Raw genomic sequence first — 72089 nt, 5'->3', positions numbered from 1 at the left:
AGTTAAGTTCTGATGAGGTCATTAGGATGGATCGTAACCAATTATGTCTGGTGCACTCATAAAAAGGGGAAGTTTGGACACACAGACATACACAGGAAGAACAGCATGTGAAGATGGCGAAAGAGATAAGTGTGATGCTTCTGAAGCCTAGGGATGCCAGAGGGCCAGCAAACCACCAGGAACTAGGAACGAGGGACTGATTCTTTCCTACATCCCTCACAATAATTCAGCTGAAGATTTGACCTTGGACTTTAGTTTCCAGAACTGTGAAACAATAAATTTCTCTCTTAAGCAAAATAAACAAATAAATAAATAAATAGTTTAAAAATAATAAAAGAAATAAAAAGAAAACATAAAAGAAAAGGAAAGAAACGAGACATTAGGCTAGTGTTGGATGTTCAGACAGCAAAGACCCATTAGCTTACATGTCAATGTTGAATCATGGTATTACTGAACTTAAAGGCATGGCAGAAATTCCAGGAACGAATGACCAAATGAGCCCCTGTCATATTCCACTCTTTATGCTCCTTGCCTTTCTACTCTGGTCTTCATCGTCTCTAGTTCTCTGCTACTCTCTCTTGAATGAATTGATTTTGCCAACTACAAGGATTCTCCTTAGTAATCTGTTCAATATGTGCATTCCTTTTGGAAGAAATACAGTAGTCTTGTGTGCATTTGCTATCTGCTCCTAATTTCCTAATCTTGAATTATGTCACTTAGTTTTTGTGCTGTTGCCAGTGGGAAAGGTTGTCTAGATCAATTTGGTCAGACTGCCTCATACCCTGAGAAATACCTAGGTCACCACAAAGCTGACTCACACCACAAAGCTGACTCACACCTAGAAATACCTAGGTCACCACAAAGCTGATTCACGCCCAGGAAGACCAGCCCCAATTTCCTGTACTATTTCTTGTTGCTTAATCATTTACCCTTAGAAAGGCTCTTGGATAAGTCAATTGACCCACAATGCTTCTTCCACGATAAAATACCATGATGAGTCAGATTTGTACACATCTTGCTTGCAAACTCAGCAGAAATGTGCTGAGATACTAAACCTAAGAAGAAATCTATTCTGGTCATGGAGGGTGGGTTTTGATGTAGGAGGTAAATTTTTGGTTCTCACCTTCTGAATTTTTTTTTTTTTTTTTTTTTTTTCATTTTTCTGAAGCTGGAAACAGGGAGAGACAGTCAGACAGACTCCCGCATGCGCCCGACCGGGATCCACCCGGCAGGCCCATCCTGGGCGTCGCCATGTTGCGACCAGAGCCACTCTAGCGCCTGAGGCAGAGGCCACAGAGCCATCCCCAGCGCGCGCGCGGGCCCTCTTTGCTCCAATGGAGCCTTGGCTGCGGGAGGGGAAGAGAGAGACAGAGAGGAAAGCGCGGCGGAGGGCTGGAGAAGCAAATGGGCGCTTCTCCTGTGTGCCCTGGCCGGGAATCGAACCCGGGTCCTCCGCACGCTAGGCCGACGCTCTACCGCTGAGCCAACTGGCCAGGGCTCACCTTCTGAATTTGATCAGAGCAGCTTCAGATTAAGTGGAAACCTCTTGTGATTTATGGACTTACTAGGTTAGAAAGTAAGAGATAATATAATGCCGACATCTTCATAAGCAGTGGAGGGTAAAAAGACCTTCATGTCAAATTACCTGGATAATTGTTTCTATTATTCAGTTTTATATTCATAATTTGAAGAATTTGAGAAATACTTTAATTCAATTTTGTCCTCTTGGAAAAAACCCAGTTGAGAGGACAGAAGATTAATCTCCCAGTTTCCAAATGAATCTAAGATCTTAGGAAGTCATATCTGTAAACTGGTCACACCTTCCAGAAGAAACACTGAATGCAAATATTAATAATATGTTCAAACACACTCTGTAGATGAAGGCATTCTACCTTACTCTGTGTTAGTCATTTGATTAATGAATACAGGTCCAATAAAAATTGGCCTTGTATTTAGAGGTTGTTGAAGAGGAAGGAGGAAAAATTTCTTTGGCTGTCCAGCAGGACTTCATGGAACCTTATACCTATCACCCCAACTTGGGAAGGGAAGGCAGTAATATGGTCTCTTTGTGTGGAACACGAATTTCCAGCTTTCCTTATACCTCTGGCTCCCAGGACCCCAGGTATTAAAAGCCGACAATTTCTGTGCCTGTTCACTGATTACAGAAGCTTCTTGTCAGTGTTCTGGCCTCTGAAACCAAATCTAACTTGTGATGAGCAAGCATAGCCCCATTATTTCAAGATAGTCTGTTTTCACCTGCTCCCATCAGAGAAAATTTAGCTGCACCTGTGAGAAGAGAGGAATTTGTTCCTAGACTAAGTTCCTGAACGATGAGAAATGAGGCTAAAGGGTTGTGTTTTGGGGTTTTTTTTGTTGCCTTATTGTCCCAAATATCTAACTGTATACACCCCTGCACTGATTTTCATAGACTCTTTGCTAACATCAGGACTAAAGATACTCATTGGTTAAAATAAAGTTAATTTTAAGCCAGTCAGGGACAAGTATCTGCATAGTCCAGATGGCCCAGTGCACCTGTGATAGGAGGTGTCCTCATTCAAAAATGTCATTGGCATGGTCTTGTTTGTGCAATTTTCATACATAAGCAGCTGATTTCAGTTCCCTCTACCAAGATCAGGACCCACGTAGAAACATTTTTACAGATCACAGAAGTAATAATTGCCTAGAAGCTGCCAGGTTGATATAACATTCTTTTTAGAGTAGGATATGATATTGTATTATTTTATTATAATGACATTACATGAATATATTATTATTTTAAATGATGTAGACATATAAAAATACAATAGAAACTTTACTTTTTCTCATATACAAATATGAATTTCTCTCCCATCTCATGAAGTGATAGCTAATAACAATTTTGGATATATCCTTCCAGAATGTTTTCAGTTATAGTAAATATTTATGATTTTATTTTTCCATTTTGTGTAGTTTTAGCTTACCTGTCTGTCTCATGTTAGCTTTTTAAAAATTAATAAGTCTTGGAACACTTCAGCACATATATATTTTATATCCTTCGTTTTAATAAAAAATCTACTCCTTCTTTCACAATATCAGGGAAAATACTTTTAATTTTTCACTATTTACTATGATGCTTACCATAAGTTTTTGTGGGTACTTTTTACCCAATGAAGGAAGTCTCTTCTATTGTTAGTTTGCAAAATGTTTTTTTGTCATGATAGGTGCTAAATTTTATCAAATGTTTTTTTCAGGCTTCTACTGAGATGATTAAATTAGTGTTTTGTTCTCTGTTTATGTGCTGAATTACATTTACTTGTTTTTCAAATGTAAAAACTGATACATGCACCTGGCCTGTGGTGGTGCAGTAGATAAAGCGTTGACCTGGAATGCTGAGGTCACCGGTTTGAAATGCTGGCTTTCCTGGTCAAAGCACATATGGGAGTTGATGCTTCCTGCTCCTCCCCTTTCTCTCTGTCTCTATCTCTCTCTTCTCTCTCAAATATGAATAAATAAAACCTTAAAAAAAACTGATACATGTGGAAAAATTCTTCTTGGAAATGCTAGACTATCCTTTATCCTTTTAACACACTATTGGATTTTATTTGCTAACCTTTTGTACCATTTTTACATTTGTGTTCATAACAGAGTTTGTTCTGTAATTACTTCTTGTAAATCTTCAGGTTTTGAAACCAGTTTATACTAGCCTAATAAACAGAATTAGAGAGGGTTTTTTTTTTTTTTTCTATTTTCTAGAAGCATCTGTACAAGATTGGATTACCTACTGCTGAACTTTTTGGAAAAATTCATCAATGAAGTCATTTGTGCCTGATATTTTGTTGGTGAAAAAGTTCAAGTAACAGATTCCATTTCTTTCATAACTTTTGAGCCATTTAGATTTCTGTTCCTTCTTTTATCAGCTTGCATAATTTGTCTATTTCATGGCATTTGGACATTTCATTCAGCTCTCCAGATCTAGTACCTAACACTTTGTTCTACCATACTCTGGTTTTGAATGCCTGCAGCATTTACTGTGAGACCTATTATCTCCTGTTAGTTTCTCTTTCTTTTCTTTTTTAAAAAGTTATTCTGAGTATGGGTTTATCAACTTTAAATCATTCATAAGAATTATTGTAGTATTTATTTCTTCTATTAAACTTATGTTTTTTAATTTCATGGATTTATTATATAGTTTTTAAGGCAGATTTTTTTTACCAGTATTTTTAAATACACAGAAGTAAAAATTAAATAATTTAATAAAGGAATTTATACAATCTCTATACTGAGATAGACCTTGTCAAAATTTTAAAATAAAGTGATAAATGAATCTCTTTTCTAAGCAGTGCAGAAAGACAGCACTGAAAAGTGGAAGCCTCTTTCCCACTCATACCCCAGTGCTTCTCCCCAAATATAACCACATTTCTTTCAACTTCTGCGATTACATTTAGAAATATAACGATATTCTATATATATCTGTTTAACTGCATATGGATCTTTTTTATATATTTTTAACTAACAGTATTATACTGAATGCAACATTTTTACTTTTTTATTCACTTAATAATATATATTAGAGATCTTTTTAAAAGAGTATGCACACACATTCATTGTTCTTTTTGGAAGTTATATGCCATTCCTTACATGACTCTACTAATTTTCATTAGATATTTATTATTTGTTTGAATCATCTTCAAAGTATTGCATGCATGTGACTAAAGTGTGCAAAATTACCAAAGAGCTCATAGGGAACATGAATATGTTTTCCTACTCCCATACCTCCCTATTTCAATCTTCAGATCAAATTTTTTTTTCTTTTTTTTTTGTATTTTTCTGAAGTTGGAAACAGGGAGGCAGTCAGACAGACTCCTGCATGTGCCCGACCGGGATCCACCCGGCATGCCCACCAGGGGGCAATGCTCTGCCCATCTGGGGCATTGCTCTGTTGCAACCAGAGCCATTCTAGCTCCATGGACCAAGAAAGAATATTTCTTCCCAAAATATAACCATAAAAATCTCCAGGTTACCCCCATATATTATAGTATTCACAGATAGATTACATTAATAACTACCCAGGCCCTGGCCAGTTGGCTCAGTGGTGGAGCGTTGGCCTGGCGTGCAGAAGTCCCGGGTTCGATTCCCAGCCAGGGCACACAGGAGAAGTGCCCATCTACTTCTCCACCCCTCCCCCTCTCCTTCCTCTCTGTCTCTCTCTTCCCCTCCCACAGCCAAGGCTCCATTGGAGCAAAGATGGCCCGGGCGCTGGGGATGGCTCCTCGGCCTCTGCCCCAGGCGCTAGAGTGGCTCTGGTCGCAACAGAGCGACCCCCCGGAGGGGCAGAGCATCGCCCCCTGATGGGCAGAGTGTCGCCCCCTGGTGGGCGTGCCGGGTGGATCCTGGTCGGGTGCATGCAGGAGTCTGTCTGACTGTCTCTCCCCATTTCCAGCTTCAGAAAAATACAAAAAAAACAAACAAAAAAAACAAAAAAAAACCCTACCTGGATTCTCTCTCCGATCCAGTCTCTAAACTAGGACCACATCGTGGCACTGCCTGATACCATGAGGCTTTACTTTGTATTTTAATAATTTTCACTGAATTTCATGGAATAACCGTTATCATTCAGTTATTTATTCCAATAATATTTACTGAGTGCTACCAAATACTGGACTGAGGAAAATATAATGAGCAAATAAGATCCCTGTCATCATGGATAGCATATCAAACTGTGCTCAAGAAAATAAAATCAGTAAAAGAAGTTATAGGATAACCTAGTAAGGTACAAAATGCAATAAGTATATAACATTTTATTGTAATTATCTCATGCAAGATATTCAAACAACCCTGAAAACTATTTAGGAAAAGTGGAATCAGTCACATTTTACAGATAAAGACATTGAGGGTAAGAGAGAGAAAGTGACTTCCCAAAGTTACAGTTAATACAGAATAAAGAGTCCTGGTCTCTTGCAAAGGGCTTCATTTTCTTTTAATTTTTTTTTCCTTTTTGTATTTTTCTGAAGCTGGAAACGGGGAGGCAGTCAGACAGACTCCTGCATGTGCCTGACAGGGATCCACCCGGCATGCCCACCAGGGGGCAATGCTCCGCCCATCTGGGGCATCACTCTGCTGCAACCAGAGCCATTCTAGCACCTGAGGCAGAGGCCACAGAGCCATCCTCAGCACCCGGGCCAACCTTGCTCCAATGGATCCTTGGCTGCGGGAGAGGAAGAGAGAGACAGAGGAAGGAGAGGGGGAGGGGTGGAGAAGCAGATGGGCGCCTCTCTTGTGTGCCCTGGCTGGGAATTGAACCCGGGACTTCTGTAGGCCAGGCCGATGCTCTACCACTGAGCCATCTGGCCAGGGCCCAGATCAAATTCTTTTAATCCTTTCAGCAATTTCTTCTCTCCAAGTCTAAATTATATAATAACACAACTATTACTTGATGTTTGAACTTAAAATATTTTCTCTTAAATTTCTGAGAACTCAGCCCTGGCTGGTTTGCTCAGTGGTAAAGTGTCGGCCTGGCATGCAGGAGTCCCGGGTTCAATTCCCGGCCAAGGCACACAGGAGAAACGCCCATCTGCTTCTCCACCCCTCACCCTCTCCTTTCTCTCTGTCTCTCTCTTCCCCTCCCGCAGCCGGGGCTCCACTGGAGCAAAGTTTGCCCGAGTGCTGAGGATGGCCCTGTGGCCTCTGCCTCAGGCGCTAGAATGGCTCTGATTGTGGCAGAGCAATGCCCCAAGATGGGCAGGGCATTGCCCCCTGGTGGGCATGCCGGGTGGATCCTGGTCGGGCGCATGCAGGAGTCTGTCTGACTGCCTCCCCGTTTCCAGCTTTGGAAAAATACAAAAAAAAAATTTTTTTCTGAGAACTCAACAACTTGTCTTTTGAATTCCAACCTTACACAATACATGTGTTTATCCCTTTCTTTAATGAGCTCCAATGACCCTCTCCTGCCATCACCTGGATTTCCATCTTCCCTCATCATGTGAGAGAGAATGAGATCTGACAATATTAGTATGAGGTCTTCCAAAAGGTAGAACAAAAGCAAACAAACAAAACCACCTGAGCTTAATTTGCAATTTTCTGGATCACAATAACAACAATTCCTCCCCACAGGGAAGTGTCTGGGGAAGAAACATGGGAAGGGAGGCAGGGTTGGGCAGAGCTGGGTGCAGGTGCAATGCTGTGTTCCACAAGGAAGAATAGTAACCAGAGCATTTAATGCCATGAACAAGAAAACTGTGGTTCCTGCCTGTGGTAAACAGAATGATGGCCACCCAAAGACATTTGCATTTTAATCCCTGAAACCTATGAATATGTCACCTTACATGGCAACAGTATTACATGTGGTTATGGTTATGAACTTTGAGATGAGGAAATTATCCTGAATTCCTCAGGTGGGCTTAATCTAGTCACATGGGTTCTTGCACGTGAGGAACCTTTTCCAGCTTCAGATCAACCTGCTGTCGCTGGCATTGAAATGGAGGAAGAAAGCCACTAGCCAAGGAACTGGAAAGTATCTAGAAGCTGAGAATGGCCCTCAATTTAGAACTACCAACTAGTCATACAATCTCAAGGAACTGAATTCTGCCAACAACCTAAATGAGAAAGGGGACTCTTCCCTAGAACCTCCAGAGAGTAAGGCAGCACTGCCTGTACCTTGATGTTAGCCTGCTGAGACCCATACCACACTTCAGACCCACAGCCCTGTAAGATAATAAGATTTCTGTTGTTTAAGTTACTATGTCCGTGGTAACTTGTTACACTAGCAATAGAAAACTAACATACCATCATCCTGAGGCTTATGGTGCAAAAGAGAAACAAAAAGGTAAATTGGCAGTGACAATACAGTAGGGTGTATCTTATGAGGTGTGGATGAAGTGGCCCTGGCTTCACTCTCAAAAAGAGCCTCTAATCTAAATTTTACTTTGTTGTCAAATGGTGCTGCATAAACATATGATAGTGAGCCTTCACTTAATGTTGTGAATAGCTTCTCCAACTGTAAGTGAAACAATGTATAAAATGAAACCAATTTTATTGCAGGCTAATTTATTTATTTATTTTTTATTTTATTGATTTGAGAGAGAGATAGACATCAATTTAAGTGAGACATCAATTGTTTCACTTAAATGTATATTCATTGGTTGCTTGGTGCATGTGCCCTTACAGACTATAGGCTAATTTATATAAACAAAAAGGTAAGATCCTACAGCATCTTATCAACAAAATAACAAAATTACTTTGAACAAAATAGCATTATTTGAGGACCTGCTGTAGTATGAGAACATCTGTGTGTATTAAATAAACCAGTTTGTAAAAGAATATAATTTTGTTACTGTTTTGAAGCATTTCTTCATGTTCTAATATATTGCAGATCTAATAAAAAAAATAGTGGTCTGTGTCTCTCTGCTGATCTCTTGGTGTCTGGGGGAGGTGTGCCTCCTCCCCATGTGGAAGTGAATGGGGATGAGACACGGGAAGGGAGGCAGGGTTGGGCAGAGCTGGGTGCAGGTGCAATGCTGTGTTCCACAAGGAAGAAATGCAAAAGCCAGTGGTAAAACAGAAATCCTGAGCACAGAGGACCTGAAAGGAGACCACAGTGTCTGGGCCATGATGCCAGGAAACAGGTAAGGCCTATTGGCATACATCCCTGAAAGCTGTACTAGGTGCTTGGATTTCACCCAAAGGGCAATGGAAAGCCATGAAAGGTTTAAGCCATGGGGGGAGGGTCGCATCATGGGAAGCACAAACTTAATTGTTTCCTCTCATGCATTGCTCCATGGTTGTAATATGGATGTTCCTATTAGCTGCCCTCTCTACATCTTGACCCTCTTTTGGGAAATGCTCTTATATTTTTTTATTCCTACTTTTAAAATTTTTGATTATAAAATTTTTCAAATAAACAGAAAAGTGAAGTATGACATAATTAACATCTACAAAGCCATATCCTATATTTAGCAAAGTTAATATTTTGCTATTTTGAGGCATCTATTTTTTTCTGATGTTGAAGTATATTATAGCATCAAGACATTTATTTTACACTAAAACAGTGTAGTATGAGTCCTGAAGAAAGACATTATTCTATATAACTGCATATCAGCACCATTCCTATAGGATTAACCATTGCCTAGTATCATCTAAGCCTAGTCTATGTCCCCATTTCCCTCATTGTCCCCAGATGTCTTCCACACCATTTCATTTCATCTAAGAGTCAATCAAGGCCATGTATTTTATTTGATGATTAATTATCTTGAGTTTTTCTTAATCAGCATAGACCCTCACTACCACCCTTTATTTTCCTAAGACATTTAAACTTGTTAAAGAGATCAACTCCCTTGTCCTGTAGAATGTCCCCCCTTCTGGACTTGTTTAATTGATCTTCAGAGTGTTGATAAACTTGTTCCTCTACCCTCTCTTCCCTGTTTCCTACATCCTGGTTTTAGAAACTTTTAGCACTTTGGGCATGAATACTTTGTGAGGAATGTATAGGGAAAATAGCTGTGGTTAGGCTTGCTCGCTAGTTTTCTGGCTGCAAGCACTTTGCATGATTAGTGCATGAGCACGTGGCAGAAAGCCACGTGTGTGTGTGTGTGTGTGTGTATAGCTTATATAAGATTACAGGTTCTTTTCCTCAGGGACCCGGTTTTTCTGATCTCTGGCCTGCCACCACAAGGGGTGCTTTTCCTGTTTGCTTGCCCACATCCACAAGAAATGGTTTTCCCCTGCCCACCTGCCCACCTCTGCTAGAATCAGGCAGAAATGGCCTAATACCTTTCAGCTCCATGGTTCTGTGGTCTGCCCGAACCCAAAGTGAACCTGCCTGGCCTCGACCGCTGGCATTACAGGATGCAACATGCTTCCCATTGCCCTCTATTAGGGGCATCTCCTGTCTGGTGCTCTCACCACAACATGAGTCAAAATCAATCTCTACTTAACCCTTTGAGAAGTGAGTTTTTTTTTATGCTTGCTGACCCCTGGGAGTGAGGTTTTCTGTTTTTTGGTTTATTTTTTTCAAAAAATGAAATTAGTTCCACTTACAGTTTTATTAACTTAAAACCCTGTTTGTTTGATAACCAATTTATGCAATCAAGAAGAACATACATTTGCCTTTTCTTAATGTTGCCTTACACATTTTTAAAATGTGTACACTCTGGACTGTCAGAGGCATGAGAACATATATGAACGTTCATACTACTCAAAGGGTTAAAGCAATGACCGTGACAGGTTTTACACATATGAGCTGCAAGAATCTGTAGGACAATACATTGATACCATGTGTATTCTAGTTCTCCACCAATGGTTTGCCTAAAGATTTTTGTATATATTTCTAATTTTTATTTGAATAGGGTTATGTCATAAGGGTTACAAAATGGTCACATGTTTTCTTGATCCAACAATAGGCTACACCATGAAATTGATCAAATATTTTATTTTGGAGGACCAGCTATTTTTGGAAATGTCTAGTGTCCATTTTTTTCCTTAGAATTCTGACTCTCTGGGCATTGTCTGAAAGGGCATGCTGAAGGTTGTCAGGCCTGATGTCCCACCCTGCAGCCCTACACACACATACCTAACCAGCAGCTGACGTTGTCTTTCAATTATTGACAGAATTGCAGCCAGATAGTCAACTTCCAAGAGCTGAAGGTGTCCGAGGCAGCAGGAAGCATGGGGCCCTCACGGGGCCTCCTCTTGCATGCATGGCCCTATCACGAGGGCAGTCAATTGCCCATCTCCTGTTTGTTTTATGGGATCACCCGGCTGAGGAGGAATGGTGGGTGGGAGATTCATTCAGCCCTAATGTTACAGCAAGGAAGGAGATCCTAATTTGTGATTGTAAAAATTTCTCATAACAACTATAAGTATTTCCAGTGAAAGACAAAGCAAGCTAAACCGATGGTTTTTCTTCTCACTGGACTCCTCATCCAATCAATGTCCCTGCCTTCTCCTCTGTGACACAGGCGCTTGGCAGAGCCGTCCTGTACTTTTCCTGTGAATAAACACTCTGTTAATTAAATACCACTGGGCTTCCGGGAGACATTTTCTAGGCAATTATTGATATCAATTCAACCCAGTAGGAACGTTTCCCACATTCTTGGGAGACCTCCCTGAGATGGCAAACTTTTCCCCCAATCCTTTTTTTTCCTTTTATTATTTTTTTTAACCTTCCTTGTACATTTAGAAATTATACAATCCTCTAATAAAACTGAAATGAAAATAATTGGGTTCCTCAACAGATTCAACTATTTGTTCATTTCCAAAGTGGAACCATTTTATCTTTGGGTCGCTTTTATCCCCGTTGTAAATTTAGATTATATACCTATTGGCTGTTATTTTCTCCAGTCTTCCAACCACTAAACAGTTACAAATACAGGGATGAAACTCGGACGGCTTTCATGTGGCTCCTTTCTCTGGAAAACCACCGGCTTGGCATCCATTGGCTCAGCATGTTGGTCTACTAGTCTGTCTGCTAAGGTAACATTGTGGTTTAGCAAAGGGAAGGGGAAAAATACAGGGGAAGTGGAATGCCACACTATAGTGTAAAAGCCTTGTTTTGAAAATCATTAAAGATCAGTTCAGGAGGTCTTTGCTTTCAGAACCATGAATGGGGGTCAGCTGGCTCGAACCTGATCAGCACCACTCTGTGGGGCTTCTCATTGTACGTTTTCCTGGGAAAAGGGTCATGACTTTCACCACATCCTTAGAGTGGTTCATGACCTAACAAACCAGTGTGATTTTTAGTGCTTAAGAAGACAGAGCAAAACATACTACATGGAAAGAAACCAAAGAACAAAATACACCCAACCAGATGGCCTCCTCAGACAGCGGCCCTGGTTCCCCTGGCTGTCCGAGTGTAATCAATAATACCTCGCTGCACTTGCAAAAGAGTCCTGCCTTGGATGCTCTCCCTGTTTATAACCCTGGTCCTCACTCTGTTGGCCTAAGGTTCCCACTCCTCTCTGCAAACCACTGACATCATTCATTTCCCAGTACATTTCTTTAATGGAACTTTATTTTTTTTATAAATTTTTATTAATTTTAATGGGGTGACATCAATAAATCAGGGTTCAAAGAAAACATGTCCAGGTTATATTGTCATTCAATTATGTTTTATACCCATCACTCAAAGTCAGATTGTCCTCCGTCACCTTCTATCTGGTTTTCTTTGTGCCCCTTCCCCTCACCCTTTCCCTCTCCGTCCCTCTCCTCCCCCCCCCATAACCACCACACTCTTGTCCATGTATTTTAGTCTCGTTTTTATGTCCCACCTATGTATGGAATCATATAGTTCTTGTTTTTTTCTGATTTATTTATTTCACTCCGTATAATGTTATCAAGATCCAACCATTTTGTTGAAAATGATCCGATGTCATTGTTTCTTATGGCTGAGTAGTATTTCATAGTGTATATGTGCCACATCTTCTTTATCCAGTCATCTATTGAAGGGTTTTTTTGGTTGTTTCCATGTCTTGGCCACTGTGAACAATGCTGCAATGAACATGGGGTTGCATGTGTCTTTATGTATCAATGTTTCTGAGTTTTGGGGGTATATACCCAGTAGAGGGATTGTTGGATCATAAGGTAGTTCTATTTTCAGTTTTTTGAGGAACCACCATACTTTCTTCCATAATGGTTGTACTACTTTACATTCCCACCAACAGTGAATGAGGGTTCCTTTTTCTCCACAGCCTCTCCAACATTTGCTATTACCTGTATTGTTAATAATAGCTAATCTAACAGGTGTGAGGTGGTATCTCATTGCAGTTTTGATTTGCATTTCTCTAATAACTAATGAAGATGAGCATTTTTTCATAGATCTGTTGGCCATTTGTATTTCTTCCTGGGAGAAGTATCTGTTCATATCCTCTTCCCATTTTTTATTGGATTGTTTGTTTGTTTATTGTTGAGTTTATGAGTTCTTTGTATATTTTGGATATTAGGCCCTTATCTGAACTGTTGTTTGAAAACATCATTTCCCATTTAGTTGGCTGTCTGTTTATTTTGTTGTCAGTTTCTCTTGCTGAGCAAAAACTTCTTAGTCTGATGTAGTCCCATTCATTTATCTTTGCCTTCACTTCTCTTGCCTTTGGAGTCAAATTTATAAAATGCTCTTTAAAACCAATGTTCATGAGTTTAGTACCTATGTCTTCTTCTATGTACTTTATTGTTTCAGGTCTTACATTTAGGTCTTTGATCCATTTTGAATTAATTTTAGTACAAGGGGACAAACTGTAATCGAGTTTCATTCTTTTGCATGTGGCTTTCCAGTTTTTCCAGCACCATTTGTTGAAGAGGCTTTCTTTTCTCCATTGTGTGTTGTTAGCCCCTTTATAAAAAATTATTTGACCATATATATGTGGTTTTATTTCTGGACTTTTTATTCTGTTCCATTATTCTGAGTGTCTATTTTTCTGCCAATACCATGCTGTTTTGATTGTCGTGGCTCTATAATATAGTTTGAAGTCAGGTATTGTAATTGCCCAGCTTCATTCTTTTTCCTTAGGATTGCTTTTGTTAATCGGGGTTTTTTATAGTTCCATATAAATCTGATTATTTTTTGTTCCATTTTTTTAAAAAATGTAATTGGAATTTTGAAGGGAATAGCATTAAATTTGTATATTGCTTTGGGTAATATGGCCATTTTGATTATATTTATTCTTCCTATCCAAGAACAAGGAATATTTTTCCATCTCATTGTATCTTTTTCGATTTCCCTTAACAGTACTTTGTAGTTCTCATTATATAGGTCCTTTACATTCTTTGTTATGTTTATTCCTAGGTATTTTACTTTTTTGTTGCAATTATGAAGGGAATTATTTTTTTGAGTTTGGTTTCTAATGTTTCATTGTTGGCATATAGAAAGGCTATGGACTTTTGCATATTAATTTTGTATCCTGCAACCTTATTATATTGGTTTATTGTTTCTAGTAATCTTTTTGTGGAGTCTTGGGGGTTTTCAATGTATAGGATCATATAATCTGCAAAAAGTGATAACTTTACTTCTTCTTTTCTGATATGGATGCCTTTTATTTCTTTATCTTGTCTGATTGCTCTGGCTAGAACTTCTAGCACCATGTTAAATAAGAGTGGAAAGAGTGGACAACACTGTCTTGTTCCTGATTTAAGGGGGAAAGTCCTCAGTTTTATGACATTTAATATGATGTTAGCTGATGGTTTATCATATATGGCCTTTATCATGTTGAGATATTTTCCTTGTATCCCCATTTTGTTGAGTGTCTTAAACATAAAGTTGTGTTGTATTTTAGCAAATGCCTTTTCTGCAACTATTGATAAGATCATGTGGTTTTTGTTCTTTGTTTTGTTGATATGGTGTATTACATTAACTGATTTATGTATGTTGAACCATCCTTGAGATTCTGGGACGAATCCCACTTGATTATGATGTATTATTTTTTTAATATGTTGTCATATTCGATTTGCTAGTATTTTGTTTAGTATTTTAACATCTGTATTCATTAGAGATATTGGTCTGTAGTTTTCTTTTTTTGTGCCGTCCCTGCCAGGTTTCGGTATGAGGGTTATGTTGGCCTCATAAAATGTGTTTGGAACTATTGCTTCTTCTTCAAATTTTTGGAAGACTTTGAGTAGAATAGGAACCAAGTCTTTGAATGTTTGATAGAATTCACTAGTATAACTGTCTGGACCTGAACTTTTATTTTTGGGGAAATTTTTAATAGTTTTTTCTATTTCCTCCCTGCTAATTGGTCTGTTTAGGCTTTCTGCTTCTTCACAACTCAGTCTAGGAAGATTGTATTGTTCTAGGAATTTATCCATTTCTTCTAGATTGTTGAATTTGATGGCATATAGTTTTTCATAGTATTCTACAGTAATTCTTTGTATATCTATGATGTCCGTGGTGATTTCTCCTCTTTCATTTTGGATTTTGTTTATATTAGTTCTTTCTCTTTTTTCCTTGGTGAGTTTTGCCAAGGGTTTGTCAATTTTATTGATCTTTTCAAAGAACCAGCTCCTTGTTTTATTAATCTTTTCTATAGTTTTTCTTTCTCTATTTCATTTATTTCTGCTCTGATTTTTATTATTTCCTTTCTTCGACTGGTTTTAGGTTGTCTTTGTTCTTCTTTTTCTAGTTCCTTAAGATATGAAGTTAAGTGGTTTACTTTGGCTCTCTCTTCTTTGTTCATATAGGCCTGAAGTTATATGAACTTCCCTCTTATTACTGCTTTTAATGCATCCCAGAGATTCTGATATGTCATATTGTCATTTTTCATTTGTCTGTATATATCTTTTGATCTCTGTGCTTATTTCTTCTTTGACCCACTCATTTTTTTAAAGTATGTTGTTTAGTTTCCACATTTTTGTGAGGGTTTTTTCCTCTTTTTTCCAGTTGAATTCTAGTTTCAAGGCTTTATGATCAGAAAATATGCTTGGTACAACTTCGATTTTTCTGAATTTGCTGTTGTTGTTTTTGTGGCCCAACATATGGTCAATTCTTGAGAATGTTTCATGTACACTAGAGAAAAATATATACTTTGTCGCTTTGGGATAAAATGTCCTGTAGATGTCTATCATATCCAGGTGCTCTATTGTTTCGTTTAAGGCCAATATATCTTTATTGATTTTCTGTTTGGATGAATGATCTAGAGCCATTAGCGGTGAATTGAGGTTTCTAAGAATGATTGTATTTTTGTCGGTTTTTATTTTTAGGTCAATAAGTAGCTGTCATATATTTTGGTGCTCCTTGGTTTGGTGCATATATATTAAGAATTATTATGTCTTCTTGATTCAGTGTCCCTTTAATCATTATGAAATGACCATTTTTGTCTCTGAGTACATTTGCTGTCTTGTAGTCAGCATTATTAGATATGAATATTGCTACACCTGCTTTTTTTGGGATGTTATTTGCTTGGAGTTTTGTTTCCCAACCTTTCACTTTGAATTTGTTTTTATCCTTGTTGCTTAGATGTGTTTCTTGTAAGCAGCATACAGTTGGATTTTCTATTTTAATCCATTCTTAAACTCACCATTTTTATTGGTGAGTTTAATCCATTTACATTTAGTGTAATTATTGACACTTGTGGGCTCCCTATTGCCATTTTATAAATTGCTTTCTCTTAGTTTGTATCTTGTTTGATTCTTCTCTTTTGTTTTTCTATCATTTATTTTTGTTTGGTTGTATTCCATACTTCTTTCTTCTGTTGCTACCTTTTTTAAGTCATGTGCTTCTGTGGTGGTTTTTTCAAGGGTGGTTACCCTGACCTGTGGTGGCGCAGTGGATAAGGCATTGGTCTGGAAAGCATTTGACTTATAATGCTGAGGTCGCAAGTTCGAAACCACAAGCTTGTCCAGTCAAGGCACATACAAGAAGCTGATGCTTCCCACATTTCACACCCCTTTCTCTCTCTCAAATCAAGGGTGCTTACCATTAAGTAATGAAAAGGGTACCTGCCATGTTCATTGTAATACATTATCTTATCAGTGCTTCTGCACTCAATCGTCCTTTGCTATACTATTAATCTCTGTCTTCCCCCCCCTTTTTTTGTTGTCACAGTTTAAATTTGTTTTTATTGTGTTCTTGGTGGAACTTTTACTTGTGGTTTTGTTTTGTTTTGTTCTTTGTATCTGGCTCGTAAACCCCCTTTAGTATTTCCTGGAGTGGGGGCTTTCTGATGATAAATTCCCTCATCTTTTCTGTGTTTGTGAATGTTTTTATTTCTCCTTCGTATTTGAAGGATAGCTTTGATGGGTATAGTATTCTTGGCTGAAAGTTCCTCTCTTTCAAGACTTTAAATATTGGAGTCCATTCTCTTCTAGCTTGTAGAGTTTCTGCTGAGAAATCTGATGATAATCTAATAGGCCTTCCTTTATATGTTGTATTCTTCTTTTCCCTGGCTGCCTTGAGAATTTTTTCTTTGTCATTGGTTTGTGCCAATTTTACTATGATGTGCCTTGGAGTAGGTGTGTAGTGGTTAAGAAAACTTGGTGTTCTGTTTGCTTCCTGAATTTGAGGCTTTAGTTCTTTCCACAGGCTTGGAAAGTTCTAGTTTATAATTTTTTGAATATGTTCTTCATCCATTTTCTCTCTCTTCTCTCTCTGTTATACCTATTATTCTTATGTTAGTCTTTTTGATGGAGTCAGACAATTCCTCTAGGGCTTTCTCATTTTTTTAAATTTTTGAGTCTCTCTCTTCTTCTCTCTGTTGTGCCTCAAGTCACTTGTCTTCTATGTCACTAATCCTACCTTCTATCTGGCCTGTTCTATTAGCTAAACTTGTTACCTCGTTTTTCAGTTCATGAATTGAGCTTTTCATCTCTGTTTGATTTGTTTTTATAGTTTCAATTTCCTTGGTAATATATTCTTTGTGTTCGTTGAGTTGTTTTCTGAGCTTCCTAAATTGCCTTTTTGTGTTTTCTTGTATATCTCTGAGTATTTTTCGAAATTCTATTTTAAATTCTCTGTTATTTATCTCAAAAGTTTCAAATATATTAAATTTTTTCTCCATAGATTTTTTTTCCTCATCTATCTGTGCTACATCTCTGTCTTTTGTATCCATGATATTTGATTCCCTTTTCTGTAATGGCATCTGAGAGTGGTTTTGTTGATAGCACTTTGTTTTCAGTGTATGGGACTTCCAGATGCTCCAAGGATAGATTTTTCTATCTCTGGTTGAAGAACTTGTTGAAATTTTGGGGAGATTTCTTGGTGGCACTCCTCACAGTGCCATTTCTCTGACATCACTCCCCTGGAACTTTCGACTAAATCCAGATCATATCTTTTTGGCTAAATGTATCCTAGAAATGGTGATAGTGCTCCAGACTATCAGATCATAAAACCCTGCTGGGTAAGTTGGGCTCAGGTCCTGGGGCCCAGACAATGCTGTAGGAAAATAGCTCAGTAAATGTTGTCCTGCCCTGAATCCGCCTTGGTTGGGTACAAGTCAGTCCTGCTGGGAAGAGGGGGAGATAAGTTGCAGGCAGAGAACAGAGGAAAATGAGGGCTCAGTTCAGACCTTCTATTCACAAATATTAGCACATTTAGATCTTTGCTCCTAGACTCAAATACAGCCTTGGGGGGCAAGGAGGGGATGCAGGACAGTATATAGAAATTTCTTGGGTACCATGACACATTGCTTCAACATTTTCAATATATAAGGAACCTAAAAAACATTAAAATACCCCTGCTCATGCCCAAACTCTGAAAAGACCTAGACCTATCTATTCACTCAATCATTCAACAAATATTATTGCACATCTATGATGTGCCAGCCACTGGGATCTCTCTAGCAGATCTGTCCTCCTAGAATCCCAGCTTGTGGGATTGCAAAGAGGTGTTTGAGGGGTGTGGCCTGATGCCAAGCTCCCAGCACACTGCAGGCCCAAGATACACTGGCATTATTAATATGATTTGTTTCTGAATTTTTCACAGACTGGCTCTTTACTTTGAATAAACAGAGTAATATGGTTTCTTTTTTTATGACCAGTAAATAATTAATATTTAATTGCTGATTTCCTACTTATAAAATGAGAATCATGATACATTTAACAGATTAATTTCAAATACTATGCATATTTAGACACATGAATTAAGAATTAGAAAATATTTTAGTTGAACTATATATATGTGCATTTATATATACATACATACACACATACATACATACATATATTTTTTTCAAGAATGTCAACTGCAAACATGCACACACATGCACACACACAATAGAAAACAAGGAAAGACAGACACCTGCACGTCTTTTTCATATTGACACGTCTTTTTCATATTGACAACAGAGGTTGGTTTCTGTTAGAGAACACTATTATTTAAAGAACTTGACAATTACTATCACCAAATAAAATTATTTTAAGAATTTTCATGCCTAATTAACCCTTATCTTTAAAACCAGAAGTGTCATTCTGAAAAACAGATGGGAAACATTTTTCGAGAGGGTTTTTCTCTGCAGTTTATCTTTCTCTTTGGAAATAGTCATTTCGATAATAAAGCCGACCTGAAATGCGTTGTTCGCACTTCGTGAAAGCATTTTGGGAGGTCACAGATTTCACAACTCTCTAATCTCTGCAAACTACAAGATCTTTCCCAGCCCAGTGTGATAAATCAAATTAATATCTTCAATTATAGCATAGGAAAATGAGAGACAATTGGTTCAGAATGAGCTGGCCTCTTTGCAAATTACGACCTTTCTATTTATTGTATTTTCATGCTTGCCTTTCAGGCATTTTTATTTGAGGTGTCTGTAATTAATGATATGGTTCATTAGCTGGAGAATAGCTCATGCAGCTCGGTAACACAGTAGTTCACAGCACTGTAGGACTTAAGTGGTTCCATATGGCCCCAAATATTTCCTAATAGAACCTTAGTGGGAATATTTTGATGTGTACATAGCAAATGACATATTTCCAACCAAGAGTACACAGTAGAGGTGTGGTATGCTGGACTGTGTTATTTTTGGCTGATATATAATTATTATCACAAGCTGCTTCTATTACTTCGGCTTTTCCCCTTTTGATGTCCATCAGACTCAAGTGATAGCATTTGAGGCTATTGATCGGAATGTCTTTGTGCTTGACTTATTGAGAGAAAACTGAACACCTGCTTCAGTGTGAGAGGTCTAAGCTCACTGATTCCTCTGCATTAAATGCAGCCTGATCAGGAGGGAGAAAAGTCTAATCAGGCCCCATGCTGTGAGTGGTCCATTTCCTCAATGGAGCCGAGCTCTGGCTGCACATGCTAGTCACCTGCAGTGCACTCAGAAAACACTGACCCCATCACGGAGATTGATTTAGTGGAGGGTCCAGGCATCAGTTGTTGTTGTTTTTTAAATCTTCCCAGGGGTAAGAGCTTCTGATATATTTTGACCCCTAAGCCATCCTTTTTAAACCATTAGTTGGATTAAACCTTGGTGGCTTCCCACTGTATATAAGCGTCATGTAACCCTCTTGTGCCCTTGAGACCTGAGTGGCCTGGCCCTTGACTTAATCTTCTACCACACCCTCCTCCACTCTCCTGGCTGTTCCATTAATGTTGTTCCTTCAGCTCAGGCCTCTGCTCACACTGTTCCCTCCGCCCCCGGGCTCTTCCAACCTCCTTTGGCCAGACTCAGCCTTGCCCATTGTTCAGGTTCCAGCCTACTTATCACCTGGCAAGGACAACTTCTCCTCCCCATTTAAAGTGTTTCCCTGTAATTCTGGCCGCTTGGGACTTTCCTCCCTGGCCTTCAGCATCACTTGTGCTTTGGCATCTGTTTGTGTAACTCCCTCTATGACATCCTCCCTCTTTCAAGAATGTGGTCTCTAGGGCAGAGACTGGCCTCTATGGCTCACTGCTGGACACACACTAATCAGTACTTCCTGTGACAAAGAGGGGATACTAAGTATCGACACACTGACAGAATGCCTGAAAATGAATGGCTACGAAACATCATAAAAGGACCCAGGATTCGGAGAAATTGAACCCACATGGAAAAAACCTACAAACTTACCATGAATAATGATCATATGGATTAAGTGGTGACTCATTTATAAGCAATCTGCTTTCTGGTTTTCTAGAATAAAAGCCTCAGAAAGCTGAATTGAAGGAAAATGCTAGCAGTTTAGAAACTTTGTTCAATTTCTAACATGTTTGAGTTTTTAAAAATTTCAATATAGTTAATAATGCCTCAGCATTTCAAATATAAGAAATAGGAAAACAAAGGTTTTGTGAAAATTTTTTGTCACTGTATAATCTCTCAAAAACCTTGCAGGTCATAAAATATGTAATATTAAGTTTGAACATCTATTTGAGTAGTAATTTGTCCCTCTCGGTGATATTTCTGAGCATTTAATTTCACCTCAAAAGTTCTCCATCCTCTAGTGAGAATATAACAAGAAAGCACCAAGAAGAACGAAAGATTAATTTAATACAAAAATAAAATCTCTTACTTTGAGGCTTTGGCACTTTCCTGGGATATGTTTCCTTAATGGATGCTTGTATTTGTCACAGCGAGATGTGATAGCTGAACCCTTCATCTGAAGTATAGAGACTGCCTAATTTTGCAGAAGTGCCATGGATCAGGAGGGGAAACCTCTATTTTAATCTTGGATCCGCCCAAATGGCGATGTGACCTTAGACCTGTGCTGTTTGTCCCACAGCACAGAGTATAAGGAGGTGGACATAGTGACTGTCACATCCATACCTGCATCATATCTTTTGTGTTACTTTTTGAGATAATTGGTCTATCAGGAGGAAAGACGAAATCTCAGCAATTTTGTTTCTAGTAAATATTAAGAATGGGTTTAGAATAAGGTGAAGAGAGAGAAGCAATTGCTGTAGAATATGAAACCCTCTAAGTATTATTTAACCCTAGGTCGGGGTGAACTGAATCTTCTATCTGCTGAGACCAACTGGGGACAAGCCTTCAAGAAAAAGTCCTTTGTTACCTGGTAGCAAAATGACTTCAAGAACCAGTCCTACTGTTTTTCTCTGTCCCAAAGAGTCCAAAGGAAACTCTGGAATTATTTTGTTGAAGTCCAAACTGAATGTTTTTCACATCAAGGTTAGTCCTTGCTTGTTAAGCTTTACTTACATATTTTGGCTGGACCCAATGTGATACACCTTCTAAAATTCTGAAAAAAATAAAGTGATTGATGTTAGCTATTCCAGTGATTTCAAACTTGATCCCTTATTATCACAGCTATTTAGATAATTGTCTTGCTTTCCACACAGAAGTGTTAAAAAGCAATAGATATAATTTCTCTGCTAGTCTATGTTCAGGGAAACTGATGTCTCATCTGTTACCACTTTAGGAAGGCCAGCTTCTTCTGAGTACTTCTCTTCATGATCAACAATGATTCTCCTTTTTAGATTTTGGGAGTTGTTTGTTTGTTTTTTTGTTTTCGTGGCATAAATCCCTATGTGTAATAATTGAATGTATTAGTTTCCTTATTTTTTTGTCTATATTTCATCTAGATTTATGTTGTCCAATATGGTAGCAATCAGACACATGTGGTTATAGAGCACTTGACATGTGACTGGTCCAAATTGGGATATGCTATTAATGTGAAGTGCACACTGGATTTCAGAGTTGGTAGCAAAATAAATCTAATTAAAATTTTCTTCTATTGAAATAATACTTTAGGTATTTCTGATAAATGAAAGATACTATTACAATTAATTTCACCTATTTAAAATATTTTTTTAAAGATTTTATTTATTGATTTTATATATAGAGAGAAAGAGGTGTGTGAGGAGTATCAACTCATAGTTGTTCACATTAGTTCTTCATTGCTTGCTTGTTGCATGTGATTTGACTGGGCAAGCTCAGGGTTTGAACCAGTGACCTCAGCGTACTAGGTCGACACTCTATCCACTGCAATACCACAGACCAGGCTGTTTCTTTTTAATTTTTTAATATAGCTATTAGAAAATTTTAAGTTTCATATGTGGCCCACTCTCTGGGCTCAGGGACCAGTTCTGTCTTGTGTACACCAGTTCTTGGACATCAGTTCTTGCACAATTACTGTACACCAGTCCTAAACACAGGGCCGGTACATGTTAGATGCCCCTACAGACCCAAAACTAACACACTGTTGATTAACTGAATGAAGCAGCAACCATGTCAAGAGCTTTGTAGAAATCCCCATATAAATCCAAATCTAAAAGATGCAGGCTGTGAATAAAAACAGTTAATTTTAAACTCTTTATTTTTAGAGTTTGTTTGGGGCCATATCTATCAACTCACCACTTATTTGAGGCCTCTTCCATGGCATCTCAGAAAATCCACGGTGATGCTCAATGAACGCAGGTAGAAAAACTAGCGGTTTTGAAGCTCCCCGTGTTTGTCTCTGTGTTTCTGAGTAACTGAAGCAGACTGAGAAAGATAAAGTTCTTACTGTGTAGACTGACCACAGGGGTCCTCAGGTCATGGCACAGTTCCATTCCTATGACAGTGATGTAACCCGAATTTTGGAGTAGGTTGAAACACCCAAGTCACTTACCTGTCCTAACACAGTTGTAAAACCATAATCTAGAATGTAAAAATACAACTAACCCACAGAAAAAGGAAAAGGGTGTAAATATACTGTACTGTAGTAACAGAAAAAATGACAAAAAAAAAAACAGTGTAAAAAAAAATTCCTTACCTTTATTCCTGTAGCTGGCTTGCACACTGGGAGGGGCATTGCAAGGTGGGAGAGAGTGACCTATTGGGAGGAGGAAGCTGGAGAGGCAGGAGAACATGCAGAAAGTGCTGGAGATGCTGGGTCAGGTGAATCAGGATTGCCTAAGGAATGTGCAGGAGACGGTGGGGATGATTCTACCTATACTACACGTGATTTATCTGGAGAAGCAGCTGATGTAGACAGTACAGAATCTGTTGCAGGCCTTTGTACCTTCTTAAAGAATTGTTCCAGGCTAGTCTGGAAGGTTGGTGACTTCTTCTTTACCAAAATCTGCCTATAGCATTGCAAGGCATCCATAAGAGCTCTGTAGACCTTACTGAACCTGTCATTGCTGGGGTCCTCAGCCTGAAATCTTGCTAACCCCTCCTCACCATAGAAAAACGTTCTGCTAAACCCTTGGTAGTAAATCTCTTGGGCTTGGGGGTTTCTATTTTTTCCTCTTCAGTCAGCTGCTTCTCCAGCTGAATGAGGTCCTCAGCAGACAGTTCCTCTCCATGTGATGCCAGTAGCTCTGTGACATCTATTGTGATGGCTTTCCTCTTCTTTGAAGCACTACCATCTGAAGACTCTCACTTTCATTTAGGAGCCATGAGAAGGGCTAAAATATCGCTAAACAAAGCAACACAAACGGAACACTTGAGCTTTTAAGAGTCCAAAATGCTGTGGGTAAGCGTACTGGGGGACGCCAGCTCCCTCACATGCTGTGTTACTGCATATTCTTCTGCTGCACGCAACCAAACTAGTTTGCCCACATGACCCCTAAGTGCTCCGCTAATAGTGTAAGTCAAAACATTCATGTCTCAATTTTTTAAAGTTCTTATGGGAGTGAGCATCATAAACTTGAAGCACCATATGTCCAGACTGTTGTAACCCAACAACCTCTGTATAATCTTTGAGTCTTGAATCACTAGGCCAGTATCTTAAGCTATTATCTAAGAGACCTAATTTTTTTTCTCATTATTGATCTCTATGGCTTGAGACTTTGGCAAGCCACTGACCCTTGACATGCCCCCACTTCCTACTCCCTAAAGGTCACATAAAAGTATTCAAGATGGATCCTCTTTACAGGGTTGTCATAAAGATCTAGTGAAATAATAACTAGCACAAGGGTGCTTGGAATAAACAACATTTTGTCATATTAAAAAAATCAAAGAAAAGGCCCTGGCTGATTGGCTCAGTGGTAGAGCGTCGGCCTGGCGTGCAGAAGTCCTGGGTTCGATTCCCGGCCAGGGCACACAGGAGAAGCGCCCATCTGCTTCTCCACCCCTCCCCCTCTCCTTCCTCTCTGTCTCTCTCTTCCCCTCCCGCAGCCGAGGCTCCATTGGAGCAAAGATGGCCTGGGCACTGGGGATGGCTCCTTGGCCTCTGCCCCAGGCGCTAGAGTGGCTCTGGTCGCAACAGAGCGATGCCCCGGAGGGGCAGAGCATTGCCCCCTGGTGGGCAGAGCGTCGCCCCCTGGTGGGCGTGCCGGGTGGATCCTGGTTGGGTGCATGCAGAAGTCTGTCTGACTGTCTCTCCCCGTTTCCAGCTTCAGAAAAATACACACACACACACACACACACACACACACACACAAAAAAAAAATCAAAGAAAATAAAAGTACTTCATTTTGCCAATAGTAACTTGAAACCTTTTTGCATACACAGAGGATATTCAGAAACTCTGTTTCAGGAATAAAAAAAAACTTGTTTATTTAAAACTTGCTGCAATTTTTTCTCCCTGTATTTCCAAGAAAATATCTTTGAATAATAAAGAAAATCTCAAGAGCAGTGGTGGGATTCAAATAATTTAACAACTGGTTCTGTGCCCCAATGACAATTTTAAGTATAAAAAAATGATATACGGAAAGGTAGTTCATTATTTCATGTATTTAGTACTTAAATAATAACAATAAAAGAGGTTCACAAAACTAGATTATAAGAAAGAGGTTTAAAATATTAATGAAAAATTATTAGATAATACCTGACAAAAAACAATAAAATTGTTATTTAAGATATTTCCATATTGCTTCTTGATTGGTGTCCTCACTTGTAATTTTCTTCACTTTTATCCAAGCATCATCAGCTGTGTGATTTATCCTTAACCATCTTTTCACTATAGGAGTAGGATCCCAGTCCTTTAGAGGTAGACCGATTAGACTAATAGTCTTTGTGTTTGATATATTAGAAACAGGTGACTTCTCTTCTCTTATTATGCTTATCTTTGAAAAATACCTTGCTGCTTCTGTTGAACTTACAGCCATTGTTCTGAAAATATTTTTTAGCTCTTTGAACACTTTCAGGAATTGCATAGTTCTGGCAATTTTTTAAAACATTTTCCACAAAATCTCAATAATCAATATCAATTTGGTAATTAAAAATGTGCTTCTGCTATTGATAACTATCAGTCAGAACATGTTTTCATTTTATCAATACTAAATGAAAATTTCTAGGCTGAATTAATAAATGACATAGGCTGTGCAGATTAAATATGATTGAATAATGTGTATGACAAACCTGTTTGTCACAAGAAAGTTGTGAGCATTCTTCGACAGCTTCTGAAATGGGCTATAAGATAGCCCTTGAAATCTATATTTCTATTGGTTCATTGTGTCCTAGCTTCCTATTGGCACTGTTTGGGGAACACCAGGGCACTCATAATACCTTAGGGGAATTCTGGGAGTGACACAAAGCTGAAACAAATGACAGCTTGTCACCCCCTGGTTGTTTGGCACTTTTTCTCTTTACATTATATGTCTGTTTACTGAAGTAACAAATGCAAAGGAATAACACTCAGTCATAAAAAGGAAGGAAAGCTTACCCCTTGTGACAGCATGGATGAACTTGGGGAGCGTTATGCTAAGAGAAATAAGCCAGTCAGAGAGTCAAGTACCATATGATTTCCATCATATGTGAAATCTACTGAATAAAATGAACTAACAGAATAGAAACAGACTCACAGATACAAAGGACAGACTGACAGCTGTCAGAGGAAATGAGGGTTGGGGGACTGGGTAAAAAAGGTGAAGAGATTAAGCAAACAAACAAATAAACAAACCTTATAGACAGACAACAGTGTGGGAACTGCAGGAGAGAAAGGGGTGGGGGAAGGTGGAGGAGGATAAAGGAGGATAGAGGAGAGATAGAAGCTGAACTGTTTAATTTTATTAATCAATGTCACCCCAATAAATTCAATAAAATAAATAAATAAAATAATTTAGATGATGCAAAGTCTCCCTTTCAAATCAGATGAGCAAACATCTGGATTAGACTTGGGATTCTATGAGTCTCAGTGGCAAAGAGATGGTGAATGAATATTTTATAATCGAAACATTATTGCTTACCAAGTGGTACATCAGTAATGTGCACTAGGCAAATACAATCAGAGTGAATGGGGGTGATATAAAGCTCAAATAAAACTGATTTCAGATTTTTGGTTCTTTATTTCTACAATTGTTTTGTTTCTTTATATAAATGCAAGATATGGCTTAGTAAATATTCATTCCATGGATGAATATAAATGCATTATTCTTCCTCAAAGCTGGGAGCCAGACCCAGTGCAACATTGACCTTACCCTGGACAGTCACTGTATTCTAGTCACATCTTGAGCAAGTGGTAAGTAAACTTTGGTCTTCTCCAGCTGGGAGGAAATTACTGTTTCTAAATCCAGTTTTTTCTCATAGGCAGCTGGTTCAACCATCAGCTGTCATGTAATATTTACTTTCCAGATTGGAAATCTGGTTGCCTCTGACTCTTGTCCTCAGCACAGTAAATAAGGTTATTTTCTCACGTCCCCCTGATGTCTGTGATGTCCCCAGACTGTGACCCCAGTGGTATTATCTATTTCAGGTTTCCTCTCGGCTGGTTTCCTGCCAATCCTAGGGCTGCTTCTTCAGGCATTGTTAATGGAAATTAACTACTGCAGTCTCCTGTGTCATTTTTGACCCATCAGCCCAGGCTAAGTGTCTCATTAATTCTCGGCGTTCTATTTTCAGAGGACAGTTGTTCCCCCATTGTTCTTTCGGGCATGGCTTTTACAAACTTGTGAGAAAGCTAGTTTTCTCCCAACCTTTATTTTGGAGGCTTTTTCTTTGGGTGATGGTAATTCTATGATGAATATCTCCCTTTTGCTGAAGGGTGCTGGCTTCTGGGCACCTAACATTTGTCTCTGTTTCAAGGTTTCACATCCCCTTTGCAGTGGTCTTTTCCAACTGAATTGGCAATGTTCTTATCGTCGGTGAAAACAATAAAGATTAATCATTGGTCCCTTCATGGTCTTTTGTAGATCATTAATCAACTGAGCTACTGCATTGTGAGCATTATTGGACCCAACTTGCCTACTTTCATGGCACAGATCAATCATTACTGCTTGGTGTTTGGTGAGAGCATACTCGCTCTTCCCCAACAACGTGACTCACATGCAGCATCTGTTCTGGGCCTGCCTCTAATCTGAACGATTTCTTTTATATAAACTTATATTTGCTCCCTGATACTGAGAGTGTGCTCTTGGAATGAGTGAATGAGACTCCACAGTGTCTGGCCCATGCTGCTTTAATCTGGAGCTGATTAGGGTGTGTGTCATTTATGCTTTAAGCCTTCTTCACTTTCAGACCATTTTTATCATTTCCAATAAAGAGCTCCTCTTAAGTGAGCTCCCTATGACTTGCCCTTCCTCCATGCGGTGTGTCTCCTTCACCTTTCTGCTGTGCATCACAACAGTCCTGGGAGGGGTGTGTACTGCTCCCATGCCCATTTTGCAGATTAGGAGATGAAAATAATAAAGAAGTAAAGTTATTTGATCAAGGTTACAGAATCAATAGCATGTTCTGGTGGTATTGAAAGAATAATTCACAAGGCATCACAACTCAACCCCGTCCGTCTCTGGATCAGCTTATATGAAAAAGGCAGGTATGTTCTCATACATTCCTGACCTTCCCACCCTCCTCCTTTCCTAAAACCCATGAACGGGCTCCTCAGTTTCCCATTATTCTTGCTGGCTATCACCCTCCTCAGCTAAAGATGCTAAGCCAGCTGACTCCGAGCCATCAGTTCACAATATTCTGCCTGTTGCATTGGGCATAGAATTTTCACACAACTGTTTCTCGGAAGTCTGAATTTCACATGCTGGAAAGAGCTTTGAGGGCCCTCTAGAGCAGCTCTGACCCAATCATTCACATACAATTAACATTTGAAACGGGCACCAGCCTGTGGGTACCAAAAAGTAACAAAGATGCCTGTGCAGGTTTCTTTAACCCTTTTCCTGTAATAAAAGTTTTCAGCTGTAATCAGTTTAATATTGTATTTTTTCTCTTTTATTTTTTTTTTCCGAAGTAAAACTGGTAACAAAAAGCTGAAATGTCATCTGGACAATAAACTCTTTGGCCAGTCTTCACAATCACCCAATAAGTTAAGGAAACAGTTAATGTATTAAACAGAGTGTAGGAAGCAGACATAAATTAACTAAGCTTCTGTATATTGTTTTAACTTTAAACAATATTAGAAAGGCTGTAAGCGCCCAGGAAAGAAAACAGGCCGGTAAGGTCCATTCCCCTCAGCCAGCTCTCCGACTCCCCGCATCCCGGGAGAACTTAATTAGAGGCCCTGGCATTACTCTCACCTTTGCTGCCTCCACCCCGGCTCCATTGAAAGGAGTTCTGCCCAATGATGGGTCAAGGTATGAGCAGGCATACATTAACCGGGAGCCAGCAGCTCTGGGGCAGAATGCGAGCCCTCAGCCCAGGCATGCCTTTCACCCTTAAGAATCCCAGGGGCACCCTGAACTGAGCCTCTCCTCCGTCCAGAAACGGACACCCTGCTGAGAAGGAGAGAAGAGCGGGACAAGTGTGTACAAAGTTGGGAGCCCATGGCTCAGGCGGTCACTTCTGGTAGGACACTTAGAGCACACATGTGGGAAAAGAGAGACATCCTTTCCGATGAAATCCTCTGGAGGATGAAGATGATACTCTGGAGGAAAGACAAAGTTATCCTCCCTTATGTGAGGGTCTCAGATATGCTGAAGCTCCCTTAAAAAGCTGTCTGGAAGCTTGTACTGTGGCTGCTTTCTTCATTTACTGTTTACTTCATTTCACAAACAATACATGTTCCTTGTCGAAAATTCAGGTGAGCAAGAATTAAGTACATAAACATTACCTGAAGTTCTGCCCACCCTCCCATTGCACAGAGATAGTGCCTATCACCGCCGTGCTAATGCCTGTCATGCCTTCTTGCTTTTAAATGGGGAGGAAATACATACACACACTCTCACAGCCCTCTTCACAAACGGATGGAATCGGATGTTTTGGACCCTGTCCTCTTAGTGTAGCGTAGGAGAACGTGCTGAATGCTTCACCATCCCCTACTCACCACCAAGGACACAGTGTTCTCTTAGAAATGAAGGGTTCAGTGCCTAGACATGCAGACATATGCATTCCACAAGTTACGGTTTCTGTTTGATGCCTAAATTCATGTGTGCTACACATTCTTGGGGATCTATAAAACTTCCAAGGATTATTTCAATGACATATAATTTTCACCTTATACACTGAGGTTGGCCCTGTAATGATGTTACACAAATTGTTTTGAGAAAAATACTACTACTACTACTACTACTACTACTACTAATAATAATAATAAAGGCAACATGACCACATAAAGGACATGGAAAAAGAACGTATTGAATCTTATTAATAGGGAAACATAAAACCCCCATGAGAAACTGTGTTTTGAGAGAAAGTTTTTTGTGAGTTAGAAAATAGTGAATGTTTATTAAGTATAGGTGGGATGGCATTCATTGTGGTAAGTAAACTGCATTGTCTCATTTAATCAAGAAACTCCTTTTATGAGCTCGGTGCCTTTATGTGTTTTTTTAAAATTTTTATTTTATTTATTCATTTTAGAGAGGAGAGAAAGAAAGAGAGGAGGGAGGAGCAGGAAGCATCAACTCCCATATGTGCCCTGACCAGGCAAGTGCAGGGTGTTGAACTGGCAACCTCAGCATTCCAGTTCAACTCTTTATCCACTGCGCCACCAGGTCAGGCGAGCTTGGTGCCTTTAAATGATTTTCTATTCCCCCTCTACAACCGAGGAGACAGGCAATGGGAGGTTAAGTGCCCTGTAAGAGGTGGCCCATGTAGCAAGAGACTAACAATGGATTTGTTCTCCTGGGCTCTGGAACCTGGATTCTCATCACTTACTCTCAGCCCTCTATTGTCTCCCATGAAAGCTCATGACATTCAGAGAAAATTCTGGAAGGAAGTGGATGAGAGAGATACAAAAAATGTTTGTGAAATGGACCTGTAAATCTAGAAGACAATGGCAGTGGGCTGCCACAACCCCCACCCCCAAGACACATGGACTCCCTTCCTTCTTCCCTCCCTCCCTCCCCCTTCCCTCCCTCCCTCCCTCCCTCCCTCCCTTCCTTCCTTCCTTCCTTCCTTCCTTCCTTCCTTCCTTCCTTCCTTCCTTCCTTCCTTCTTTCCTTCCTTCCTTCCTTCCTTCCTTCTGAAAGGGCACTAACCTTAGACTCCCTCTCAAAACACTCCTCCAAGTAGTCAGTGCCAAGCAGGACAAATTATGCTACTCTAGGACTACAACTGAAGTTCTTCACCTGAGGGCCAAGGATTTTCTTGGTTCATGTTTAAAGAATATAAGAGCGTGTACTTGCACAAATGTGTTCATTCTCTGGTGAGACAGTCTATAGTTTTCAGTAGATTCTCAGTAAGATGCCTGACCCAAGAGAGATTAAAAACCACTAGCTAAAACTGAAGAAAATTCTGGGTTATATCAAGAGACTGCTGCAACCAAAATTGGAGAACAAACTCTGGGGGGCCTTTAGTTCAACAAATATTTATTGAGCTTATACCATGTGATGATCTTTGCACAGGGAGCTGGTGGTACAAAGGTTTGGAAGCCACTTAAATAGATAAAAAACTAGTGGGTTTTGCCTGACCAGGTGGTGGCACAGTGGCTAGAGCATCAGACTGGGATGCAGAGGACCCAGGTTCGAGACCCTGAGGTCGCCAGCTTGAGCGCAGGCTCAACTGGTTTGAGCAAAGCTCACCAGCTTGGACCCAAGGTCGCTGGCTCGAGCAAGGGGTTGCTCGGTCTGCTGAAGGCCCGCAGTCAAGGCACATATGAGAAAGCAATCAATGAAGAACTAAGGTGTCGCAAGGAAAAATTGATGATTGATGCTTCTCATTTCTCTCTGTCCCTATCTATCCCTCTCTCTGACTCACTCTCTGTCTCTGTAAAAAAAAACAAAAAACAAAAAAAACTAGTGGGTCTTAAGAATTTTGGGCTTTATCCATATGAAAGCAAAAAGAATGGTTTTGTCATATGGTGTTATTATGTTACATGATGTTGTAATTTTATGTTGTATGCTCTTTATGTGTTTCTGCCCTGTAGAATGGAGAGAGCAATTGCCCATCCCCATAAAGATATTACACAAAAGTTTAGAATGTAGTTTTGATTTATATTTGGGACATGGCAATGGTTTCTTCAAGGAAGATAAGGAAGCACACCACAATGACCCAGTCAGGATTATGGAGGCAGGCCCTGGCCGGTTGGCTCAGTGGTAGAGCGTTGGCCCAGCTTGTGGATGTCCCGGGGTTTGATTCCCAATCAGAGCACACAGGAGAATTGCCCATCTGCTTCTCCACCCCTACTTCCCCTTCTCTCTCTCTCTCTCTTTCTCTCTCTCTCTCTCCCTCCCTCCCTCTTCTGTTCCCTCAGCCTTGGTCAATTGGCTTGAGCAAGTAGGCCTCAGGTGCTGAGGATGGCTCCTTGGCCTTCACCACAGGTGCTATAAAAAAATGTCTCAGTTGCTGAGCGACAGAGCAACATCCCCAGATGGGCAGAGCATAGCCCCCTCGTGGGCTTGCTGTGTGAATCTCGGTCAGGGTGCATGCGGGAGTCTGTCTCTCTGCCTCTCCTCCTCTCACTAAAATAATTTTAAAAAAGGATTTTGGAGGCAGAGAGCTTTCTACCTTCTGAGCCAGAGTGGTCTCTTACTGGCATTGAAACATTTAAACACACATTTATTAAGGCTTATGAAAGAGAATAAAGTCAAAGCTCTATAAAAAGAAAGCAACTGTTGTCTAACTACCTCATTATGCAAATTGGGAAACTGGGAGCAAAAGAGGGAAGTAAAGGGCCATATATTAAATCAACATTAAAACTGGTCAATATTAAACAATAACCCAGAGCCCGTGATTCTCACCCCAGTGTTCAAATAACAAGAATTCTCTTTACAAATTATGAAGTATGTTCACATCCTTAGTATCCTCTAATCCAGATGCTTTCTTCTTGCCTAGGCTCATAATCAGGCCCTCCAAAGCTTCAACTGGATATGCACCGTTGCAGGTCATGAGTGTGTCCCAAGGGGTATCGTGCACAGGCAGTTTAAGCAGCATATGTTCCCATAGCCTCTACCATATTCTTTGCTAAAGTTGATTCAGTTGAGATTATACCAGCAGCTGAGGCAGTCTTAGATTGAGTTTCCCCAGCAGCAAGCACAGTGACCAATATAGTTAATTTAGTACAAGTAGTTAATTTAGAAGGTGATCCCAGGAAACAGCTGTAGGAGATAGGGACCAGAGATGGGGAAAAGGCAACCTATGAAGGTTGTGTTTATCGAGGCTTCATCCTGCTGCGGCACCTTGGGGAGCCAGTGTAGTGTGTACACAGGGAGAGAGCTGGAGAGTGGGCCCTATGGGCTGAGCAGGCTCCGGGTGCCAGGGAAAGACACAGAGGGCACAGACAGGAGTGGAACACTAGTTCTCAGAAAAGGCATCTCCCCAGTTCACTTTCCACCCGCCCTTCTATAGCCACTCCTCTGCTCCATTATGAAAGGAAGGCCAGCCTCTCACACACCCCGCTCTCAGCATGGTGTGCTGCCCACAGTGAACGATGTCTCAGGGTGCCAAACAAAGGAACAACCTGAAGTGCTCAAACTCGTGTCCATGAAACCTTCTTTTATGAATGCACCACAAACCTACCCCTATTTGTTTTATTAAGGGATGCATTACCAATACAATTACATGTTTCATGCCTAACAATATTTTATAAAAATGCATAATATATTTATATATATATTTTATAAATAAATTTTTATTTTAATGGGGTGACATCAATAAATCAGGGTACATATATTCAAAGAAAACATTTCCAGGTTATCTTGTCATTTAGTTCTGTTGCATACCCATCACCCAAAGAGAGATCGTCCTCCGTCACCCTCTATCCAGTTTTCTTTGTACCCCTCTCCCTCCCCCTCCCCCTCTCCCTCCTTCTTCCCCCCCCCCCCCCCCCCCCCGTAACCACCACACTCCCGTCCATGTCTCTTAGTCTCGCTTTTATGTCCCACAAATGTATGGAATCCTGCAGTTCTTGTTTTTTTCTGATTCACTTATTTCACTCCGCATAATGTTATCAAGATTCCCCCATTCTGCTGTAAGTGATCCGATGTCATTATTTCTTCTAGCTAAATAGTATACCATGGTGTATATGTGTCCCATCTTCTTTATCCAGTCTTCTATTTTTTTTACAGTGATTAAAAGCCTTTAAGCAAACTCTTGGCCAATACAGCAAGAATCCATAAAAGACTAGTGTCCTTAACATGTTCACCAAGTCCAAGTTGGCCCCATCACCATGCCAAATCCCTGAAAAATGCAACCCAACCACAGTTCAGTCTGTTAGGAGCTCTCACAGGGAGCAGGAGTCCAGGAAAAGTCCACATCCAGAAAAAGTCCGCATGGCACTGGAATTGTTGTCACCATTCTATACTTTGCAACTCATGTCCAAGTCCCAATGACCACTACTTCTAGCTGGTAATGGTTCAGGTAAACTGGAAAAGCCATTTGCAGCATCTGTGGAGATGGAGCTTCTGTTCTTCTCTGCCTGGAGAGATGAGACCAGGTTGCTTTTCCCTGGAGCTCTGTGACTGTGGCATGGTAAAGAGAACCTTGGGATATACTAAGCTGGGTGGCAAAGGTAGATTCATAATAGAAGTTGGCAAAAGGAGGAAAGAGAGCTCTAAATTAGGAGTATGTCCCAGCCTGAAATATGAGTGGGGCCTTGAGGTAGGAGGGATAGAGGAAACACTATATATTAAGCAAAGCAGCAGAAAATAGGACTATCAACACCCACAACAGAGATCTTTGAGGGAAGAATAAAAAACCTGACTATTCAGGCAAAACATAGTTAAGTGGCCCTTGTGCAAATGAGATCAGTTTACCTGCTTCTTGGAAGAAATACCCTAGGCTCATCCACAGTGTCGTAGATGGGGCCGATGGCCCTGGGCACCTTCAGCCTTCAGTGGCCAACCCCAGCTTTCTGGGCAAGGTTAGGTCATAGGTGGCTGGAGCAGGGCTGGAAGAGACTGAACCCTCCCTTAGAGGAGCGAGGGGGAAGCCTACCTTCCAGTGTCTCTGTTTCCTCACAACAGAGGCATGTAAGCCTGGCAGGCTTTAGCTCAATGACCTTCCTTTCCACTATTGAAGCAGGACCCAGATGGCATCCTATGAGACCCCTTTGGGGCATTGGAGCCTTTAAGGGTGTATCCTAAAAGCTGGTAGTTCGCCTGATCTCTATTGAGCTTTTTCTGCCTCTAGGTATCTTAAAAGCCACGCTCAGAAGATCTTGTTGAGGGGTTTGAGGATCCCCATCCGCCTATATAAATCTTTTCCATATATCTGGAGCTATTTGGAAAAAGACAAAACAGTGTTATTAGCTGGATTTAATAAAGAAGGTAATATTTATATTTTAATCAATTATGTGTTAGGCCTACATAATGACAATTCAACACAAGAGGATTTTTTATGTATAAATTTAAGGTCATAAGAAATATAGGAAATTCTAAATTCTAGTTTATACACATATTTGTGTCAGAGTATTATGATAGGTAATCAATAAGAGACTTATAAACATAGAAACAACATTGTTTTAGTATAAAATTCCATAGGAAAGGAAATGGAATACCATTTTAAAGAAAAATACAAAATTTCTCAAAGACCTTTTCCATTTATATTTTTAATGGCGGGTTTCAAATCAACAATGAATTTATATTCCATTGGCTATATTTTATGACAGTAAAACATTTCCATTATAATTTTAATAGTTTTGACATGCTGTAACTATTTAAACATGTTAAGAAATGTTCATTGTTGGATTGAAAAGGGGAAAGATCGTACATCAGTTTTTAAAGCTTTTTTTAGGGAAGGCTATAGGAACAAGGAAACTTAGGAATGTCAATGTTCTAATCTCAAATACAATTTGCCTTCTTTGTCTCCATTTAGGTTGGTTAGTGGTTCTCACCCATCCTATATTTCTGGCATATTTATGTTTGCCTGGTAAAATGTAATACAACCAAAACAAATTATACATTGGAAATGCATAGATCGGTGATTTATCTCTAAGTGAAACCCCAGGTAACCATCACCACATCAACAGAACACTCCAAGCCCCAGAGGCCCAGCTTATGCCTGACCCTACCTCCCACCCCAGGAGAGATCCTTGTCTGATCTTCGTGGAAGTCATTTCCTTGTCTTCCTTTATGGTTCTATCAGTTAGGCGTGTATTCCTAAACATTATAGTTTTGCCTGTTTTTTCCCTGTGCTTTATATAAGCAAATCTGTATAGCATACAGCTTCTTTCAATCAATAGTTTGGGTTACTCATCCATGTTAATTGATTGTCCTTGCTATGTTTAATTCATTATCATGGATCTAAGCCTGGTATTCCATTTTATAAATATGCTACCGTTTACTTATTCATCGTAATGCTAATAGACTTTTTGGGTTGTTTCTATCTCTGGGCTTATGTAACAGTTATATGAGCATTCCTATGCATGTCTCTCATGCACACTTGCTCACAGTTTTGTTGAGGATATGCCTAGTTAAGGATGAAATTATTGGGTAGTATGGTAAGTGTAAGTTCAGGATCAGTAATCAATGACAAGAAGTTTTTCAAAGTTGTTTAAATTCTCACTGTGAGCACTTGAGTTTTCTCATTAGTTCTCATTCATTCTCACACCTGCTATTGTACAACTTCTTAATTGAAGCCATTCTGATGAATGTGTCATGACATATTTTTGTGGTTTTCATTTATAGTGTCTTGTTTAAGAAAGAGTTGAGCACATTTTTGTATGTCTGTTGGCCTTTTGGATAGCCTCTTTTTTTTTTTTTTGTATTTTTCTGAAGCTGGAAACGGGGAGGCAGACAGACTCCCGCATGCGCCTGACCTGCGGGATTCACCCGGCACTCCCACCAGGGGGCGATGCTCTGCCCATCTGGGGCGTTGCTCTGTCATGACCAGAGCCACTCTAGCGCTTGAGGCAGAGGCCACAGAGCCATCCTCAGCGCCTGGGACATCTTTGCTCCAATGGAGCCTTGGCTGCGGGAGGGGAAGAGAGAGACAGAGAGGAAGGAGAGGGAGAGGGGTGGAGAAGCAGATGGGCGCTTCTCCTGTGTGCCCAGGCCGGGAATTGAACCTGGGACTTCCGCACGCCAGGCCGACGCTCTACCACTGAGCCAACAGGCCAAGGCCTGGATAGCCTCTTTGATGAAGTAGAGCTTCTTGCCCATTTTCCTGTTGGGTGATCTTATTTTAAGAGTTGTTTATATATTAATTTATATATATTCATATATTGTAAATTACATGATGTCAATATCTTCTGCCATTTTTCATGCTACGTTTTCATTCTTATAAGAGTATCTTTCGATGGAAGGCAGCTTATCACTCTTTGCTTTTAATATTTAGTACCCTGTTCACCCTTTTCCCTATATTGGTTCTAGAAGTTTTATTGTCTTACTTTCTTACTTATCCCTGTTACTTCTCCAATCCACCTTAAATTGATTTTTATGTACGGTGTGATATAAGGGTAAAAGTCTCTTTTCAATATGGAAGGCAAATTGATCCATCACAACTTATTGAAACTGTCCTTTCCCCACTGATATGCTGCACAAGTTTTTCCTAAATCAAGTGTCCACATATGTGATCTGTTTCTGAGCTCTTTTCCCACCCCATTGTTCTTTTTGATGATTCCTATGTCAATACCAGCCTACCTTATGAACCACATATTTCAAGTTGTGGAGCTAGTATTCCCACTTTTTTCTCCCTCAGGATTGTCTTAGCTTAAACTTGCCCTCTATATTTCCACTGAAATCTTAGAATCAGCTTGTCAGTTCCTACAAAAATGACTGGGATTTTGACATTAGAATTAACCTCTATGAAGATTGAATCTTGTGACCTACAAACATGTGTATTCCTCAAGTTATTTAAATTTTCTTTAACTTCACTAACATTTTATCATTTTCCATATGGATGTCTTACATATCATTCGACTTTCTCCCCTGGGTATTGGATGTTTCTCGATGCAATTATACTGGTAAAGTTTTAAATTATTTTTGTAATTTTATAATTATAAAAATTATTTTTATGAAATTTTAAATGATTTTTGTACTTTTTAGGATTTAAATTATTTTTTTCTTTCTACAATTTTTGATAGAAAAACATATATACATGTTTATATATATTATATATATAATAATATATAATATAATATAGTATAATATAATATAATATAATATAATATATTCCCCTTGTATCTAGCAAGCTTGATCAATTTATTCTAATAGTTTGTAATGCCTTTGGGTTGCATAAATTGTATATTTATTTTATCTGGAAATAATAATGGCTTTTTCTTTTCACATGCATATGGAGTTATTTGTCAGCAAGTACAGGACAGCGTGGAGTGGAATGGTGCTCATGGCACTGCTGTCTCTCTCCCCAGCCCAGAAAAAAGGTTTAACATTTCACTATTGATAAAAAGTATATCATATATGAGTTTTGTAGTTATTTTGACTAGATGACAGAAGTCCCATTCTATTGAAAGCTTGCTGAGTTCTTAATCATAAATGGATGTTGAATTTTATTAAACACATTTCTACATGTATTGAAACCCTCATTTTGCCCCACTTATTCTATTAATATAATGATTTACATTGCCTGCTTTTCAAATGTTACAGCGACCTTGAATTCCTGGAACAAACCCAAGTTGGCTGTGATGTGTTATCCTTGCCATAAGCAGTAGATCAGGCTTGTTAATATTTTGCTTAGGATTTTTGCCTCTTAATTCATGAGAGGGACTGGCCTGTGATTTTCCTTTCTGTAATGTCCTTGTTAGATATTGCTATCAGGGTCCTCTGGCCTCATACAGTGGGTTAAGAGGCATTCTCTCTTTCTATTCTCATGAAGGCTTTGCATTTCATTTTTTCTGTTTCTCCAGGCATCGTTCTGCTTTTCTCATGGGTCTTGTTTCACACTTCACTTTTCTGTTGTGTTTAATATGCTGTGAAACTGTTTATTTCAGGGTTCAACTTTAGTTTCTATTTATTGTATTTCATTAACTGTCTATTGCCTGCTGACATTTTTAGTTTTATCTTTTTGAACAAAGCACATCTTTGAGAATTTCATTATCTAGTGCTCTATGGATTTATTTCTGTTGTCTGTTACTTCTCTTGGTTTTTTATTCCATTGCCCTACCTCCTTGCCTGGGAAGGAGAATCAAACCAAATCACAAGACCAGCCCAGATTCATAATATGGAATACAGACTCCCTGCTTGATGGGAGGAGCAGCAGTCACAATGCAAAGGGCAAGGATCAGGAAAGGCACAATCCCTCTGTATTTTGCTGGATTAATTCTTGATTCCTAAAATGAGTGGGAATTGATCTTGCTTGGTTAATTCCCACTCATCTTAGAACTGGGTTACATCTCATTTTCATATTACCACTTATCCCTCTTCTGTAACACATCATTATAACAAATTTTAGATTTAGAGGAGAGTTTTTCTGATTAATAAGCATTTCAGCACCACTTTTATGCATTAATAGCATTTTAAATAAACCACAAAGTATAAAAAGGCAGCAACTAGACTATGTTCTTATTCTGTATCCCATTTTGAATCAGTGCATGACATGTGTTAGGTGCATAATAAATAGCAGTGGAGTGAAAGACAATGGATGTATAGCTAACCATGGAAGAAAGATACTACTACATATTCCCATTTTTCTGGACAAAACTTAGATCCCAGGAGATAGCTCTGCAACCTGTCTGATTGTACCGTCCATGCTGTTGGCCTTTGCACCCTGAGACCATGACAGCACCTCATGTGTTATGTACCTGGCAACAAGAAGACCCCACAGTCCAGAGCGGCATTTTATTACTAGGCTCATTTGTGTATTGAAACTGGATCTTTAGAAAAGATGAGAGACTTGAGCTGCTGCTGTCCTAACAATCATTACACACTGAAATGTGTAATTGAAATGCTTTATTATTTTTTATTAGGCAATAGCAACTGAGAGATAAAGCAGATTTATTACCTTTGTGGCACAGGGGGCAGAAAATGGCCAATTTGTCATGTTTCTCCTTCTTGACTCAGAAATGATTGCATGTGGCATACAGCAGTTTATATCCAGAAATTTTCCTTTCACACCTCTCAGGTCAGTTTCCCAGGGTCATTAATCCCTACCGAGTCATGGCAGATGCAGAGTTGCTGCTGCTCAGTGAGTCTGTTCTCAGGATAAAGCTAGCAGGGGTCAAGGTGAAGATGACCACGTGTGGCCTGCTCAGCCAAGTCAAAAGTCAACAGACACAGCTGCCTGGCCCAGGCTTGATCCTAAAAAGTCCTGTTGTGGAAAGAGGCCTTGACTGAAATAATCTTTCACTAAAGTTTGGCTTGGGAGTCAAAAGACCAAGTGTGAGTTTTAGTCATGTCTTTTACTAGCCGGGAGATCTTGTGGAAAGTTACTTAATCCCTCTGAACTTCCATTTTTGTCATCTGTAACTTGGGATGGACAGTACCTAATCCATCAATCTTTAAAGATTAATCTACATATTTATAAAATATTTTTGGTGGAAGTGTTGTTTTAGCCCGACCAGCATCAATTACTCTTCTCCAGGGAGCAGAGCACCCCATCTCCTCCAGAGAAACACTGCTCTTTGAAAGTTGGGCTTCCACTCATGACCTCAAGAACGGAACATATGATTCAGGCCTGGCTAATCAGGAAACTCTATCACACTGACTACACTCCAAAGTGACTGCCTCATAGACAGGTATGTGACCAAATATAAACAGAGTGGGTCCTGGACTTGAACCCAAAAGGATGTGGGTGGGGAGCTGCTGTTCGTCATGTTGCCATCACATGGAGGCTAGACATGAATCCAGCAGAAATGACAGAGAACCTAGAGACAGATAGAACAAGAGCCTATTGACATCATTTAAATTCCTGGATTAAGCCACATATGAAGGTTGTACACCTGTACTTTTCTATTATTTAAGGCCATAAGTGATCCTTTTCAATGAAAAGTTCTAGATGAACCTTTTAAAAGTAAACTCTTCATTTTGTTCCCCATTTCACAGATGAGGAAACCAAGGTTCAGTGATGAGAAGTAGTAACAAGTACACGAGCACATACTGAAACATGAACCACCTGCATAAAAGGGACTTTGTCATTGCCAGGGCCTCTCCTCTCCTCTCCTCTCCTCTCCTCTCCTCTCCTCTCCTCTCCTCTCCTCTCCTCTCCTCTCCTCTCCTCTCCTCTCCTCTCCTCTCCTCTCCTCTCCTCTCCTCTCCTCTCTTCTCCTCTCCTCCACTCCCCTCCACTCCCCTCCCCTTCCCTCTCCTTTTCTTTGTCCCCTCATCTGGTCCTCTGTCTTGCTTTCCTTCTCCCTTTGTTCCACCCAATTAAATCCACCCAATCTTCCAACTTCAGCTCAAGTCCTCTCATTTTAAAAATAATTTTCCATTGATTGAGAGAGAGGGGGATATAGGGAAGGAGAGAGAGAGAAGCATCAACTCATTGTTTCACTTAGTTGTTCCATTTAGTTGTGTACTCACTGATTGCTTCTTGTTTGTGCCCTGACCAGGGATCAAACCCATGCCATCAGTGTGCCAGGACGACACTTTATCCACTGAGCCACCCAGTCAAGGCCCAGCTCAAGTCCTCTTCTCTCAGAATGTCCTCACTACGTTGCTTCACAGTGTGGTTCATGCAGATCAGCATATTCCACAAGCACACAGCTTTCTCTCTGATGTGTTTCTCTTTTGAAGTTCTGGTGTCTTGAGAAGATCACCTGAGTTGTTCAGATGTATGAAAGTGATCTAAACACTGTAACTCTCAGCCATTCATGTTCACATTGAACAACTTTTCTTGCTGATAAATTAAAATGTCTCAGTCACTGATGTTAAAAAAATGTAAAGAATAAAGGTGACCCTCTGACTTCAGAATGGAAGAGAATTTTTTCAGCATAGGAACAAATTCAGAAGCCATGAAGAAATGTAGAGTTACAAAAAATATATATATATATATATGAATATCTTTATGTATATATATATGTACATGTAGTTTTATGTGTATGTGTGCGTATATATATATATATCACTATAAGCAGAAGTAAATGACAATGACAAACATATGTGGTAGATGAAGATTATGATTTTCCAACAAATGTTTAACCAATACAAAGTTAACAAAGGATTTGTAAAGAAAATTTACATCGAGGGGTGCTATTGATAACCAATTCACAAAGTCCAAACATGTTTACTTTCAGATAAGCCAATTAGAAAAACAAGCCTGACCTGTGGTGGCACAGTGGATAAAGCATTGACCTGGAACACTGAGGTCACTGGTTCAAAACCCTGGGACCGGCCAGGGCACACAGGAGAAGCGCCATCTGCTTCTCCACCCCTCTCCCTCTCCTTCCTCTCTATCTCTCTCTTCCCCTCCCACAGCCAAGGCTCCATTGGAGCAAAGATGTCCCAGGCACTGAGGATGGCTCTGTGGCCTCTGCCTCAGGCGCTAGAGTGGCTCTGGTCATGACAGAGCGATGCCCTGGATGGGCAGAGCATCGCCCCCTGGTGGGCATGCTGGGTGGATCCCGGTCAGGCGCATGCGGGAGTCTGTCTGACTGCCTCCTCGTTTCCAGCTTCAGAAAAATACAAAAACAAACAAACACACAAACAAAAAAATCCCTGGGCTTGCCTGGTCAAGACACATATGGGAGTTGATGCTTCCTGCTCCTCCCCCTCTTCTCTCTCTCTTTGTCTCCTCTTTAAAAATGAATAAATTTTAAAAAGAAAGAAAATAGCATCTTACAAAATAAAAGAAAAACAAGATGCAGTCATTTTTTGTCTCTAAAGGTAAGGAAAATAGGTTAAAATGATATCTTATGTGGATCAGTGTACAAAGAATGAGCACCCAAATATGTTCCCAACACAAACTGTGAAGGCTGATTGAACAGTAAGTGTCAAATCAGAAATGTGTATTACCTTTGACCCTGGAATCCTTCAGGAATTTACTCTAAGAAAATAATCAGAAAAGATTTCTGCACAGAAATTTTTGTTTTCATTTTCTTTCTTTATAATACCGAAAAATTGAAAATAACATAAAAGTCCACCAGCTACACATTAATTAAGTTATGATACATGGCACATCTAAGTAATCGGTGTAATTATCAGAGGTGATGAAATAGATGTCTAATTGTTGATTTAGAAAGATGTTCACAATATATTAAGTGAAAAAAATAAAGCCATGAAATTTTCAGGCTCTCATAATTTTGAAGAAAGTGCTGTCTGAAGACGTGGAGAACACGCGCAGCAAGATGATGGAAGCACTGACTTCTGGGTTGCAAGAGGATGGAGGATTCCTCTGGTTCTTGCTTTTCTGTATTTCTCAAATTTCTGTAATGAACAGGTTGCTTTTAAAAATTAGAAACACTTTCCCTGGCTGGATAGCTTGGTTGGTTTAAGTGTCGTCCCGAAGTGCAGAGGTTGCTGGTTCCATTATGGTCAGGGCACATACAGGAACGGATCAATGTCCCTCTCTCTCTCTATCTGTCCCTTCCATTCCTCTCTTGCTAAATCAATAATTATTTTTTAAAAAAAATTAGGAATAGTTTAAATGTAAGCAGCATGCCTTTATATTGATTTTTACCAATACATCTGATGTCCATAGTTGATAGCATCCAAAAAAGGATTCATATACTGTTAGGCTTGCATCATATGCCAGAATATGGACCACTTGGGCCTCCTCTTTTTCTTACTGTGACTGGTGTTTTCAGTCACAAAGAGAGATTTGCTTTCTACCTACTCCATCCATCCACCAACCCGGCACAGGCACCATAAACATTGTCATTTCCCAAATGAAAGAAGGTGTGGCTTTGAAGATCGGAGCCTTTAATCAGACAAAACATCTCGCTTTGCCCTAGTCATTAAACTGACTTCAGAGACAAAGGCCCAAGGCCCTCCATCTGTTCAGTTTGTATAAAGACAGTCCAGTGATGCTGAACACTGGGGATGCTGAGTGTTTATATTAGAAGTAATGAACTGAAAGCAGGGCATCTAATCCCTTTCCTAGCCAGGAGGTACTTCAACATTTTAAAAGTCTTTTTTTAAAGAGTAATAGAACTTTATAAGCATATTGGCCCTTTCATCTCCCAGAAAGTATACTCAAGGCATAATTCAGACCTTTGCATTAGATCATATTAAGCCTAATTTGGTTCTCCAGCTCAACGAAGAGCCTGGGGGTCTTTAGGAAGTTGTAAGAGTCATAGAAGCTAAAGAACCTGACTCTTTAAACAAACAGGCATCTTTCCCCTTATGATAATGAACGTGTTGAGTGTACTGCCTGGGGGGTCTGCCAACAGATTGGAGGGCAGGCAATTCCACCAACACAGGGGTGTCGAGGAAGAGCACACCCAGCTGCTGGCTCCCACTGGGTTTCTACTGTATTTTACTGGGAAAGTTCATCTTCCTCCCTCTAAGTTTCAGGCAGTGGCCATGCTGAGGCTGCTTTTGTTGAGTCAAGAATACATGGCCCTGAAGTTCCCAACTGGCTTGTTCCAGGGACCTGACATTTGATTCTTAAACCACAAGGATTTTCTTCATTTTGTTTTTTAGCCACATCTGAGCGCTCAGATGATACTCATAATGAGATTCTTTTATAAAAAATCTGATGGTATAAACCTTGCCAACAGGTGTATCACTCATGGCACAGTGGAGAGGGCATGGGTTCCAGTCATAGGCTTGTGTTCAAATCCCAGCACTTTCACCTCGCTGTGGTCCCGGGACAAGTCGCTTAGCCTCTCTGAGCCTCAACTTCCTAATCTCTAAGGGGAAAGGCGATGGTAATACTTGCTCAGCCTACCTCACAGAGTGGGAAGAGATGAGATCATGAATGTGGAAACACTTTGCAAACTGTAAAAAACGACATATTCCGACTATCTTGCCAAGTTTCTTTGCTTTGCCAGCTCCTTACACAGTCAAGTATCAAGTATCAGAGATTGGAAGAGGAGCCGTGAATTAGTTACAAAGATGCATGGCTCTGAGACTGGGAGCCCTCAAGAAGTGTCTCTGAGTAGATTGTAAACCCAACTCCCACCTGCCGTTTGAAGTCATCAGTCACTTTCATAACAGCAACTCTTAGGAAGAGCTGCCTTGTTTGATAACCGAGAGTTTTGTTGCAATACTATTGCTCAAGTTAGCGAAAGCTGGCTGCTCTGCTGGGACAGGGAAATCTTTACAGAGGGATTCCGCTAGCTAATGGGATCTTCTGAAAGGGAATTGGCCGGCAGCCACCCTCACCCGCCTCCCTTCCCAGGCTGACTCTGCATCTATTAGCATGAAAAATGGGGAATTGATTGGGCTTATATCATCTATAAGTTAGCTTAGCTGAATGGAGATCATTTGTCTAGCATACATATTCCTGAATCCAAGGGAGGCCCGCCATTCTCTTTTCCAGTGAGGTCATCCTCCCTGTCTGCAGCTCTGACATCTAGCTAACCAGGGCTCTCACCACAGGCTGCATGTTAACAGATAAAATGGCCTTTCATCCAGGAGTGACACACCAGCTTTGGGGTTCTTTCCCTTTCTCTGCTCTGTTCTCTTGTGCTGTGTGTTGGCTGGGTCGATAAGACCCTTAAGCCTCAAATGGAGGCACCTCTCTTGGCCCTGAAATATTCTTCTTCATGTGGATCAGGAAACACATTTTCCTTTCTAGCTCATTTTGAAGCTTTGTTTTTCATGTGGCGTAGCTCATGGAGAATGCCTCTTTCATTGACGGGGCTGCTGGTAACTCTCCGATGGAAACACAGAATTTGAGCAAAAAGGACGGTCAGCCATGGGACCTCTGGTGGCACTGTACTCAGACACCCAAATGTGCCTAAGACAGTAAAGCTCATTAGGTCAGAAACCTGAACTCCTCAGGCTGGTCTCATGGTTTAAGGTCCCATGTTGGAGGAGAGATTTATTATTTTTCTGCTATGTACCAAGCCATGCTGTTGCTCAGTCCCACTTTTGAGTGGAGGAACCTAAAACCAGAGAAGTTAAACAAGTTGCATAAGGACACAAAGCCAGGAAATCAAAACCAGTTTGTCAGTGCCTCCCAGCTCACACTCCTTGCACTGCTCTCAAATGTTGTTGTCTGTTCATTTATTCACTTAGTTCATACCCACCGAGCACTTTTCCACATCCATGGGGTAGAGTGCTGAACCAGAGAGACCAGGTGCCTGCAGAAATGAATAAGCCAATAACACACAGAGACGATGTCAGATGTTGGTTAGGACTTCAAAGTCCCACAAGGACATGATTCCATAGAAAAGAATGGTGGGGTGGGCCAGCTGCTTCAGGCAAGGTGTCAAGGCATCTCAGAGAGGGAGCATAGATCTGAGACGGAAGAGTGAGGAATCAGCTTTGTCACCTTCTGCAGTAAAAAACCCCAGCAAATACAGAGGCTCTGGGAATGGGACAGGGACAGAAGGTCTGCAGGCTAGCCATGAAGAGCAGGCCTGCCTGGGAAGTTGTACCGAGAACGGCAAGCAGTGGCCTCATCACAATCTTGTGGCTTATGCCCAGGTGCTTGCGCTCCATGCCCGGTGGATGGAACGCCCTCACAAGGCTTTCAGTGGTTGACTTTCTCCTGTTCTAAGGAGAGACCACCCTAATCTTTTCAGGGATAATGGCTCTAAGCAGACAAAAGGGGACTAGAAAGACAAGAAGTTTGGCAAACACCAGTGACCAGAGATTTTATACCTAATTTAATTAATGTCACATCTGTAAAATGTTTTCCTTCAAATATATAGACATATATCCTCTCTTTTGGCTTAGTGTTTGAAACTGATCTCAACTATTTCATTAAACACACAAGGGAAATGGCATCTCTCGCTGCAAGCATGCTCCCCGGACAGAGTCAGTGTCTGTGCTGAGCGGGTGAGGCTGGTATCCCTCCGTCAGGGCTGCCTGCAGAGAGATATCAGCATGGTGGAATATGGAGGGTGGCATGCTCTGCGATGTTGGAGCCTGGACTGCGGTGCAAGCACGCCCCTGGAAGGGCAGCCTGATCTGAGTGGTCGAGCCTGAGCAGAGTGCGGGCGTTGTCTTGGTCAGCATGGTGCAGGGCATCGGAGCCCAGGGAGGGTGAGGAGGGCGTCTGCCTGAGGCGAGAGGCGGGGGCTGTAATAAGACATCGGTTCCATATGGAGAATAGATAAGGTAAATATATTAGGATAATCTCTGTCAAAGGGAGCTGCAAATATAGAAGGGGAGAAGACTAATTCTCTAGAACAGTGATCCCTAAGATGGTGGGTTGAAACGGCAGTAATTAGAGGACCAAACACAGAAATTTCAATATATAGAGATATAGAAGTATATCTAGATGTGTGTATTTTTGTATATGTATATGCTTAGTCATGCATGTGTGAATATCATACATGTGTACATATATGTGTGTATGCTCATGCATGTGTGACTATATTATACACATGTGCATGTTTATATATGTACACACGTATGTGGCTATACAGAAGTACATTCATGTACATTTATGTGCATACATTTATTCCCAAGCTCTGTCTACTGACAGGGTTTGATAACAGCACCACCCCAGTGAGCACACCCTGCTCTTGGATCTTGACTTCTATATACCATACTTCTCTGACAGGAATAAAGCTCCCTGGAAAAATGACTGATTCCTGGGATAGGGCCAAGAAAGTACAAGGTGAACCTGGAACATCTCATGCCTAAAATTAAGTGATTAAAGAATGATGGCAAAGGTCAGGACTAGAGATAACTGTACTGGCCAACTTCAGAGAAATTTGAATATTAAAATAAATAACAGCTTACTGTACTCCCTTGTATTAAATAAGAGATGGTTCATTCATAGTGATGAAGATAAATAAATAAATTGAAAGCTTAATGAGAAATAAGCTGCTCACACAGTTTTGGTGTACCTCTACAAAATATTTAGTTACAAATTATTTTCAATCAGATAAGTCACTAGCTTAATCAAGTAATCAAAATGAACATTATTGATAATGGGGCAAACTGAAATTATGTGCCACCAATAGGACATAATGAGAATGCAGTATCACTTCTCTGATACTCCCACCAAAGATCCACAAGCTGAATCTGAGGACACACCAGACAAACCCCCACTGAGAACACCTACAGTGCCACCAGCCTGCAACCTGCAGAAGTATCAGAGTCATCAAAGTCCAGGGAAGATGGAGTAACTTTTTGAGACTAAAGAAACATCTAAATCTAATGTGTGGTTCTCAAATGGCTGTTTGCCATAAATGCTATTACTGCAACATTGGTAAAACCTGAATGGGATATGAGAGGGAGATGATGGTGGTGTATGCTTGTTCATTTCCTAATTTTAATTATTTTACTACATTAGGTAGAGAACATCATTATTTTTTTTAAAAGTTTATTTTATTTTATTTTATTTTTTAGGTGAGAGGTGGGGAGATAGTGAGGCAGACTCCCCACAAGCACTCTTACCAGGATTCACATGGCAACCTCATCTAGGGCCAATGCTCAAGTACTGAGCTATTTTTAGCACCTAAGGCTATCCTCAGTGCCCCGAGGCCATGCTCAAACCAATTAAGCCACTGGCTAGGGAGGGAAAGAGGGAGAGAAGGGGGAGAGAAACAGTGGGAGAAGCAGATGGCCACTTCTCCTATATGAGGTCACCAGGAATCAAACCCAGGACATCCATACACCAGGCCAACACTCTATCAAGAACATCCTTAATCCTAGGAAAGCTATTGCAAAGTGATGGGACATCGGGTTGACGATATACTCTTAGATAGTTTAAGGAAATATTCTTTGAACCTTACTATAAATTCTTCTGTAAGTTGGGATTGTTTCATCATTTTTTAAAGTAAGGAAAAACATAAATTTTAAAAATGTAGTTTTCACTTTCTCAGACCCAAAATTAAGTTGAATCTTAAACTGATATATTACAGAGTTTCAATTGTCTTTCCCCTTACTTGTAGGTTCTTGTGATTTGTTTTTTGATGGAAGAATTGTCACAGTAAGAGTAACTCCTTCCATCTTTAATATTTCTATGATTTTTGCCTTAACCCATGAAATGAAATTCACTTTGCTCCAAAGTCAGCTAAAACTTAAAAAGAAATTTCACAGGAAGTCAAGATAAGGATTACATGCTATGAATAAAGGCTGAGAAACATATTAAATCTTAACATCCAGACAATTATCTCATGAAAACAAAAAGAAATTAACAACTTTCTAAACCAATCATAACTCTCCACGATTGGTAATAAAGTCTCTGGAGAAATAGATTCTGATTTTGTAGACAAGTAGAATATTCCCTCTTTGAAAGAAAATAGCCAAATAAAAACCATTCGTAAATGCATGTTTCCCTAACATATGCATATTCAGCATCCCGACAACTATTATTAACTTTAAGTATTTTATAGTTTTGTAATTATATTGGATCATGTTAAATTATTTAAATATGTTGAATACATATTTTTATAAAATAGAAAACTTATTGATTGTGTATATTGAATGCTTCCTTAAAAGACTATTTGGTGTAATAACCTCCTGATTTAGGGAATTCATAGGTGAAAAACAGTTAACAACTTAAAATGGAGACACTACTCTCAAGGAGTTTATAGCATAAAAATGCTTTTATGCAAATAGCACAGACTGTATGTAGCTTATTAATACCTGAAAATCTCTAGCACCTAGAGTGGTACTTTACACAGAAGACCTGCAATAAAAATGATAGAAAAAATTAGAAAACTAGGAGAGTACAAAAGTTATTAATATAAAAAATGTGTTCATAATCCCATAGTCCAAAGATGATCATTCTTAAAATGTTGGGCTAATTCCTTCCTTTTTCCTTCCTATGTAATGATTCATATAATTAGTCATACTTAAAAAATAATGCTTACTTGAAATTTACCTTGTTTTTATTCTTCTACTTAATACTGTACCATGTATATATCCAATGTTAGGAAGATCACTTAAAAATATAATTTTAACAACTGTATAATATCTAATCATAAAGATTTAGTATGACTTATTCAAATAAAAGGTATTTTTTTTGATGAAGAGATACTTAGTTTGTTTCTAACTTTTCACTATTAAAAATAATGCTACAGGCCCTGGCTGGTGGCTCAGTGGATAGAGCACCAGCCTGGCCTATGGACTTCCCTGGGTTCGATTTTCAGTCAGGGCATATAGGAGAAGCAACCATCTGCTTCTCTCCCCCTCCGTATCCCCCTTCTCTCCCTTTTCCCCTCCAGCAGCCAGTGGTTCAATTGGTTGGAGCATGGCCCCAGGCCCTGAGGATAGCTTCTTTGGAGTGTATCAGCCTCAGGTGCTAAAAATAGCTCAGTACATGAGCATTAGCCCTAGATGGGTTGTTGGGTGAATCCCAGTCAGTGCACAGGTGGGAGTTTGCCTCACTATCTCCCTTCCTCCTCACTAAAAATATAAAAATAAAAATAAATGAGAAATAATGCTACAAAGAACATATACATACTAAATATCTGTATGGCTTTAAGAAACTGTGAGTGACAAGTATAGCTTTTTTTAAACATTCACAGCCTTTACCTTCACCTTGCATTCTAAAGGTTTTACTGTTTGCTGCATTGTGCAAATTAGAATAATTGATAGAGAAAAGAATTAGAAGAAAAAAATGAGCTAAATTACTTTTTCAATTTAACATTTTAGAAAATGAACTTAAGGCCCTGCCTGGTTGGCTCAGCGATAGAGTGTTGGCCCAGCATGTGGAAGTCCTGGGTTCAATTCCCTGTCAGGGCACACAGGAGAAGCACCCATCTGCTTCTCTACCCTTCCCCTTCTCCTTCCTTTCTCTCTCTCTCTCTTCCCCTCCCACAGCCAAGGCTCCACTGGAGTAAAGTTGGCCCGGGCACTGAGAACAGCTCCATGGTCTCTGCCTCAGGAGCTAGAATGGCTCCTGCCGCAAAGGAACAATGTTACAGATGAACAGAGCATCGCCCCGTGGTGGACATGCCAGGTGGATCCCAGTCAGGTGCATGCAGGAGTCTGACTGCCTCTCCACTTCTAAATTTGGAAACACACACACACACACACACACACACACACACACACACGAACTTAAAAAAAAAAAGACTAGTGATTACTCAAGAGAGAGTGGATTTTTTTTTTGGAGAGAGAGACTTGGATGTGAACACCTAAGGTGATGCATGAAACTTCAGAAGGTGGATGCCCAAAAGAGACTCATCGTTCTGCTGTGCATTGCATAGTGCAGTCCCCCTTTGCTATCTCTCCAGGAGTCTTTGCAAAAGCACCACCTTATGAATAAGTTCTTTTGGAGTTGAACTCATTTTTCTTTTGGAAGTCTGAATTTGACAGAAGATGAGGAAAAGATCAGAAGATCACCTTCTCTGGCCCCACTATTTTTTGGTTATAACCTTAGGAAAAGCTATAGGAAATAGAATTAATTGAATCAAAAAGTGTGCATTTTTTAAAGGTGTCCAGAAAGGGTGCAGAAATATTTATATGTCCTTGCTCTAGCTGAGGATGAAAGTGTGTCATATGCACTCTTTTGATAGATGCTCTCAACGTTTTGGGAAAGCAAGCATTCATGTGAATTCCTTTCCAGGCACTTTGGTGAGCAGGATGACTTTTATTGACAGATGGCAAATTCTAAAACGAGGCATCATATGTTTCTTGTAGGTTTCGCCCATCCTGGTCTGGGCCAAGATCACGAAGGAATGTAGAGAACAAATTATGCCTTCCACAGTTGAACTGAGCCTCCACGACACTACCGTACACACTTGGATTCAACTATTATTATTTCCAGGGCACAGTTTGGATGGTTTTCCTCAAAAGCACCACATGAAAACAGCACTGAGGGGTTTTTCCAGGGATGCGGATGGATATGTTCTACCGACTGTGTGCACAGTAAGGGCGGAGGGGAAGGGCTACGACGAAAGGGATCAGTGCTCTCCGACGAGCACAGGAGCGCCTTTTCCTGAGTGTGCCTGTGCTTAGAAGCACGGCCTCTGAAACAAAGGGAACCACAAAAGAACACAGAAACAGTCCACCTTGATGTGTTTCCTTTTGCCATTTCCATTGCCTGGTCTTTGCGAAATCCCAACACATCCCAGCAGGTCCATGGGACCCACGTATCCTCCTGTTTTTGGAAAAAGCCAAGCAAGACGATATGCTTCATTTTGCTGCCTAGGACATCTGAGTTATTAAACCTTTTTCTAAACGAAAACCCCGACTAGAGATGTATAGCCCTTGTAATCCGAAACAGCTTCGCCTCCAGGCTTCCATCTTGAGACAAAACGCGTTGGTGCTCCCGGAGCTTTTAGACTGTTCTTCCTGAGACTGCTTCTGAGTCTCGCTTACCGCTAAGTGCTTCTTGTAAAATATGGTAAATGTAGGGGCTCAGAAACGCTTTCCTTGGGGGAGGGAAGAAGAAAGAGCTGTGCAAGATAGACAGCTGAGCACACATAATGATTGCCATATGTCAAAGGATTTCGAGCCTTTAAAATGGACTTGGGCAATACTTTGCTAAGTGTTCCCATAAAACAACTGCTTTTATAGGTTTCTGAGGTCTTAGCAATGGAAAACATGGATTCCTGATCTTTCTGTATCTTGTTTAGTTTTACCATTTCTTTGTTCCAAGGACTTGGGGATTCTCTCCCTTTGGCACCAACCAGAGTCTGATCCGTACCATCCAGTTATTGCCCATGAGTTACAACGAAGCGTTTTTCTCATGATAGTCCCAATTTTATTCAGCCTTTTAAAAGTTGGGAAAATTTCCCTTTAAGTAAACTTGAGAGCCCTTGGAGGAGAAGTTTATGAACATCATGACCAAATGAGCCGTTTACCTGGCTTCCTGTGGCCCTCTTTCTCTTCAGTGGGAAAATGAGGTGATTGATTTGATAATGAGGCAAAGTCTTTAGGAGGGAGAAGGGTATATAAATTAATAACTTCCTTTGTATATAATCCATAACTCCAAGAAATTCCCTGTGAAAGCCTCCCCCCATTCTAAAATGTTTCGGTTGGCTTGGGTATCTTAGAAAAAAGATCCTTTCAATGGCCTCCAGGGAGAGCTTTGATTAAACTTTTCAAATCAGGGAAATTGAGTGACCTCACCTTAAGCTCTCCCATGTACCATTTGCAGAGTGCAGCTTTCTCCCCAACAAAGACCGAGACAGGCTCTGTGTATGAAGGAGAATGCAACAAAGCCCTGTTCTCCTGACACTGATGTCCTGCTTTGGAGACAGAAAAAATAAGGGAGGAAACAAATAAGATTGCTATTTGCTTTATTAAGTGTGGTTGAGGGAATACACAGGAGGGTTGCTAGAGGTTGATTAAAGAGAATGTTTTCTCTTGAAGTGGAGTGGTCCATGGAGGTCTCTTCCAGATGCAAATATCAAACTGACACCTGGAGGACAAGTAAGCCATGGCCTGGGCATTTGGGATAGAGGGGACAAAAGGGCTGGGCAAGGAATAAGGAATGCCAATGTGACCAGAGGAGAGCGAGCAAGGGGGCGGGCAGGAGATGAGAGTGGAGAGGCAGGACGGTGGGGCTGCTGGGAGACTCTGCTGGGCCTTGGTGGCCATGGAAATGAGCTTCGGTTTCGGCAAACTCTGGGTCATATTAAATCCTTCAAGGTAACCCAAGCCCAGAATAGATCTTTGGACCTGAAATCTGGAAAGCCATATGCCAGCCAGTATAGGAAATCGGTATCATGAGAGACACCAAAATCTGAATCTGCATAAGGAAGCTATGGCAGAGCACAAGAACATCACTTAAAATCTTCCCCTCTCACACAGCCCTCCCTGTTTAACATCAGCTTCTGCCCCGAATAATCCAGTCACCATCTTTGCTGCTCTGTCAAATGTTAATTATGCCATGTAAGTATCAGACAACACAAAGCAAATGCGAGGCATATTGATTGAAACATGAAATTGCAAACTTTGCAAAGGTTGCAAAATTTCTTGGAATCCTTGAAAGTTGAAGAATCAAGTTAGCCATACTCAAAGCCATCAACCAAAAGGATTGGACAGATTACACCAAAGGAGAAAATCAACTGCACTGAGGATATAATTAGAGCTTAAAGAAAGAATGATTTGAATATTAAAAATTAAGAAAAACACTCAGGAAATGTGAAATCCTCAATTTTGAAAAAGAGTTTATAATGTTGCAAAAGTTCAAGGCAAGTTGACTTTTTCTATTATATAACTTTCTCAAAACAACTGAAAAAAAAGACCCACTAAATTAATAATGTATATTTTCTAAGCAGACAGAATTTTCATTTATCCCTCTATTTTGATCTTTCATTAAATATTATATAAAATAAGCTTGTTTACATAGTTGTTTGCTTTGTTTTTAAGTTAAAGCCTCAAGTAACCATTTTTTACAGTTTATTTTGAAAGCTTAATTCCTATTTTTGATGGATTCATTTTAAGTAGCATTTTTCCAGACCAATTATCTTCGGATAATTAAGACCTCCTGTGCACGCAGTGAGCAATGCGCTGCCTCTGCTTGTTGGGATGCAGCCCTGAGTCTCTCGCCAATGCCCATGTACCTTGAGTCCTGTCCTGAAGAGGACGATGACTCTCCTGAGTGTTCACACTGTCCCCTGAGCCTTCACCATGTGTGAGGAGCTGTCTGGAAAAGGAGAAAGATAGTTCTAAGACCCACTGGCTTCAACCAAATTAGTTAATCAGCAATAGTCCAGCCAGCTAAAGAAAGCACTCTCCCCCTGAGGAGAACTATTTCTGCTCAGAAACTGCATTTAAAATGTCTTTGTCCCAGAAATTTTCAGATGTCCGGATAACAGCATATAGACTTCCCAGATGGAAGATGTACTCTATTCAGGAATTACAAATATGATATAAGTACTTGAATTCCTTTCCACACTGCCTTTGAGAATGTCCATCTATGGACATCCCTTCAGAAACTTCCTGAGACAGAGCCAAGAGCTTAGAATGTGGTGTCCAAGAGACTTGAAACTCTATCCAGTTTTTAATACTTCCTAATTGTGTGATCTTGGACAATGGACTTAGCCCTTCCTTTATCTCAGCTATGAAGTTGAGCATAGCAATACTAAATGCCTTATAAGGCAGTTGTGAGAATTAAGGTGGACAGGGCATAGAAAGCACTTAGAATTCTGCCAGGTCTGCAGTAAACCCATTACACGTGTTCTGTAGTAGTAAAGAAATTACGCCTGACAATTCTCAACTCGGTATCCCATTTTGAAAAGTAAAGGTATAAAATAACTGCAAGGCAAGGTTTTTGTGGTCACAGTAGTGTTTTCTCAGCTCACATTGCAGACTATGGAGTACCTCATGTACCAAAGCAACACATTTCAACTTTATTCCATAGGTTAGCAAAGTCTTAAGGAAGTTTTAATTAATGGTAAAAAGAAAAAGAAAGAAAACGAATTATAATAAAAATATTAGCTAACATTTACTGAATACTTATTATAGACCAGGCCGTTTTTATAGCACTTTCCATATGATAATTTATTTAATCCACACAGAGCTGTATGAGGTAAGAACTATTATTGTTCCTCATTTTACAGATGAGGAATTTAGGAACAAAAGTTAAATGAAAGCCAGGATTTGAACTAGGGAAGTTGGGTTTCAGAACCAGCACTTGTAAGCATTATTCTATAGCATCTCATGGGAGTGTCATGATTCTGATAGCATTTTGTGTGTTTGTATTTGTGTTAGCATTTTGCAGGGTTGAATGAAGTCAAGGGTAAGGATTAGGCTGTTGAAAGACTCCACAGGAGGCAAGATGAAAGCATGACCTAGGCTTTGGTAGTGAATGTAGAAGAATTTCAAAGACCTGGATGCAGGCAGAAATGAAACATGACCTGGTTTTTGACAGAACCAGAGGTGGGTGAGGAGAAGAAAGAAGATTTAAGAAGAGTTTGTTTCTGCCTTGGTTGACCAGCTGGCTGAATTAAAAAGATTTATAATTATAAAGTGAATTGGGGATAGGAGAAAAGAAGATATAAAGTTCAACTTTGTACATAAGAGGTTTAAAATCTTTGGAAACATCCATAGAGAAATGTGAAAGAATTTGGTAATCCAGATAGATGCTAGGAATTCCAGGGAGAAAGAAACATAGTTTACCATGAAACAAAAAAGACAACCCACAGAATGTGAGAAAATATTTTCAAATTATATATCTGAGAAAAGGCTTTTATCCAGGATTTATAAAGTACTGCTACAATTCAACAATAAAACGACAAATAGCCCATGTAAAAAAAATGGCAATGTATCTGAATAGACATTTCTCCAAAGAAAATATAACAGTGACCAAAAAGCACTTGAAAAGATGCTCAACATCATTAGTCATTGGTGAAATGCTAATCAAAACCACCATGAGATACTACTTTACACCCATGATATATATAATAAAAAGAACATAATAATAAGTATTGGCAAGGAATTGAAGAAAAGGGACTACTCATAACAATAGATATTCCAAGTTCCACCCTATGCATTTTTCAAATGAATTGTTTAAAAAACTCATGAATGATATATAGGATTACAGAAAGAGCTCCAACTCTCATAAATTGCTGGCAACCAGCAAGCAATGAGTCAAATTAATTTTAAACTGGCAATTTCAAATATTTACAATATCCGTCTAATTCCCATCTTGTTTGAAAGTGGTATTCTGAAGGACTTACTGAGTCACGATTGCATAATGGATTCAAGTGGTAGGTTAATGGTAACTGGAAGGGACTCAACTTAAATTAATCTAAACCCATAATCTTATGAGTTTACAAACAAAGGTTGCGCTGTGATTCTGGCAGATTTGAGAGTTTTATTCCAAAGGCCTGTACTTTCAAGAATAGCAGCACCTTCCCCTTTCCCACAACAAGCTAATTTTCTATCATCAAATCTTAGAATAACTTCATTCTTTCTAAAACCAAAAAACAATCATATTTCCAAACTGCAATTCATTAGGAGAGGTTCCATGGCATTGGTCAGGCCTTCTGCCACAGGCTCTCACTAAAATGGGTTGCATACGCTTTCATGGGGCAATGGTCTGCATTCACTTAAGATGCCTACCATGTGACTGGGAATTTTTATTTGAGATTTGGAAAGGGAGAAATGTGAGGTTCAGACAAGGACCTCTGTGCTCAGACTGTGTCTACGGGCAGCATGGATGGAAAGCCCAAGGGCTGGTTCTGGTATGAATCCTGGGAAATTACTGTGAGTCAGAGCATGACTGCAAGCTAAGGTAATGGAACTTAATTTGGTGGACACGAGGGATCCCGTTGAGATTTTTAAACATAAAATGGAATAATCCAAGATAGCTGCTATTTTGATTGTATGAAATCTATACCATGAATATGAATAATGTATGATTTTAGTGAGTGTTTCCTGGGTGCCAGGCACCACCCGTACACTTGACCTACATGACAACACTTATTTTCTGTACCTGTCTTTTAAGGATACCTTTTATTATACCTGTTTACAGATGAGAAGACCACATTTCATATAAAAAAAACTGACCCAAAGCTATTGAGTTTACTCAGTAAACTGCAAAGCCAGGACTCAAACTGCTATCTGCGTAACTAAAAGATTTCCTGTGCACGTCCTCTCTACTCCAGAGGGCGGAGCAAGACAGCTGGGCTGGGAAGCGTCCCTTCGGTGAGAAGTGACAATGGCTTAAAGCAGATTGGGAGGCGCCATATGTGGAAGACGTAAAGAAAGATGGATGGGACTCTGTGATTGATGAAGGGACCTTGAGATTATTTACTCTGTTCCAGCCAGTGTGTGAGTGATGGGGGACAGAACCAAGGTCTCCCTTCCCCTCAAGGGACTTCTAGTCTAGCCATGGGGTGGGAGCCATACAGTCAGACTCAGGACTGGATTTGCTGCATGGTGGACACAAATGGCTGGGAGAGAGAATGAAAGCTGGAAGGTTAGGTCAGAGTTCCCCCTTTCCAGTCAGTGTCGGAGGTGGGTAAGAGGGAGGGTTTTGAAACCAGATCAACCGCTTCACACCGCGTGCTTGCACTGCAGCAGCCTTGTGAGCAAAGCATTTAGTGACATGCTGGGTACGTTATAAGCACATAGCAAGTGCTGCTTCCTGTTTTCTTCTTATTGTTCCTGTCACTATGATCGCTCCCAGCCTGGGATGGTTTTCTTCTTTTTGTTTTAACCCAGAGCTGTCCTTTCAAACTTTTGGAGGCACTGGATACTGAACCCCACTAAGAAAGAGCTTTTATTTCAGACAAAACCTTGGAGAACTGAGGATTCCATATCTTTTTTTATCCATTCATCTGTAGACTGACACTCAAATTAGTTCCATGTCTTGGCTTTTGTTAATAATGCTGCAGGGAAGATGAAGGTCCAGCTATCTCTTTGAGGTAGTGATTTCTAAATAAACTGTTTTGAATGCAAGCTCTGGAATCACTCAATAATGACATAGGTATTGACACTCTTGCTTTAGAAATAAGGGGACCGAGGCTGTAAAGGTTAAGTTCTGTATTTGAAATGAGGATGTTTATGTCTACTTCATAGTGGTTGTAATAATTACTCATTCACAAACAGACATTTAATGAGTGCTGGGGCATGAGAGTGAAGACATATCAAATTCCTATTTTTAATAGAACATATTTTCATCAGTAAAGATGGACAACAAAGAAGACAGACCAATGCAGATAATGATAAGAGCTTCAGTGAAAATAATATAGAGTCATATAATGTTCACATGATAACTGGACAAATACCTAGTTTCAATGGCCAAGCAAGGCTTCCCCTAGGAGGCAACATATCAACTGAGACTTGAATAATAACGGAGATGCCAGCTACAAGAAAACCCGAGGGAAAAGCATTTCAGGCACAAGATCAGCCAGCGCCAAGGCCCTGAGGCAGAAACAAGGCTGGTGTATAGAAGGAATGAAGGAAGGAAGCATTTTGTGGGTAGAAGGGAGAGTTAAGGAGGGCTGGGAGTTTGAATCAAAATGCAGATGAAAGTTTATAAATTTCCAGACTTTGGGGTTTTTTTCCCTAAAGTATAATGGAAAGATTTATTTTAAACTTTGTTTCCCCAGGATTTCATTATAAAAATTTTCAAATACACAAAGAAGTTGAAAGAATTTTTATCGTTGAACTCCTGTTTATCTACCATTTAGATTTATAAGGAACATTTTACTGTATTTTATTTATCACATCTAGCCACATTTCTATTCACTCATTAAGCCATCTTTTATTTGTTAAGCATTTTGAAGTAAGTTGGAGACACAGAGCACCTCTAATAAAAAGGTAAGTGATGCACTTGACCTGTCTTCTATGAGGACAATGGGTCCAGAGGTAGGAGGTGAAGGCGGTGAGAAGCACAGAGACTGCTGAGCAGGCTGTTTGTGGAGAGATTCTCACAGCTTGTACTAAGGTTTAGTGATTGAGATGGAACATAGCCGGAAAATCTGAATATTTTTTGGAGGGATAGTCAGCAGTACTTTCTGGGGAATTGGATATAGGGTAAGGAAGAGAGGAGTAAAGGTCACTCATAGCATTTGGGTTATGCCATTGGGCGGTAGTGCTGGAGCTGGAGAGGCTGTTTAGTGAGAGGAGAAAACAGGAAGTATCAGGACGGGAGGGGATGACAGAGATCTGTTTGGGGGTACATCAGAATTGAGATGCCTCTAATACATCCAAGTGGGTAAGCAAAGTGACCACTGAATATGTGACTCTGGAGCTCAGTGGAGAAGTTGTGACTGGAGAGGTAAACCTCGGGATCATCTGTATATTAGTGGCTTTTCTAACTGGGAGACTTGTGCTGGCCAGGTAGTTTAATGGTTAGAGCATTGTCCTGCTGCACCAAGGCTTTATCTCTGATCAGGGCACATACAAGAATCAACCAATGAATGCATAAATAAGTGGGACAACAAATTGAAGTTTCTCTCTCTCTCTCTCCTTCTCTCTTTCTTCTTTGTCCCTTGCCCTCTCTCTCTCATATCAATCCATCGATGAATAAACATTTAAAACGGGGGGATTTAATGAGATGACCTAGGAAGGAAGGGTAAATGGGTAAGGGAAAGGACCTCAGGATTAAGAGCTAGGACATCCCAACAGGAAAGGTAGAGAAAGGAGGAATAATCATCTACAAAGAGAGGTGTACCTGATGAAGAAGGGGGAAATGAAGAGGAGGGTGCCAGGGGCTGAGAGAAGAAAGGTTTCAAGAACTGGTGGCTGAGAGGACAAGTAAGATCAAAACAGGAAGAAACATTGGTCTTGGGCCCTGGACGCTCTCGGGGCCTCAGGAAGACCCTTCTCAGCGCAGGAGGAGGAACCCACACCTGTGTGTGTTGAGGAGAGGATGAGAGGTGAGGGGGTGGAGCCAGGGGCACTGGCATGGGATTCTGGAAGTTAAGAAGTTGTGCAGAGCCTGACCTGTGGTGGCTCAGTGGATAAAGCGTCGACCTGGAAATGCTGAGGTCGCCAGTTTGAAACCCTGGGCTTGCCTGGTCAAGGCACATATGGGAGTTGATGCTTCCAGCTCCTCCCCCCTTCTCTCTCTCTGTCTCTCTCTCCTCTCTCTCTCTCTCTCTCTCTCTCTCAGCCTCTCTCTCTCCTCTCTAAAAATGAATAAATAAGTAAAAAAAGAAGTGCAGAGAGGAGTGAAAGTAGGTGATGATTGGCAGGAGTGGGTCAAGCAGGGTCTTTGAAGGTGGGAACATGAGGGGCTGCGTATACAGAGGAGTGACCCAAAGGAGAAGGAGCAACTACTCATACAAAAGAGGGAGGGAGAAACCCAGGAGCAAAGCCTTTGGGGAGGCAGAAGAGAATAGAAACCAGGGTATGTGTAGAGGGGCTGCCCTAGATGGACAGGGGCACTTCCTGATGGACTCAGAGTGGAGGACAGAGAGTGGGTGCTGATCAGGCAGGTCAGTAGGTTCTGTGGGAAGATGGCAGCGTCTCCATTTGACACTTGTGCTCTCCCTTTGGGAGAGACAGGCTCATGAACTGACAAGTTGGACAGAGAAAGTGTGACTTAGGTGCTTTGGAAATCCGGAAGGAGAGTATACAATGCAGTGTATATGCAGCGAGATGACCGGGTTGTGGTCGGTGCCTGTTTGAGATGTGTTGTCATGAATTCAAAGTGTGGTTTGTATTTTGCTCCAACCATGTTCCATTACTTGGAGAGAGGCAGAGAGTAAACAAAAAGCTGGGCTTAATCAGAAAGGAGGCTTTGTCAGGTAAGGTTGACTAAGGAAGGGAAGAGAGTTTGTGTGTGATTTTAATGCTGTGACAATGGGCAGTGGAAGGTGCAATAGGTACTGCGTGCTCCTAGTCAAGAGTGAAGGTTCTAGTCCTCAGAGCTGGTAGAGGAAGGTTAAGCAGACATAGTTGGGCATCACTTTCTTACACTGTTGGCACCTGGACAAAACACATGGAGGTGATCGCCAGCTTGACCCTTCTAAATCGCCACCCTGGAATACGAACAGACACTGGCAGTCACTGCAAATTCATCCAAACCATGTTGCCCAAGTAGCTATGTCCAGAAATCTCCTTTCTCCTTCCCAGCCAAGACAGATGGGAAGGACCAATCTAGCTAGCCCCAGCGAGACCTGTCTCACCTGCGCAGAAAGAAAGGAATAGTGTTTCAATAGGAAAAGTATGATACTCCTTAAGGTTAAGACAGCTTCCCAAGTCTTTATACTACCACCCAGTGATCAGGCTGCCTCAAGACGGCCCCTTCTGGATTAAAAGACTACCCATCCCTACCCAGCATCCAGTTAGTAAACTTTGTAAGGGATAGTGGGTTCCTTCAGCATTGTCTGCCCTCAGAATAGGAAATTACAGAATGTACACATGCCAGTGACAGGAGGGCTGAAACAGACCTATTTAAAGGATACAACACTATTTTAATTGCCAATCATATAGGTACCTAGTTATATTTATCAATTCTTTATTTATACACCTCTTGTCCAAAATGTGAAATAGTCTAATTTAGCAGGAAGGAGTAGTCATATTCTACATATGGTATAAGATATGTGGTTCAGATCAAGGGCCCTGGAGTCAAGCTGTCTAGGACAATGTGCTTAATGTCTGTGTTTTTTTACTTTCTTTTGTGAGATGAGGATAATTGTGTCTATTTCAAAGGGCTGGGATGATTATGTGTATAAGCACTTAGCACGGTGCTTGACAATAGAAAACACTCAGTACTGTTTCTTCTTTCTATCCTCCTCCTCTTCCCTCTTCTTATTTTGACTACCATTTAATTATAAGTGCATTAATATCAAAGTAATTCTGATATGAGATCAATTAATAGAAGCACAGACATGATTATGCTAGGGGGCATATTGATCTTTCCAAGACTTGATAGCATTCGTGAATGTGTAGAGAGACGAGAATGAAATCTTTAGACAGACAAACAAAGAATGGCTCTTGCTGATGGCAAGGGTTATGGATTGAATGTTTGTGCCTCCAGAATTCATACAATGAAGCTTTAACTCCTCATGGGAGGCACTGGAGAGAGGGCCTTCACTGTTAAATGCTGTTGTAAGGGTGGAGACCTGGTCTGACGGTTGGGGGGTCTCTACACAAGAAGAAGAGATGCCATAGACCACCCTTTCCCCATCATGGGATGCCACAGTGGGAAGGCAGCCATCAGCAAGCCAGGAAGAGAACACTCACCAGAAACTGACCGTGCTAGACCGTGGTCTGGGACTTCCAGCTTCCAGAATTGTGAGAAAATAAAAATGAAAAGAATAGGTTGTTCAACCTCCCTGGTAGGGCAGCATGTTGTTATAGCCCGAGCAGACTAATGCAGAGCGATTCCTCACTGCCACAGCTGCTCCTCGCCCTTCATGGGCTGAGTAATGAAAGGAGGAACCTGAGCCTGACCAGGTGGTGGCCCAGTGGGTAGAGCATCAACCTGGGATGCAGAGAACCCAGGTTCAAAACCATGAGACTGCTAGCTTAAGCATAGACTCACCAAATTGAGAGCATGGTCACTGGCTTGAGTGTGGGATCATAAACATGATCCCATGGTCACTAGCTTAAGCCCAAGATTGCTGGCTTGAGCAAGAGGTCACTGGCTGAGCTGAAACCTGTAGGTCAAGGCACATATGAGACACAACCAATGAACAACTAAAAGTGCTGCAAGTACGGTTAATGCTTTTCATCTCTCTCCCTTCCTGTCTCTGTCTCTGTCTGTCTGTCTGCCTCTGTCTGTCTCCATCTCTATCACTAAAAAACAAAAAGAAAGAAAGAAAGAAAGAAAGAAAGAAAGAAAGAAAGAAAGAAAGAAAGAAAGAAAGAAAGAAAGAAAGAAAGAAGAAAGGAGGAAACTGAAGCAAATGGCTAGACTGTGTACAGAATACATTGGCACTGCAAGAGAGTTTTTTCAGAGTATAGCTTTTATTTTTTGTGTGTGTGACAGAGATAGAGAAATAGACAGATAAGGACAGACAGACAGGAAGGGAGAGAGATGAGAAGCATCAATTCTTTGTTGTATCTCCTTAGTTGTTCAGTGATTGCTTTCTCATATGTGCCATGACGGGGGGGGGGGGGGTCTATAGCATAGTGAGTGACCCCTTGCTCAAACCAGCAACCTTCAGCTCAAATCAGTGACCTTGGGCTTCAAGCCAATGACCTTTGGGCTCAAGCCAGTGACCATGGGGTTGTGTCTATGATCCCACGCTCAAGCCAGCAACTCCTCACTGATGCTGGTGAGCCCACGCTCAAGCTGGAGACCTTAGGGTTTCAAACCTAGGTCCTCTGCATCCCTGTCCAATGCTCTATCCACTGCACCACCACCTGGTCAGGTGAGTATAGCCTTTAATATATGTTAATTAGATCTATATTAGTAATTAAGCCAATTAGTCCCTACCAACCTTACTTAGAGTAAGGGTCATGTACTGAGAGAGGTAAATTAAGGTCTCTCCCTACTATAATCTTTGTAAGTATTACTGAGTGTCCTGCCTATAGTTCTGCTTTAGACATTGTGATGATTTCATTTGTTAAAATAGGCTGTGCCATTTTTTCTTCATATTTTTTGCCTTGAATTCAACCTGTATTTTTTACAGTATGCAGCAGCCTTCTTTTCTTTCTTTTCTTAATCTTTAAATTTCTTTCCTGTCTGAGTTACCTGCAGCTGAGTGCCATCATGATATCATTTCAAGCATGACCTTTATTCCACAGACGTAAGTGATGGGGGGGGACTTCAGGGGTCTTTGCTCCCTAGCTGGGCAATCTTCTCAAGTTATGAAATCCCTTGAACTTCAGATTTTTGTTTTGTTTTGTTTTGAATCTGTGAAGTGGAGCAATGCCATTATCACAAATTTATTGTGTAAATCATGTGATCACAGATGTACACCCCCAATTTGGGTGTCAGTGGTAGTGATTGGTATTGTGTGGTCTTAAGGAAATGCCCATCCATCTGGGAACCACAAAGCACAGCATTCTTTTACTTATGTTTTTTTTTTTGTTTTTTTTTTTCATTTTTCTGAAGCTGGAAACAGGGAGAGACAGTCAGACAGACTCCCGCATGCGCCCGACCGGGATCCACCCGGCACGCCCACCATGGGGCGACGCTCTGCGCACCAGGGGGCGATGCTCTGCCCATCCTGGGCGTCGCCATGTTGCGACCAGAGCCACTCTAGCGCCTGAGGCAGAGGCCACAGAGCCATCCCCAGCACCCGGGCCATCTTTGCTCCAATGGAACCTTGGCTGCGGGAGGGGAAGGGAGAGACAGAGAGGAAAGCGTGGCGGAGGGGTGGAGAAGCAAATGGGCGCTTCTCCTGTGTGCCCTGGCCGGGAATCAAACCCAGGTCCTCCGCACGCTAGGCCGATTACTTATGTTTTTACCTAACTTATTGGCACATATACTTCAGTTTATTCAACTATCATTAAAGAAATCAAGTATGTATAGAAATTTGAAATTGTTTGTCAAATTTGGGGTACATAAAATAGAAGAAAACAATTATATTTAAAAAATTTAACAGTCTATTACGGAAAAGGAGGAAAGATAGTATGTTCAGCTTCTATTTTGCCATAAATTAACTAAGAACTTTATAAGTCAAGTTTACTTTTTCCTTGTCTCCTACTGCCTGATCAACCCTCTGTAATCTCCCCTCTACCTCCTACTACCTAAATCTTCATTGTACCAGGACTGTTACTAAACCCAAGGACAGGTTTCATTCCTTATGCTCTTGACACCAGGACACAGGTAATGCTTTAAATGTTCTCTTCCTTATCCAAGCATACACATCTTATGACTTCTGCAGCAGGACACTCCCCTATTTTCTTCCAAGTCTGGTCACTGCTTCCCAGTCCCTTTGTCCACTCCTGCTTAGCTCTTCAGGGCTGGAGTTTATCATAGTCCCAAAGAAGCCCTCCTCTTTTTATCCTATAGGATTTGCTAGGCTCCCACTGCTTCCACTGCATGTAAACTGATGCCTGAAATCTCACCTTCCGGCCAAATTCCTTACTTGTGGACCCATATATCCATTTTCTTGTTGTAAATCTCCACATGGATATTTGGTAGGGATCTTAAACCCGACATGTCCTGATAGAACTCTTGTCTTTCTATGCACCTGATTCACTGATTCCCAGATCAGTACTCCTTTCTTCAGTGAAAGCTACCACCATAAACCCATTTACCAACTCAACAATCCAGATGTCATTCTTAACTCCTTTCTTTTCCACACTTCTACAACAGAACTATGATCAAGTCTTCTGATAACTGCTGTATAACTGTCTAGCTCTATCCAATTTTGGCCATGCTCACTGCTTGTTTATTGTGATATCTAATAAATTAATTTTCCTTCTATTCTTGGCTCCTCTGATCCTCTCTCTTTTCTGTGGCCAAAATAACCTTTATAAACCCCAAATCTAATGAAGTCACTTTCAGAACTGACCTAAAACATTGAACACAAATTTATTTGGTCAAAAGCTGAGCTTCCTTTATTTCCCACATACATACACACTCTCTAGACTGTGTCAAATTCTATATCCATTCATAAAACTGAAGTCAAATCTGAAAAGAGACTTTGGTGAAACAAACGTGGGAACAGAACTGAGATACGTTCTGTGTGTACAATTCCCAAGAACAAGTCAGTTTAGTAAGGATTGATTTCATGTTAACATGTTCCAGCTCCAACTATGTAACCAAACCTCAAAATCTTAACCTGGATCCAGGAATCTGGGGCATTTCTTTCAGTTGCATGGTGAATTGAAGAGAGGCATCAGATTAAATGTTTAAGGCAACTGGTGTTTAAGACCATTGTTTGATGTAAATAAAATGAATTGAGCTATGTTAAGACTTGATAAAGCTAAAATATTTAAATATGTGGAAGATAACCTCATCATTATGTGGCGTAGCAAAGAATAGTATAGAACCTCTTTTTATTAGAAAATTAGCAATAAAAATAACATTAATTCTAGGTTATAAATAGAACAATTACTCTCCCCAGTAGGTATAATTGCTAACAGTATAATAGCACAGTCATAACACTCTTGCCCAATCCTGACTGGCAATGATTTGCCACTAATAAACTACTTAAACTGTAGGCAGAGAGTGTAAAATGTTGTGGCATTATCGTTAATAGTATTGGAGGTTATGTTACCAGTTGGACAAAATAGTAGTTCATAATAGAGCCACTTTGTTAATACGACAATTGAGATTATGGCAGTAAATCATGGTGATATTGTGATGTTATTGCTATTGTAATTACAAGTAGCATAGCAATGAACAATGTCATTGATGATATAATATATTGAAATACAGTAGAGAGCCTGACCAGGTGGTGGCGCAGTGGATAAAGAGTCGGACTGAGATGCAGAGGACCCAGGTTCAAAACTCTGAGGTCACTGGCTTAAATGTGGGCTCATCTGGTTTGAGCATAGCTTACCAGCTTGAACCCAAGGTTGCTGGCTTGAGCAAGGGGTACCTTGGTCTGCTGTAGTCCCCCAGTCAAGGTACATATGACAGAGCAATCAATAGACAACAAAAGGGCCACAATAAAGAATTGATGCTTCTTATATCTCTCCCTTCCTGTCTGTCTGTCCCTATCTGTCCCTCTCTCTGTCTCTGTCACATAAAAAAGAAATACAGTAGAGCACAGTACAACACAGTTATGAAATGTATACATAATGTGACATGATTGGCTAAAAACATTGAAACTAATGTGAACAGTAGTATATATAAGGTAAAATTTTTATATCTATTACTCTTTTTAAAATAATGTATTGAGCTTGGCCTGTGGTGGTATAGTAGATAACCCTGGCTTGCCTGGTCAAGGCACATATAACTAGCAATCAATGAACAACTAAAGTGAAGGAACTCCCCTGGCCAGACAGCTCGGTTGGTTAGAGCATTGTCCCAAAGCATAGAGGTTGCCAGTTCAATTCCTGGTCAGAGCACATACAAGAACAGATAGATGTTCCTTTCTCTCTCTCTCTTTCTCTCTCTCTCTCTCTCTTTTCTTCTCTCTCTAAAGTCAAATTAAACATTAAAAAAATAAAGTGAAGCAACTATGATCTGATATTTGACTCTGCATAAAATCAATCAATAAATTTTTTAAACTTTTAATTAAATTTATTGAGTGACATTGGTTAATAAAATTATATAGGTTTCAAGTATACAATTCTATAATACATCATTTGTATATTGAATTGTGTGTTCACTATCCAAAGTCAAGTTTCTTTCTCTCACCATTTATTCCTCCTTTACCCTATTCTATCTGTCTCCACCTTCCTTTCTTCTTGTAAATACCATACTGTTGTATCTATATATGAGGTTTTTTGCTTAATTCCTTGTCCTTTTATATCTAGCCCCCAATCCCCCTCCTCTCTGACAGAGTTTTTGTGTCTGTGAGTCAGTTTCTATTTTGTTTATTTGTTTATTTGTTCACCAGATTCCATATATAAGTGAAGTCATATGGTATTTGTTTTTCTCTTATGGCTTATTTCACTTAACATAATGTTTTCCAGGTCCATTCATGCTGTCTCAAAAAGTAAGATTTCGAAACCTGAAGATGTCAGAGAAATGGCAGCCTGAGAGATACTCTCAATCTCTCCCCTTGAAATTTCAACAAATTCAACAACTAAACACAGAGAAAAAAACCTTAGGAGCACCCAAAATTTACACACACCAGACAAAGGTATGATTGGGTGAAAAAGTGGATGAATGTATAAGACAGAGGACGAGGCATTTCGCTTTTTGTGCTGATCTGAGGTAAGGGCACTTTTGTTTGGAGCTGGGCAAAGAAGAGAGATCGAACTAATGGGGATGGAGCTGAATTAGGGTGGGCACCCAAACAAAGGAAAGAACATACCGGCTCTGCCTGAGATCGCGGACACTGGGCATGCACACAGGTGGTGGGATCCACCTAAAACTACTAGCACAGGGGGCCCATGTGGGCCTGAGCCGGCATCTTTGTGCATTCGCAGCTCCATGATCACTAGCATAACGTTAGCAGCTCCAGCTAGCATCACCAGCAAGCGGGCGGGTACGCATGTGGGCAGAGGTGCTTAGCCTGAGATTAACAACATTGGACACCTGCGTGAGCATCAGCATCTTTGGGCACTCCCTGCTCCACAATCTCCAGTGGGGCATGAGCAGGGACTGGGGTTCTTAGCCCGAGAATGTTGGTGCTGGGCACCTGTGGGGACACCAGCATCTTTGGGCATTCCCGGCTCCACGATCTCCAGTGCCAGACAAATACAGGGGCCAAGACCCTTGGCCTGAGAATGCCCACAATTGGTGCCTGAACAGCAGCTGCAACCGTCTGTGTGCATTGCTAGAGTTGTAGGAGCTGGACACACACATTGTCTGTTGCAGGCTACCAAGCAGCACAAGTGGGAAAAGCACATAGAGATTAAAACCGTGGTACACTGAGGTATGCCACATAAGCCCACCAGCTCATAGAATTTTGCCTGTGTGTAACAGAAAGGAACTTGGGCCTTGGTCTGTGCCCTGCTTGCCTGCTCCTGCTGGTGACTCTGGTTCCCACTGCCTTCCACAGAACTCTGCTTTGGGTGGTGCTGGAGGGGGGACCTGGCTGTACATAGATTCCCTTGCTGCAAGGACAGTAACTAAAGCAGACCCCATAGCTAAGTCTCCAGGCTGCTAGCTCCAGTGTGAGGGATGTGAGGAGAGGCACCTGAAAAACTGAGACTGCCATTACTAGAGCTATATAATTGCAAAGCCCTAACAAACCCCACTGCCAACAGGACTGAGGCCCTTCCTATGTTATTGCCACAGTAACACACCAGCAACATTGCCTCTGCCCAAGAGCCCATAGAGGCAAAACTCATAGTACAGCACTACCTGCTGAAAAAAGTAATAAGTTACCTCTCAAAATCAGAAAAAAATTAATTTTTAATGCTTTTTGTCATTTTTACTTTTCTTTTTCTTTTTTCTTTATTATTTTCCTTTTGAACTATATCATCTATAGTTGTTACATTTTTCATTCTTGTTTTTTGTGAGGGTTTCATTTCAGAAATATTTACTTCTGTTTCTTTTTTCTTTTTCTTTCTCATTGTTTTGTATTTTTGTTTTTTTGTACTTTCTTTCTCCTTATTCTCCCTTCTCTTTTCTTCTCCTTTCTTTTTTATTCTTTATTTTTTCTTTTTCTTGCTCTCATTCAATCATCATTTATCATCAAATTATTATATTTTGAACTCATATTTTTCTTTGTGGCACTTTGCTTGCTTTTGACTTCATTTTTTCTCTAGTTTTTCATCTCTCCTCAGTTCCTGCTCCTTGTTCTCTGTAGTTTTTGTTTCACTTATCATTATAAAACTTTCATTTTTACACTGTATTTTTTTAACTTTTATTTTACTTTCTTAATTATCTCTTATTAGTGTTATTAACAATACCACTCTCAAATGCCATTAAGGAAAAAAATCAAATATTATGGACACAAAAGACAGATGTAGCTCAGATAGATGATGAAAAATCTCTAGAACAAAATTTTCAGTTATGTGGAAACCTTGGAATTAAATGACAGAAAATTCAAAATCGAAGTCCTAAAAATACTCAGTGAAATACAAGAAAACTCTAAAAGGCAATTTAGTGAGCTCAAAACCCAATTTAATGAACAAAAATATACTTCATCAAGGAAACTGAAACTATAAAAAGAAACCAAACAGAGATGAAAACCTCAATACATGAACTAAAAAATGAGGTAACAAGCTTAGCTAATAGAATAGGACAGATAAAAGAGAGAATTAGTGACATCGAAGTCAGGCAACTAGGGATACTACAGAGAGAAGAGGAGGGAGACTCACGAATTTAAAAAAATAAGAAAGCCCTACAAGAATTGTGTGACTCCATCAGAAAGAGCAATAGAAGAATATAAGGTATATCAGAAGGAGAAGAGAGAGAAAAAAAATGGAGAACATATACAAATGAATAATTGATGAGAATATTCCAAGTGTGTGGAAAGAATTAGAGCCTCAAATCCAAGAAGCAAACAGAACACCAAGTTACCTAAACTCAAACAGAACCACTCCAAGACACATCATAATGAAATTATCACAAATCAATGACAAAGAAAAAAATTTTCAGCAGCCAGATTAAAGAAAAATACAACATATAAAAGAAGGCCCAGTAGACTGTCATCATATTTCTCAGCAGAAAGTCTACAAGCCAAAAGAGAATGGACCCCAATATTTAAATTACTAAAAGAGAGGAACTTCTGCCAAGAATACTATATCCATCAAAGCTTTCCTTCAAATATGAAGGGAAAATAAAATATATAAATATATCTATTCACAGATATAGAGAGAATGAGGAAATTTATCACCAGAAAACCCCCCACTTCAGAAAATACTAAAGGGGGTTATCCAACCAGATACAAGAAACAAAACAAAACAAAATCACAAGTAAAAGCTCCAAAAAAAAAGCACAATAAAAGCAAAAATAATCTGTGACAACACAACAAAAAAGACAAAAGTTAGCAGTAACAAAGGAAGATGGAGTACAGAAGAACTCATGAGATAATGGACTACAATAAATATGATATATATTCTTTTAATTACCTAATGGCAACCACTCCTGAAAATCCCATTACTGAAACACATGGTTTAAAAAGAGAAGAAACAGAGGAAAAAAGTATGAAATACAACCAAACAAAAATGAATGATAGAAAAACCTAAGAGAAGAAACAAACAAGAAATACAGCTATTAGAAAGCATTATATAAAATGGCAATAGGGAACCCTCAAGTGTCAATAATTACATTAAATGTAAATGGATTGAACTCACCAGTAAAAAGACACAGAATGGCCCTGGCCGGTTGGCTCAGCGGTAGAGCGTCGGCCTGGTGTGCGGGGGACCCGGGTTTGATTCCTGGCCAGGGCACATAGGAGAAGCGCCCATTTGTTTCTCCACCCCCCCCCTCCTTCCTCTCTGTCTCTCTCTTCCCCTCCCGCAGCCAAGGCTCCATTGGAGCAAAGATGGCCCAGGCACTGGGGATGGCTCCTTGGCCTCTGCCCCAGGCGCTAGAGTGGCTCTGGTTGCGGCAGAGCGATGCCCCGGAGGGGCAGAGCATCGCCCCCTGGTGGGCAGAGCATTGCCCCTGGTGGGCGTGCCGGGTGGATCCCGGTCGGGTGCATGTGGGAGTCTGTCTGACTGTCTCTCCCCGTTTCCAGCTTCAGAAAAATACAAAAAAAAAAAAAAAGACACAGAATAGCAGAGTGAATCTAAAAAAATATCCAACAGTATGTTGCCTTCAAGAAACACGTATAAGCTACAAGATTAAAACAGACTCAAAGTGAAAGGCTGTAAAACGATTCTCCAAGCAAATAATATCCAAAGAAAAGCAAGTGTAGCCATACTCATACCTAACAATGTTGACTAGAAGACAACAAATGTAATCAGAGACAAAGATTGTCACTTCATAATGACAAAAGGGACATTGAATGAAGAAGACATAACACTTCTTAATATATATGCACCAAACCAAGGAGCACCAAAGTATATAAGACATCTACTAACTAATCTAAAAATAAAAACTGACAAAAACACAATCACACATGGAAACCTCAATACACCACTGATGGCTCTAGATCATTCATCCAAACATAAAACTAATAAAGAAATATTGGCCTTAAATGAAACATTAGAACAATTGGATATGATAGACATCTATAGGACATTTCATCCCAAAACATCAGAGTATACATTTTTCTCCAGTGTACATGATACAGTCTCAAGAATTAACCATATATTGGGACTCAAAACTAACATCAACAAATTCAGAAAGACTGAAATTATACCAAGCATATTTTCTGATCACAAAGCTGTGAAACTATAATTCAACTGCAAAAAAAGAAGTAAACAAATCCACAAAAATGTGGAAATTAAACAACATACTTCTAAAAAACGACTGGGTCAAAAAGAAACAAAAGCAAACATAAAAAGATATATACAGATAAATGAAAATGACAACACGACTTATTAGAATCTCTGGGATGCACCAAAAGCAGTAACAAGAGGGAAATTCATATCACTACAGGCTTATATGAACAAACAAGAGAGAGCCCAAGTAAACAACTTAACATCACATCTTAAGGAACTAAAAAGAAGAACAAATGCAACCCAAAACCAGCAGAAGAAAGGAAATAATAAAAATCAGAGCAGAAATAAATGAAATAGAGAACAGAAAAACTATAGAAAGAATCAATAAAACAAG

Source organism: Saccopteryx bilineata, chromosome 10, assembly GCF_036850765.1.
Source record: "Saccopteryx bilineata isolate mSacBil1 chromosome 10, mSacBil1_pri_phased_curated, whole genome shotgun sequence".
NCBI classification, from domain to species: domain Eukaryota; kingdom Metazoa; phylum Chordata; class Mammalia; order Chiroptera; family Emballonuridae; genus Saccopteryx; species Saccopteryx bilineata.
This window is presented reverse-complemented; position numbering follows the sequence as displayed.